General features: G+C 41.1%; 3 protein-coding genes across 6 annotated transcripts in view; 2 read left to right on the top strand and 1 right to left on the bottom strand.

Annotated features, from left to right (window-relative positions):
• The first annotated feature begins 734 nt into the window (after positions 1 to 734).
• On the top strand, positions 735 to 14,595 carry Klhl41 (kelch like family member 41). The gene is made up of 6 exons (XM_051184529.1): positions 735 to 1,940; positions 5,409 to 5,566; positions 5,663 to 5,770; positions 8,788 to 8,973; positions 10,137 to 10,283; positions 14,380 to 14,595. The coding sequence occupies exons 1-6, from the start codon at positions 831 to 833 to the stop codon at positions 14,489 to 14,491; spliced, it is 1,821 nt and encodes a 606-aa protein (XP_051040486.1). The 5' UTR covers positions 735 to 830; the 3' UTR covers positions 14,492 to 14,595.
• Positions 14,596 to 17,395: 2,800 nt separating this feature from the next.
• On the bottom strand, positions 17,396 to 43,782 carry Fastkd1 (FAST kinase domains 1). Its single transcript, XM_051184528.1, has 14 exons — positions 43,368 to 43,782; positions 42,919 to 42,987; positions 39,124 to 39,249; positions 38,323 to 38,724; positions 36,612 to 36,722; positions 35,262 to 35,393; positions 33,664 to 34,150; positions 32,706 to 32,820; positions 27,785 to 27,913; positions 26,270 to 26,401; positions 25,226 to 25,339; positions 22,052 to 22,190; positions 20,969 to 21,083; positions 17,396 to 17,524 (listed from the first exon to the last, which is right to left on the bottom strand). Exons 1-14 carry the CDS (start codon positions 43,700 to 43,702, stop codon positions 17,429 to 17,431), a joined length of 2,502 nt encoding a protein of 833 aa, XP_051040485.1. The 5' UTR covers positions 43,703 to 43,782; the 3' UTR covers positions 17,396 to 17,428.
• An 8,266-nt stretch (positions 43,783 to 52,048) lies between these two features.
• Ppig (peptidylprolyl isomerase G) overlaps positions 52,049 to 60,948 on the top strand; it is a 24,681-nt gene continuing 15,781 nt past the window's right edge. Inside the window, exons 1-7 of one of the 4 annotated variants that reach the window (XM_051184525.1) lie at positions 52,049 to 52,199; positions 55,635 to 55,705; positions 56,094 to 56,171; positions 56,246 to 56,320; positions 56,705 to 56,812; positions 58,570 to 58,614; positions 59,688 to 59,775. In XM_051184525.1, the coding sequence (XP_051040482.1) occupies positions 56,111 to 56,171; positions 56,246 to 56,320; positions 56,705 to 56,812; positions 58,570 to 58,614; positions 59,688 to 59,775 (377 nt within the window). In that variant the 5' untranslated portion in view covers positions 52,049 to 52,199; positions 55,635 to 55,705; positions 56,094 to 56,110. Of the gene's footprint in view, positions 52,200 to 52,464; positions 52,606 to 55,634; positions 55,706 to 56,093; positions 56,172 to 56,245; positions 56,321 to 56,704; positions 56,813 to 58,569; positions 58,615 to 59,687; positions 59,776 to 60,948 lie in introns of those variants that run through there. The other 3 variants (XM_051184523.1, XM_051184527.1, XM_051184526.1) reach the window with 3 other exon arrangements.

The following is a 60,948-nucleotide window of genomic DNA, read 5'->3' as shown; positions in this document are numbered from 1 at the left end:
CTTAACTATTTCTCTCTGGTCTTGATTTCTTTTAAACCTTTGTCTTTAGTTTACCCTTTTGTATTACTGTTTGTCACCTCGTATCCCTTGTATGGAAAGACAGAGTGTGAATGAGTTTGGTAGTTTAGTAGTGATTATAGCATTCCTATGTGGAAATAAAGATAACTTAGGATATTTTAGAAAATTAAGTTTCTCTGCTATCCCAGTTATGGTGGAGGTATCATTATAAAGGTTATATAAAACTATTAAGTACATAAACATCTTTACGTTTCCAACTTGAACAAAAGATCTATCTGCTTTGAGTAGAAAATAACATTTTGCGTTTTAACATTGTAAACCACTGGACTCATGGCTTATGAGAATTGAAATGAACTCACTTCATATTCTTGACCTTGGCATCACTAATTCAGACAGCCAAGTAGCTTGCCACTAGGCCATTTTTAGAGGAGTGACTCATTTTTATCATCCAATTTTCTGTTAGTTCAATAAGCATTTTCTTGTGGATTCCCTTTATTAACATATGTTCCAAGACTTTCTATATCTCAAAGCTTCTCACTTCACCTGAATGTCTTGTTTCTTAGGAGTTTCCTTAGTGATCAGAAGTCCCAGTTGTTACTTTCAATCTCAGACAGCTGAACAGCTCTCCTTTCCAAGCCAGTGCTCCTAAATTCCCGTCGTTAGAGCTGGTGTCTATATTTAGCAGGTGGGATTAAATTGCAAAGGCTTCAGGCTGCTCAGAGCACACTGATCGGCCTTTTTACAGCCAGACCTGTGTGCAGCAAGGAGCGAAGACCCTCAGTGTCCCCTTCCTTACCCAGGTTCCTCACAGAATGGATTCCCAGCGGGAGCTTGCAGAGGAACTCCGGCTTTACCAATCCACCCTTCTTCAGGATGGTCTAAAAGATCTCCTGGAAGAGAAAAAATTCATCGACTGCACCCTAAAAGCAGGTGACAAAAGTCTTCCTTGCCACAGACTGATATTGTCTGCTTGTAGTCCTTACTTCCGTGAGTATTTTTTATCTGAAATTGAAGAGGAGAAAAAAAAGGAGGTAGTGCTAGATAATGTGGATCCTGCTATACTTGATTTGATCATCAAATACCTGTACTCCGCCAGTATCGATCTCAATGATGGAAACGTGCAAGACATCTTCGCCCTGTCCAGCCGCTTCCAGATCCCCTCAGTCTTCACCGTCTGTGTGTCTTACCTTCAGAAGAGACTGGCTCCCGGTAACTGCCTGGCCATCCTAAGATTGGGGCTGCTTCTTGACTGCCCCAGACTGGCCATTTCTGCCCGGGAGTTTGTGTCAGATCGCTTTGTGCAGATTTGTAAGGAAGAAGACTTCATGCAGCTATCTCTGCAGGAACTGATCTCGGTCATTTCAAATGACAGTCTCAACGTAGAAAAGGAGGAGGTAGTATTTGAGGCGGTGATGAAATGGGTGCGGACAGACAAAGAAAACAGGGCGAAAAATCTTAGTGAAGTGTTTGATTGTATTCGTTTCCGCCTTATGGCAGAAAAATACTTCAAAGATCATGTCGAGAAAGATGACATAATTAAAAGCAACCCAGAAGTCCAGAAAAAAATCAAAGTTCTAAAAGACGCTTTTGCAGGCAAACTCCCGGAACCTAGCAAAAGCGCAGAGAAGGCAGGGGCAGAGGGGGTGAATGGTGATGTTGGTGATGAAGACTTACTTCCTGGTTACCTGAATGATATTCCCAGACATGGAATGTTTGTTAAAGATCTCATCCTCATGGTCAATGACACAGCTGCAGTGGCTTACGACCCCATGGAAAATGAATGTTACCTTACTGCCCTGGCAGAGCAGATCCCCAGAAATCATTCCAGTATCGTTACCCAGCAGAATCAGATCTATGTGGTCGGAGGACTGTATGTGGATGAAGACAATAAAGACCAACCCCTCCAGTCTTACTTCTTCCAGGTAAGTAAGCAGATGCAGACACAGACACAGCCTTCTGCCATCCATTGGCCAGCTGGTGAATTTGAGGGGGTTGCTTACGCATTGCTCAGGTCGGTACCCTGCTGTGCCCTCTCACACGTTGAGACTTAAAGAGTTGGCAGAAATATTCGACTTAATATTTAGTAAAAGGTTGGTGGTAGCACAAGTCTTTAGTCCCAGCACTCAGGAGGCAGGGGCAGGCCGATCTGGTCTACAAGAGCTAGTTCCGACAGGCTCCAAAACCACAGAGAAACCCTGTCTTGAAAAAAAAAATTAGTAAAAGGCATGGTGAAGGAAGTCCTTGTATCTAACTCAGAACTCAAGATTTTCTTTCCATTCTTTGACTCCAAATACTTTATAGATGCTGGTATTTTAGTAGGAGTTAAATGTATAATATTTAACACTATTACTTGATAAATAGGTTATGGTGTTTAACTAAACGTTACTTGCCTTTACCAAAGTGCCTTATTCACTTCAAGAAAGTGGGAAATAGCCTGCTTTTCTATTTTTCCCCTTATATAGGTTTGGGAAGTAACATTTCTTATTTACTGTTACTGCATAAAAGATTTTAATGAAAAAGAAAGGACTCTAGTACATATTCTGTACACTTTGGATTATATGAGGGAAAAAAGAAAACCCTACCTCCTCAAGTGTCACTATTTGAATTGCATTTAAAAGGTATTGTCTACAATAATACACGTATTTGCTCAGTTAGATAGAGGTAGGTATTATAACTTAATCATCTGTTTGGTGTAACCATAAAACTTACAGGAAAGCAAATCTTCCTCAACTAACTGACCCTTTTAGTCCATTTGAGGAGAATTTGTTTCATGCCATCAATAGGCTGTACCTAGCAGCTTATGAGTCACTCGGTAGCAACATGAACCTCCAGTATTGCCAATATCAATACTTCATAGCTTGTGGTTAGCTCAGTAAGAATTTGTTTAGGTCATAGCTAATCATGGCCTGGGGTTTTCGGGCACTTAAATTGGAAAGGCCAGAGATAAGCAAGTGTAGAATATCATACCACAGTCACTGCATGCTCTCAGAGTACACACATACCATGCATTCACAAAATATTACCTTTCGACAACTCTTCTAACCTCAACAAAATGGAGTAATATGTATACTAATCATGTTTCTTAATTTTCTAAGTTCCAGTGAAAGACACCAGCAAAAGTATTTCAGTGTGGCCCAGAAATTTCCCCAAGCTTGAATTTCAAATTCAGATTAACTTTAGAAAGGGCCAATCCAATGAAAAAGATTGTAAATATATCCAGAAAGTGAAAAATACTAAAACACAAATGGATAGGTAGGCAGGCAGCATATGTATGTATGTATGTATGTATGTACTAGCTCATTGTTAAGTTTGCAAACACACACACACATGCATGCACACACATATACACCTTTTAAAAATATATCCAGAGCCCACACTCTCATTTTCACCTTTATTTTCTCCATCCTCTTACTTCCTTTACCTTTATTATGCTTCAGTTTCCAAGAGATCACCCATCTAAGCATGAGCCACTGAAACAGTTACACAAAGTTGGAGTGGCAACTGCCTTGTCACTTCTAAAAGGCACAAACCTAAACAACATGCCTGAATTAGAGCCATAAACAAGAGCTTTGCATGAGACTCTCAGGTTTTGTTTTGTTTTTTTTTTTTTTTTTTTTTTTTTTTTTTTTTTCTGCTCAGCTGCATGTGTGAGGTGTGTTAAGTTCAGAGTGAATTGATATTTGGTATATGCTGCAAGTAGACTATGGAGATTTGGGGCCTTAGTAAGATTTGTTTTCCCCTCCGTGGAATGAATGGATTCATCGAATTTTAGACAGCACCGAGCTTTGGGAAATTCTAGGTATAAGCCCTAATTTTAACAGTGAGGAAACTGGCATCTGAGAGGTTAAATAGCTTGGGAGCTCATCCACTAAAGGGACTGGCTGGCAGTTACTGATAGTTTGCTATAGAAAGTGCTCCCAGGGTAAGAGACAAGGTAGATACTGCAGAGCCTAAATGGGAGCTGGATCATCAGGCTGGGACTATGCTAGCTGTTGATCCACTTAAAAAAAAAAAAAAATAGTACCCAAGCTGTGTAATGAGACCCAGTCTCAAACAAACAAAACACCTATAGATTTAAACAAAGTAGTATTAGAAACCACCTGAAAAGCCATGAGAGGACACTGAGCCACAGTTTTCTCTCACCTTTCTAATCAGGAAGCCCAAATGAGATTTCCTATCTGAGCATTTTGATGAAACTCTTCAAGTCAGAACCCCATACATGTTTGTTGTGATTTCTACTCTATTATGTAGTACTTTCTCCACCCTATCCCCCGGCTGTGCTAGGAATCAAACCCGGGTTTTTGCACATGGAATCTCCTCCCCACTGAGCCCTACGATCCCTTCTTCACCAGAGATTTTTTTCAAGAGTGTAAATATTATATAGTCACAATCTAGAGGCTGAAACGGGAGACTGCAAAGTCAACACTGCGGACAGGGATTACACCCATGGCATGGCATGGCATGGCGTTTGGTCTCAGCACGTTGTTTGACTGGCACACTAGACCAGAAGCACAAAGGCTTCCACAGATGTCCCTCTGTGTCACTACCATCACCACCACCGTCTTTCCCGTTCTTGGCTACACTACGTGTGCAGTGGATCAGCTGATGCATTTCTCTCCTGCTGTCCGGGAGTGACACAAGGAGCTTCAGCCACACCCCTCAGAGTTACCTTGGTTGTTGCCCTAAAATGTAAAAAGGAATATGTTAAGATTTTAGAAAGTAAATAGCAAAACAAAAGCCAGCCAGGCCAGAATCACCAGAGAGTGGCTCTAACGGGGCTACCGCAGAGCTGGTGGCAAGCCAGATTACTTCTTAGCATAAACCAGAAACGGATTATTTAAGGTGACTCCATCCAAAATGAGGGTATCAAAATGAGTATTTTACTGTACCAAGAACAATAAAACACAGGGAACCTAGCCAGCCATGTTTAAAAGCAGAAAAGCGATATTGCTCAGCCTCTCTGTTGTCTGTGGACTGAGCGACAAGCCCAGCTGTCCCGGGTGCTGGCTCTGGGAGTGTGTTAAATATAGCATCCAGGGGTCATCGGCATACTGTGACCCCTGCCACAGACACGTCTTTCCCAGTGTCCAGAAAAATATTAAGATCCCTTGTTTCAAAACTGAACAAGGCAGTTTCAGAAGAAAATTGAACAAGAGACGGCACAGTCATAACCAACCTAGCAATTCTATTTTAGTCTCTTTCCTTTCTTTTGGGAGGGGTATTTTTTTCATGGGCTAAGTATATTTTCTCACTCTTTTTAGTTCTTTTGAGCTAAAATAGGATGCTTTAGGATTGCAGTTTTGCAAGATCTTAGACCTTCTCTGTAAATTTTAAAACAAGACATTTGTGTACCTTTTAATTACAATCTCTATAACTCATTTTTTTTCCAGCTTGATAGCATAACATCTGAGTGGGTCGGGCTCCCACCTCTACCATCAGCCAGGTGTCTCTTTGGTCTGGGAGAGGTGGATGACAAAATCTATGTGGTTGCTGGCAAAGACCTTCAAACAGAGGCTTCGCTAGATTCCGTCTTATGCTATGATCCTGTGTAAGTTGACATAATATTCCTGTCCCCTAAGCATGCTGACAACAAATTCATACTTTCACAAGCTGGAACATAAATGCTATTATCATCTAATTTTAGGGCTGCGAAATGGAGTGAAGTGAAAACTCTTCCTATTAAAGTTTATGGCCACAGTGTGATTTCACATAATGGAATGATATACTGTCTAGGCGGAAAGACGGATGACAAGTAAGTGCCCTAAAGTTCCCTTTTGATTTACATTCTAGTGGGTGCTGCAAGAGTTTCTGACTTTTTTTTTAAGACAACACACTGAAATGGCACTTGGCTTTCACACCATATTTTGCAGATAAAAATTGCAAATATAGTTTTGAAGTTATCAGAGAAACCGTAATTATTTTTGAAAAAAAAAATGATGTCTTAAAGTCACTAGACCAATAGATAGGATGTCGCAAGCTGCCAGATGAGCACAATACCATAACCATAAGCATCATAATAGGAGAAAAGCAGCATCTAGGAGCACATTCAGTTTTTTTTACTTAGCTGCTACCTAAGACCATAGTCAGTTTTTTATTTAGCTGCTCTATAACCACTTTACTACATTAAGACCAGTAGGCTTTCTTATCCAATTAACTATAAGTAGAAAACATTTAAATTTTTAATTTTGTTGTGATTAGTGTGCATGTATATATAATGTGGGGGGGTGCGGTTCCCGTGACACACATGTGGAAGTCAGAAGACAAGTTTGGTGAGCTGGTTCTCCTTCCCCCATGTGGGCCTGGGAACTGAACTCAGGTCACCAGGACAAAGGGGCCAGTGCCTTTACCTGCTGAACCATCTCTCCAGCCCCAGTGGATAGAAGCTTCCAATGTACTCTTCCAGGGTTTCTCTGTGTAGCCCTGGCTGTCTTAGAACTCTCTCTGTAGATCAGGCTGGCTTCATACTCAAAAGATCTACCTACCTCTGCCTCTGGGATTAAAGGCGTTCAGCACCATTGCCCAGCGTCAACATACTCTTTAGCATGGCATTGAAGTGTATCCAGTAGCCAACTGGTTAACAGAATATAATGTGGATTTGTACTTTATATGCACAAGAGAGAATTTATATCAGTTTGAAATGAAAAGCACAGTAATTAAAAAGAGTGCAGTTTATTTCTTGGCTTCTACGAGGTTTTAAATTAGGAAAGAGATCTTATATCTCAGAGAGTGCTCCCAAGGTCAGTTAAGCCAGGAGTCCGTCTAGTAAAATGTCAGAAAACGCACCCTTACTTGTCCCTTATCATTTGTCCAGGCTAATTATTAATAGATCTGTCCAACCATGCAAAGGTAACCTAAATTATGAATTTTAAGGGCACAGTGAGACACAGTGCCATGGATCTGTAGTCCCAGCCTGAGGCCGGAGAATCACTTGAGACCAAGATTTCCAGACCATCTAGGTGACACAGCAAGACCCCATCTCAAAACAAACACAAAAAACAAAAGATGCACAGGCATAGCAGGAAGAACAGTCAAATGTGAGCTTCTGTATCAGGTAAAGAACTCTATTCGAGAATTAGTTTTATTCGATTAAAATGATAAAATACAACACAGAAAATGTGCCCCAACATGCAATGATTTTTTTTAGTCTGCCTTCCCATATTCACAGATAGTATATCCTGAAATTAACTCTCTTCCTTAATCTTTGCTATTTCCATCAAATGAATAACCAAGGATGTATACAGTAAATGCGCTCTTAATTTGGACTTTTTCTCTGAGTAAAGGAATGAACATCTATAAAGTGTGTTATGACTGGAAACATTGGCTTCTGCCAAAATGCCTCAAATTGTTTCCTTCAGATAATATCAGTAACCAGAAAATCAATATGTCAGTAAGAAGGATTCAGGCTTGCCAGTAATGAGTATCAATCTTGAGAATCTGATTACCTAGGCAGCATTGCTTAGCAAATGTCAAAGTCAAGAATTTTGAAATGAATTATTAGCTAAAAGAAGAGGCTGAAGCTGGGGGTGTGGCTCAATAGCACTTTTCTTAGAACACGGAAGGCTTGAGGCCAATCCCAAGTACTGGGGGGGGGGGCACTGAATGGCCCTGGTGAGTATGATTCTCTATTCTGATCTTTCCAAGACCTTGCCACAGTCACCTTTTAAAAAAAATATTTATGTGTGGGGGTGTTTGTGTCATGTATGTCTAGTTACCGGGTATGTGTCTGGTGCCCTTGGAGGCCAGAGGGCATTAGGTCCCCAGAATTAGAGTTAGAGATGATTATGAGTCACCATGTGGTGCTGGGAATTGAACCTGGGTCCTCTAGAAGAGCAGCGGTACTCTAACCCACAGGAACATCTCTCCAGCCTCCTCATAGTCAAGTCCTCAAGTCAAGGGAAATGCTTATATCTGCTCTTTTTTTTTTTCAGATTAAAAATAATTATTCTTACAAAAGGGATTTTGCTTGTCTCTTGGCATTGCCAAACTGGTTACTACTGGGAATTTGGAACTACTGATCAGTTCTGAACAAGTTTAAGAAACCCTAAGGCCCAAGTCAGGTGGTGGTGGTACACTCGGGAGGCAGAGGCAGGAGGATTTCTAGTTTGAGGTCAGGGTGAGTTCTGGGACAGTCAGAGCCACAAGGAGAAACCCCGTCTCAGTCAAACAGAAAGAAAGGAAAGGAGGGAGCCAGGGAGGGAGGAGGGGAGAGAGGGAGGGAGGGAGGGAGTCAGGGAGGGAGGGAAGGATCAATCCTGAGAATATCTTGGGTGAGTCCAAGCACTAAATGTTTTATGCATTTACCACATGAAGCTGTTTTCATTACCCATCATCTTACAGTCACAATGGTTTTTAAATAAAAGATCTTACGTAGGTAAGACTGGACTCAATGCGAAATTTTTTTGGGGATTTGAACTTGGGGCCTCACACATGCCTCATTAGTCCTCTGCTACTCAGCTACATCCCTTGCCCCAGACAGAATTCTTTAAATGAAATTCTATGTACTCCATCACAAACAAAACCATACTGTTAAGTTGCTTTCACAGGAAAAAAAAACTTTTTTAATTTTTATTTTTTTATTTTTTGAGGCAGGGTTTCTCTGTGTCTTTGGAGGCTGTCCTGGAACTAGCTCTTCTAGACCAGGCTGGTCTTGAACTCACAGAGATCTGCCTGCCTCTGCCTCCCAAGTGCTGGGATTAAAGGGGTGTGCCGCCAATGCCCGGCAGGAAGAAAATTCTAAAAGGAACATTCATTGTCTTTTTTTGTTCACAGAAAGTGTACCAACAGAATGTTTATCTACAACCCGAAAAAGGGAGACTGGAAAGACCTAGCTCCAATGAAAACCCCTCGATCCATGTTTGGAGTGGCAATCCATAAAGGCAAAATTGTCATCGTGGGAGGTGTCACTGAAGATGGTCTTTCAGCATCCGTTGAAGCTTTCGACCTCAAGACCAATAAGTGAGCTGCTCTGCTACGGCACAAGTCTTGTACATTCAGTTATTGAATCTGGGTGGCACTTGCACCTTCTAAGGCGTGGGGAGGGGAGCCAGAGAGCCTTGGGTTAAAGAGGTATTTGCAACAACTCCCCACACTGTGTGCTTGTCATTTGCAATGTGTGACTCATGAGTTAATGCTGACACACTGTTTGCCTGACTGCACTAAATTTATAATTCAGTCATTTAGCAAAGGCATTATTATGAACAAAGATGGATACACATGTCTTAAGAGAATTGTTGGAGCACATGTAGTTTAAAAATTTTGGCCGGGGAGTGGTGGCCCACACCTTTAACCCGAGCACTTGGGAGGCACAGGCAGGCAGATCTCTGTGAGTCTGAGGACAGCCTGGTCTGCAGAGTGAGTTCCAGGACAGCCAAGGACGTTCCACAGAGAAACACTGCCTCAAAATACCAAACAAAAAATTAAAATATTTTCACTTGTTAACCATTAACACTCATAAATGACAAGTGCTTTATAAATTTCTGAATTTTTTTTACTGTTAAGTTTTTATTGGATTAATGTGAAAAGATACTTGACTGATATTTTTATATAAAATGAACCTTTCTAAATGTTTGAGCTTACACAATGGGTGAGTATGTATATTTTCTAGTCCTGCATTAGTACTGAAAAAAATTAGAGCAGTGTTATTACTTTTTTGAGAAACCAAATATGTATGATTACAAAATTGATATCTGCAATTTACAAAGAATTTTCAAGGAACTTGATTTAAATAATAATTTAAAATGATGCTCTTGAAGAGTGGATAACAGGGGTGAATTCGCCCATAAAAAAGCTTAACTCTGCTGGATGCCATGGGGCACGCCTTTGATTAGCAGTGCTAGGGAGGCAGAGGCAGACAAAGCTCTTTGTTCTGGGCCAGCTAGAGCTACATAGTGAAACCCTGTCTAAAATTAAAAAAAAAAAAAAAGAAAGAAAGAAAGAAAAAGTAAACCTGCACACAAAACTGTAAGCCCTGTGTTTTTAATTTTATACCTATTTATGGATTTGTGTGTGCATACGTGCACACATGCGTACACACACATCCTTTAAAAATAACAAAATGACACCTAAATGGTGTATTTCTGTACATTTTATGATGACTGCATTTTCAATCAAATACCTAGGTGGGAAGTGATGACTGAATTTCCCCAAGAGAGAAGCTCCATCAGCCTGGTCAGCCTAGCAGGGTCGCTGTATGCCATCGGCGGTTTTGCAATGATTCAACTGGAGTCAAAAGAGTTTTCACCCACTGAAGTCAATGACATATGGAAGTAAGTTTTCCCCGGTCTAATTCTTTGAGCCAAGTATTAAGTCAGCAAACTGATAAGACAGTTTGTGCTAAATAATCCAAACTTTCCCATCATGCAAACTATTTCTCAACACAACAGTAAACTATATCCTTCAAGCCTAACTGAACTTTTGAATATGCCATTTATTGATCAAGTACTGCTTATGATTAAGGAAGGAAATAATCCAGAATGCCTTCTTGGTTTTGTTTTTATTTTTTTTAAAAAATGTTATTTTATGGGTGTTTTTCACCAGACATACATACGTATGTATGTATGTATGTATGTATGTATGTATGTATATATGTATGTATGTATGTCTGGTGTATTTGGAGACCAGAAGAAGGTGCTGGATCCCCTGGAACTGGAGTTACAGGCAACTGCCAGCCACCATGTGGGTGCTGGAAGTCAAACCTGGGTCCTCTGGAAGAGCAGAGTGTGCTTGTAACTGCTGAGCCATCTCTCCAGCCCTAGGCAGGTTTCTTTATTTGTAAAATGAGTTAGGTTAGCTGAGCTTCTCTACCCAGTTCCAGCTTTAAGGGTATAAATGTTCCAGTAACTCGGTAGGGCAGTGACTTATTTTCCTTCGGAGTAGCTCATTTCCTAAGAAAGCACAGCTCTTGAGGCTGGAGAGGTGGCTCAGCACTTAAGAATACTGGCTGCTCTTCCAGAGGACCTGCAATCAATTCCCAGAAACCACATGGTGGCTCACAACTGTCTGTAACTCCAGTTTAAGACATACATATAGGCAAAACAGCAATGTACATTAAGATATAATAATTTTAAAAATTATTTAAAAAAGGAAACAGCACTGAAGAAATGTTTAACCTATCCAATTTTTCACGAGTTCACTATATATAATTTATTCTTTCATTTGTTTGATCATTCAGATAGTAGATGCTTGTTTAAAAAGAAAAAAGTGAAAGTAGCTATCTATTTTACCACCCAAACAGCTGCTGGGCAATTCTCCCAAATGTGCAGTGGTTACCCAACTGAACTATTTTAGTCAAAGAATGTCTTTTAAAGGGCAGGGCCACTTTCACCACAGTGTCAGATACAGTAAATATCAAATGGAACTTAAGTTCCATTTGGAAACCATAGTCTTGTGCAGGGCATCTAGTGAGTGACAGGCCATCAGGGTACTACTCTACAATTGCTGAAGCCAGCGCAGGCACTGTGCTTGATATCTGACTTACAGGAGGGAGCTCCTGGGTGTCTAAGGAGAGTCTAAGTGAATCCAGGCTCCACACACTCCTAGAAACAGCCATACTCAGGCTCTCCAATCAGCTTCAGGGACCGCCCTACTTCCAAGGCTGGAGGCCTTTAAGTAGTCTCCTCTTAGACAGTGTCCTGCTCCCCAGAGTATGGCTTGTAGACCATCAACAGCATTGTCATCCCTTGAATGAATCAGAAGTGGCATGTTAGAGAGACTCCTAGCTGATTTGTTGGCACACATGTGTTTATGACCAATCAGATAGTGAAGGTGGAACACTATACTTGAGACTCAAAAGTGGGTATCGTTTGTTCTAGACCCAAATCAGCAGTTGTTTTATTCCTTGGTGAGAGCTGCAGGGTAGAAAGGTTAATAGATTTGCCGGTTACTCTTCTGTGCCTTGGGAAATTCCTTATGGGAAGACAATTCAAGACAATTCAAGGCAGGGCACCGGGACATCTTAGCTCTATAATTCAATTATATATGTATAAAGCTTTTTTTTTTTAATCCTTCCCTTATGTTTCGGTAACTAGTTGTGTTGAGGAAAATGATGACTATAAAACACAGTTCATTACAATCTCCATTCCCCTTAGAAGAGGAAAAAACAAACAAACAAACAAACAAAAAACCTGGAGATTTACAAGAATCAAGGAGGCTAGAATTGCAGTGATCCCCAACCCTGACCGTACAGCAATCCCCTGTAACACTTCTAAAATGTACCAGAGCCAGGCCTGAACACAGATTATGCCCAGATTCTGGAGCTAGGACTGAAAGTCATTGTTTGCTGAAACCTCAAGTGATCTGATTTGCAGACGAGTTGAGAAACACTGGTGGGGAGAAACTGTGCCATCGACAGTCACACAAGCCACTAGGTTCTGATGCAGTCTAAAGCCATCCTGCCCCAGCAAGAGGAAGTAATGGGCAGCAAAGGGAAGAGAGTGCAGCCATTCCTTTCTATGAGAACTTCAAAGAGGGGCCCTCTGCCTGTGATTCAGCTCTGTCTGTGCAGTGGTATTACTACAGAGCTTCCAGAGGCATGAGGGTCTCTCTCCCACCCCTGCTGAAGGTGATTTAATGGTCCAGGATGTGGTCTGGGCTCCAGAATTTGACAGATCCCTAAAATGAATATAGAAGAGCTTGAAAAACACTGGATTGGGGGGGGGGGGTTGGATGGGGGCACCCATCACTGTCCTGCTTAGCAATAGAAATGTAAATTTTAATGATTGTGTTGTTTTCTAACTTGGGGAAATGTCTAGAGTGGTAATCCTCAAGTTCTTTGTTTTATTTTGTTTTTTAAGATTTATTGATTTATTATGTATACAGTGTTCTTTCTGGATGTATGCCTGCAGGCCCCAGAAGAGGACACCAGGTCTCATTGTGGATGGTTGTGAGCCACCAATGTAGTTGCTGGGAATTGAAATCAGAACCTCTAGAAGAACAGCCAGTGGAATTAATCACTGAGCCATCTCTCTAGCCCCAGTCCTCAAGTTTTGTTGTAGTACTTTCTGAGTTTTCACAAGTCAGACCAACTCGGTCTCTGGGGAGGGACCCAACAGGAGTGTTTTTTAGCATCTCCAGGTGGTCCCATTGTGTAGTCAAACTTGAGAACTCAGGATTACTGTAGAAGTACTCAGAGTAATATCAACAACACCTGGGTTTGCTAGACATACAGACGCTCAGAGTTGGAGAGATGGCTCACAGGTTAAAAGAACAGGCTGTTCTTCCAGAGGACCAAGCTTGATTCCCAACACCCACATGGCTGTAACTCTAGTCCCAGGAGATCCAACTCCCTTATCTGGCCTCCACAGGCACTGCACACACATAATACATGGACATACATACAGAAAAAAACACCTATATACATAAAATAACAATAAAGGTGGTGGCACAGCCCTTGGGAGGCAGAGGCAGGCAGATCTCAATGAGTTCAAGGCCACCTGAACTACATAGAGAGATCCAGTACGAGGACTGTTACACAGAGAAACCCTGACTTGGAAAAAAAGAATGCACTGACCTTTGGGCAGTGGGAGGCAACAATTCTAACAAGCCCTCTCTGAGTGATTTGCAAGTGTTCTCTGTAAATTGAGTGCTATTGTCCTAGAGACAGGTGGCTGTTCACTTGTCCACTGCCTCCTCATGAACCACATGTAAAGGGACAAAACAAAAACAAACCTCAGCACTGCACACTCTAAACCTATCAACCCTTCTATTGTTGTGTGCAAAATACATTTCCATTGTATTCTGAGATGGGATCTCATCCTATAGCTCAGTCTGGCCTCAAACTCATTATGTACAACCCAGGATGCCCTCAAATTCCAGTGAGATGTCAAGCACACATTTAAGGCAATGTATATTGCATCTCTGTAACCTTGATTGCTCGCACATGAGGACCACAGAGTTCTTGGTCAGAGGCAAGGGCACAGTCTACTAGCTGTCCACGGACAACAGAGGGCAAGGGGTCAGCACTGTGTCAGGTGCCACCTGAGTCCCCAGTAGGTGGGAGCTACTGAAATCACAATCCACCTAAGTCCTGCCTCTTTAAGTTCTCCCCCATAAGAGTTTGCTTCTTGACTCTTCCCCAGCAATCCTCACCAGTCCCACAGTGGATGATGAGCTGCTCAGCTGTCCATTACTTTTTCTGCACAGTCTGATTCCAATGCAATGGCCACGGTCTAGGTATATGCTCGTTCACACTGTGTACGCTTTGAAATGAGTTCAACTGATACTTCTCAGGCAAGGTACCTTGTCTGGCAGGAAGCAGTGTGTTTTTACCCCCCCCCCACCCCATTTTTATACTGAACACAAAGAAACTTACAAAGTGTTCTCATTAACAGCTGCTTATTGATTTTTTGTTTTTTCTTCCATCAGGTATGAAGATGATAAAAAAGAATGGGCTGGGATGTTGAAGGAAATACGTTATGCTTCGGGAGCTAGTTGCCTAGCAACACGCTTAAATCTGTTCAAACTGTCTAAACTATAAACAAGATGACAAAAAAACAATAGTTTGAGAGGTGGCTTGTTGGGACAAGAGGGCTATAATTTATTGTCTGTCTTTAAGCCTGTACAATGATTCATGCAGGGTTACAATGACTCATGTAGGGTCTCTATGAGGTGAACAGTGTGGCCGAATCTCAAAGTCACTGCTTTTTCCAGTGCCAAGTATAAAACCATTTGCTAAGAACTTTAGTATTCAATTAAACAATGTACTTTTGTTAAACTTTACTCAAAGAAGTGAGCTTTCTAAATCTGACCTGTTTACTAAACCTTTGTATTCTTAAGGTACATTTACACTTGTTTTCTATTATCAGTGAAATGCATATGTCTACATTCTAAAATGTTTGAATAACAGAAACCTTCCCTCATGTTTTGAGCTATACAGGAGTCTTGTGCATTATTATGAAGATGACTGGAAATGCTGTTTAAGAAGTATAATAAATGAGTCTCGTCTGAAGGGCAAAGTGTCTAGTCAAATCTAAATGGCCTCCCCCTTCCCCACCTTTAAAAACTTGTAATTATGTGTGTGGGTGTTTTGCCTGTGTGTATGTCTGGTGCATACATGCAGGCAAAACATGCATGGTGACACATGCATGTCCGGTGCCCAAGGAGACCAGAAGGCATCCGATCCCCGGGGACTGCAGTTAGAGATGACTGTGAGCTGCCATGTGGGTGCTGGGAACCAATTCCAGGTCCTCTGGAAGGGCAGCCAGTGCTCGCAACTGCCGAGCCGTCTCTCCAGTCCCTTTCTTCTTTTTGTGACACTGGCATATTATTTCCAAATCAAAGTGTGATATTTTTGTGTTTATCTGTATGTAATATGTGCATGCTTGCATGTGCCACAGTGCATGTGTGGAGGTCTGAGAGCAAGCTCAAGTGTCAATCTTCACTTTCCACCTTAGTAGAGATATGGTCTCTTTGCTGCTTCTCCATTGTGAACTACAGGCTAGCTTGTCTGCTAGCTTCTATGTACACTCCTGTCTTCCTGCAGGAACACTCATGCTACATGCCAATCTTTTTTGTTTTGGGGGATTCTGGGATTTGAACTCTAGTTCTCAGTTTCTGAAGCAAGCCTGTTTATCTGCTGATCTATCTCTCAAGTCCCAAATATAAAACGCTTAAATTTAAAACCCAATAAATCATAGCCTTAACAACATTAACCACAGCAGCTATAATGGGAGTGATCTTTAAACTTCTGGGGCAGAAGATGATGTGAAAGAGGGTAGCCAGTCACTGACTCAGTTTTTTTAGCTTTATATTCCACAAAAGGGCTGCTTATTTGCTAAATTTCCATAGTGTAAGAGTGACGACTGAACCAGGCATGGGGGCACATGTCTGAAACCCCGGCTTTCAGAGGCTGGCTGCTGGAACACACAAGTGTGAGCCCAGCTTGGGAAACACAGTGAGACTCCATCGGGAGGGTCCTGAAGCTCTACACCCACTGTTTTTCTTGGTGTGTAGACAAGACTCCTTGGTCTACTATAATCAGATTTAACCATGTAAGTTATGAACTGTCACCTGGATGCTACCACACATCTGGGCATGTGTGCATCATCACAGGCCTCCTTTGCTGGCTCTTCTTTCTGGTCTCTTCATGCTAGAGTCTCTGAGGGGACAGACAGTCCCACATCTTCCCTGCATTCACACTCTTCCCCAATAGCAACTTAAAGTGATTTCTTGTCGTCACATGGTGTTAAATACCAATGACAACTCTCACATCTTTCTGTGGCCTCCAAACTCACTGAGTGGACATCTCCACTTTAATTCTGGAAAAGTATCTTAAACTCAACACGTCTGAACAAATTCAGGATTGTGCTAACAGTAGCCCACCTCCCACCTTACTCTTCCCATAGACCCCCACCTCGGTGAAAGGAATGGATTTGTGTCACACCCTCACCTAAGACTCAGAATGTCCCGGATGAGGGGTTGGAAAGACTCCAAGAGTCAGGATCTTCTGGAGTAACAGGCACTTGCACTCATAAACTCTGAATAGCTATAGTTGCCCACACAAGACCTGCACAGGATCAAGCTGCTCAAGATTCAAGCATGGATTGGGGGGGGGGGGAGCTCACAAGGCTTACTTCTGGTTTAGAAGCCACAGCAGTTGCAGGGGAGCAAGTCAGCTTTCTTTGGGGCCAGGCCATGCTACAGAGGACAGTCCTCTACCCATGTGCATGCAGCAACACTGAATGGACTCACTAGGTTACACATACAAACACTCAGAGAAAGAAGGAGGAACACAAAGTTAGAACAGGGGTGCCAGAGAGGGTCACAGGAGGAGCTGGGAGGGGAGTAAAAGGTAGATTTAGATTTGATCAAAAGAAAATACATTCATACATGAAGGAAAGAAGAAAACTTAAAATTGTGCACTATGAAATTCCTTTTGGGGAGGGATGGGGTAGGGTGTTTTGAGACAGTCTCACTCTATTGACTAGGCTGGCCTCGAACTCACAGCAGTCCTCCTATCTCACCTCCGGAGTGTTGGGATTAACTCACTTATTAAGAGTTCATATCTGGACATGATGGTACATATCTGTAATCCCAGCACTCAAGAAGCAAAGGCAGGAGGACTACCACAAGATTAAGACCAGCCAGGACTACTTAAGATAAAAAAAATATTTTAAAAATATAAAATACATGTGTTCTTAGCATTCCTTGCTTAAAACTTTACAGTGGCTTCTCGTCTCATCTGGAAGAGCCATGAGGCCACGTGCTGACTGTCTCCCCTGACCTCTTACTACACTCCCAAACCTCTTCCCACTTGATCTGCTCTAACCACAACTGATCTCCTGTTATTCCCAAACACATCATACATGCTCCGAATGCAGAATATTTGCACTTAGTATTTTTTTAAATGAGTTAGACCACTTACGTAAAGGAAATACACATGTGGTATGCCATAGCCATTTTAATGAAAACTCAATCATGATTTGCCTGCTCCAAATATATGTTCTCTCAGGTAGTCCATCCTGGCATCCTCTGTTGACAGTGCCATAGAGTTCCACTCAAAGTAAGGGACCTGCAAAGTAAGTAATTCATTTGAATAAAAGCTTTAAAGAAACTGCCAGTGTTTTTAATTTGATTTCCCCACCATTAGATGGAGCTTCTTACTGGTTTAGTGAGGGTAAATACAAGCTTTCTAATGATAGCTTCAGAGATTTATAAAATGTTATAAAATATAGAAATTATTTTTTATAACATTTTGCTTTTGTTTTTCAAGACAGGGTTTCTCTGTAGCTATGGAACCTGTCCTAGAGCTCACTCTGTAGACCAGGCTGACCTCAAACACACAGAGATCCACCTGCCTCTCTGCCTCCTGAGTGCTGGGATTAAAGGTGTGCTCGACCACTGCCCAGCAGCATGACATATTTCTTTATTGATTCTTTGGGACTATCACATCATGCACCCCAATCCCACTCACCTCCCAGTCCTTCCATGTCTGCCCCTCACCCTGCAGCTTTCCCCACAAAAGAAACCCCCAAATTAATTAAAAACAAACAAACAAACAAAAAAAGACCACCTTGCTCCTCCATCTTTCCTACCTAACACCTCCTTACTTGTCCTTAGTGGCATTGAGAGCCTTGGTGTCTCATGCAGTATACCCTTTTGTCTGATCAGCCCCACCCACAAATGTTCATTATAATGAATCATTTGGTTGATCCAAGGCCTCTGGCCTCTGGCACACCATCATCACTAGACCCTCACCAAAACTCCTTTCAGATATCCTGATGTTGCCCTGAGTCATGGAGATCCTGTGGTTATTGTTTTGCAGAACCAGTCCCTTCATGCACGCCAGGTCATAAATGGGGTAGAAGTCAGGTGGGCCAACCCAAGGCCCAGAATGTTGACCTGGGTAGTAGCTGAGCTGGCCCATCAGGGGGCACCTGGGGTTGGCCACACACACCCCCCCGCACCCCCCCCCGCTAAGATGAGGGGTGGAGCCAGCTCTCCTGTGCCCAATGCCACTGGGGCCAGCTCTCCCACACCTGTGGTGAGGGGTGGGGCCATCTCTCCCTAGTATGGGGGGAGGCAGCTCTCCCATGAGGGGCAGGGCCAGCTCTTTTTAGTGAAGGGACATATAAACTTTCAAGTGATAGCTTCAGAGACTTACAAAAATGTTATGAAATGTAGAAATTATTTTATAGGTCTCTAAGGTAATGAGCTAAAAGTGTGTATATGATTTGACACCCATTATTTGTAGTTGTTGATTTTTTGTGTGTGTGTGCTAAAAAAATTAAATGTGGGCACAGGGAGACTGCACCATCTCCATACAGAAGCAGGTTCTCCAATGATACCAAATCCAAGAGGCTCTAGATCTGGGCCTTCTCAGCCTCCAGAAATGTTATAAATAAAAGCTTGCTATTGACCCCACCCCTCAAATAGGAAAGAAGCCAGGTGGGGTGGCTCATAGCTGTAATACCAGCACTCCAGAAGCTGAGTCAGGAGTAGTGCCACACATTTAAGGCTAGACTGGCAAAGCCATAGTGAGTTCTAGACCAGCATGTCTACAGCATGTGACCATGTCTCAACTCCACTACGTTTCTCCCACTTTAAAAAAAAATGGAAAAGACTGGGGATAGAGAGATGGCTTAGTGGCTAAGATCACTGGCTACTCTTCCAGAGGACCCAGGTTTGATTCCCTGCACCCATATGGTGGCTCACAACTCTAACTCCAGCCTCTTCTGGCCTCTGAAGGCATCAGGCAGGCATTTGTGTACAGGCATACATCCAGGCAAACATCCATAGACATAAAATAACATTTAAAACAAAACAAAGCAACAAGGAAAAAAACAAAACAAAACAACAACAACAAAAAAACCCCAATAAACCAGCGTGAATGAGTAATTCCTTATTCTCACAGCTAATTTATAAGCAGTGCTTAATCTTGCCTCCTTGGACCCCAAGCATGCATACGGTACACAGACATATAAAAAGAAAGGCAAAACACCACATTAAAAAAAAAAATTTTTAAAATAAAGTTAAAAATTTTAAAGGGGAAGAGAGAAAGCACATCTTTCAGCAGACTTCAGCTGGCAGTGGGCTCTGAGCATTTCTATTGGGCTCTAATTTGCGAAAGCTGTGCGCATTTGCAAATGGGTATGCATATTTGTGCAGGGGATGGTAATAGATATAGGCATGGAGTACACATGCTTATGTCATTTCTTAGGTTGTTAGGCTGCAGTGAGATATTTACCCTTCCCACACCTGTCCCACTGACCACACTCATTGGGGATGGGGACGGGGACAAATGTGACATGGAAGAGCTAGGTCTGGGGTTGGGAACCCGGAGCTCTCTCTTGCTTCCTGGGCAGAGAGCATCCTTATGTGAGTTCGAGGCCAGCTGATTTACAAAGCAAGTTCCAGCTAACAGCTAGGACTGTTAGAGAGAAACCCATCTCAAAAAAACAAACAAACAAAACCCAAAACTTTTTTATATATACCCTTGCTAACTGCTAACAGATATTGAAGAAATCATATAAGGTGATAAAGGATTTAAATGGTACAAGGTAAAGAAAAATTAGCTTAAAAACATTCATTTTATATTGAATACTTATTTGAAATCAAATGAGTTGTTTTTTTGTTTGCTTGTTTTTGAGACAGGGTTTCTCTGTGTTCTCTGTTGAGCTCACAGAGATCTGCCCACCTCTGCCTCCTGAGTGCTGCTGGGATTAAAGGTGTGTGCCCCCACCATCCAGCAGGCTTCAAATGACTTTTTATATAAAGTTCAATAATATATACATGGGCTGGAGACATAGCTCAGCAGTTAAGATCACATACTGCTCATGCAGAGAATCCAAGTTGGGTTCCCAGCACCCACATCAGGAGGCTTTCAAGCTCCTGAGAATTTCAACTACTTCAGCCTCCATCGGCAACCTGCATTCACCCACCCACCCACCCACCCACCCACACAGTTTTAAAAATAAATAAAGCAGCTATATAAACAGCTGGCAGACTTAGGAGCTTTACCAGCAAGGCTGCAGAGCCTGCAGAGGTGGTGGCTGAAGCATAGCCTCTGAACTCTTAAGATGCCATGTGAAGCTTCCGTCCTGCCACCACCTAGAAAACATGCTCTGCCTCACAGCTCCCTTTATCCCCATTCCTATAACATCAACAAAAGGCGTTTCCCCTACATAGCGTACATATGATACACTACCCTTTTCCTTTTAAAACCTGTCCATAATGTCTAACATGCAAAAAATATGCAAATCAATAAAATGACATTATGTTTTGCTTTTTGTTTGTTTGTTTTTATTTTTGAGGCAAAGTCTCACTGTGTATCCCTGGCTGGCCTGGAATGCAATATATAGACCAGGTCTCTCACGGGACCTGCAGCTAGGCTGGTATAGCAACATGCAGCGATCCACCTATCTCGGCCCACACAGCACTGGGATCATAGATGCACCTGGCCCCACTCTCGACCACCATGCCTTTTTAGAGGCTGAAGCACATGACTGTCTCATACCTGAATAACACGATAGCCCAAAATTTCCAAATGCCGTTTTTTCATAGCAGATTTTCCTTTTAAGTGAGGAATGTTTGAACAAAAGGCTCTTACATCCAAAAATTCTAAAGCAATCCTACAAAAATCAAAATGAGAAATTAAGAAACTGGTAATCATAAGCCTTTCAATGAAAAGAATGTATTCACATAAACAAAGGCTACATGACTATAAATCAGTACAATGAGAGGGATTTCTATTTTGTTCATTCTGAGACAGAGTATCAAGTAGCCCAGTGTGGTGGTTTGAATGATTGTCCCCAGTCTCGGATTTGAATGCTTGGTCCCCATTAGGTGGCTCCATTAGGAGAGGTTTGGTGAGGTGTGGCATTGCTGGAGGAAGTATGTCACTAAGTGACAGTGTCCATACCCATCTGCTGCCATGCTTCCCTGCCTTGACGGTGATGGACTCTTATCCCTCTGGAACCATAAGCCCCAAATAAACTCTTCCATATCTAAGGAGCCTTGTGCATGGTGTTTATCACAGCAATAGACGAGTGACTAAGACAGGCTAGTCTTGAACTACTGACTCTCTTGTTTCTGGGACGAAAGGTACACGCTATGCCCAGCTCCAAATTATTTTTCTACGTAAGAAATTAATAACTAAAGTCAACCTTTTCATTTAAAGAAACTATATAGCAAATCATCTCATGAGTTTCTTTGCCCAACGTGCATTATGAGATAGATTCTTCGATGAAGAATTTACCCATAAAGTGGAAGCAACATGCTGTGGTCTAACCAGATGTGTGAGAACAGCAGCAATGCAGGAGAGGCTAAGTGCTCTTCCAAGTAGAAAAGCATGGGACACAAGAAGAAAACACTGCACTCCTGGCTAAGGAAAACTAGGTCATCACTTGGTTGAACAGACTGCTGGCCTGTGGACAGCTGAAGGAAAGTCACAGTTAGAAGGCACTGGATAGGCAAAAGTATAGGGACAAATGGTATGGAATGTTTAGTAGCAGGTGCTATAATCAACCCTTAATAAAAGAGGCTATAATGAAATGCTGAATGTAATCATTCAAAAAAATACCCTAAAACTAAAACATACCTCTCAGATTCTGGTGGAAGGCTTGACTCAACTTTTGAAGTTTGTGACTCCCAGTATATTCCTGGTGATTTTCCTGGAGTTATGCTACGGCTTTTATAAGGGAGAGGTTTCTTTCGTTTGTCCAAAATGCATTCAAAATCTTATTTAAAAAAAGAATCAATAGTATAAGTTAGGTAAATTCTAGCAGCCAAAAGTTTAAGTATACTTTAAATATTTGCATATATATGTATATATACATAATTTAAAAGCAAAATGAACAATAAGGCTCCCTGATTATCTAATTCATTCTGTAAGGTATTGTCCAATGGTACTTTTCTTTGAAAAAAAAATCAATAAATTCCAAGCAACTATTAATGGACTATACCACATAACTGGCTACACTTAGCACTTACCTAAGTCAAATCATATCAAAGAATTGTGATTTACGTCAGACACAGTGATGCATGCCTGTAATCTCAGCAATTGGGAGGCCGAGGCAGAAGGATGACAAGTTAGGATCAGCTGAGCTACATAGACAGACTGTCTTAAAAAAAAAAAAAAAAAAAAAAAAAAAAGTTTTATTGTTTCCTGGCCACCTTTGGAGGATGTTAAGACACCACTTGAAAACAAGGACAAGCCTTCTTATCTTATACTGCATGTACGGGGACTAAATTGACACAGAAATGTTTTTTGGAGACAAAATGGAGCAATCAGTGTAGAAGGAATGGAACATGCAGAAACTTGCTATTCTGGCCTCCCTTATGGATGCTAGATTTAGGCAAGCATTTGGCCATGGCTACTAAAATCAGTAGGGCAAACCCTCATGAGGGACTGTCTCACAGATGAACCACCCTGAAGAGCATTACAAACCCACTGACAATGATGACTTTTGATACAATGCAATAAGAAATAGCTACTTGTCAGACAGTCTGGCCAGAGACAAATAAAAGCTAGAATCCAATTAGGCATCTACCTCTAACTGTTGGTTTACCAGAAAGGGAAGAGCAACATGAATATGTTAAATGATGTCAAAGGGGTTCAATCAGAAGAGTTTAGATGATGAAACGTTTTCCAATAAATTATGAGAGGAAAAAGGGAAAAAAACAAACAAAGACAAATTAACCAAATGCAATGTTTGGATCAATCGTGAACAAATAAATAAAAAAATATAAGAAACAATCATGAAGGCTATATAATATTAAATTTAAATTGTTCTACCTTTTCATTTCTGAGATGAGCTCGCTATATTGCTTAGTTGGTTAAGAATCCCAAGGCTCAGGATGTATCCCTGGTGCACAAAAGGACTTTGCAAACATATCCCCCATGGAGGGATAACTGCCTTATTCTAGAGATAGGAGAGAAGCCTTAGTCCCTACTTCACAGGACCTGTCAGATCTACATGACCCCAACTGGATGGCATTCCCCTACATATTGTATTGTGGTGGGGGGTTGGGAGGGGAGGGTGTTTAGAGTGCATGGGAGAGGGTAGAGAGGGCAAAAGGGAGGGAAGGAGGGAGGGAGGGCTTGGGGGGAGGGAGGGAGGGAGGGAGAGGGAACTGGGATCGACATGTAAAATAATAATAAAAAAAAAAAAAAAAACGCTTTGACTCCAAAATTTAAGTTGAAGAACAAGTTACTGGGGAAAAGTATTTCTATTTTTGTTTCCACAGAAAATGAAAAGATGTGGATTCCTTCCAGACTAATGTGGTTTGATCACACCAGACCGCCTGAAACAGAGTACAAGCTGATCCTACATTCCAAACAGCTGGACAAAACAGCCCTACAGACTACAGCTAGGATATCTGAATCTTCTTCGAATCCCCCAAGACAGCGCCCCTTACCAGCAGGAAGTAGTTTGGAAAGAACGACGCCCAAATTCCCAAATATTGTGTATAAATGTTTGTTTTCATTTAATTGGACTTTGTTATATAAAATTAAATAAAAAATACTCTATATGCATAAAAAAAAAAAAAAGAATCCCAAGGCTCAAGTCATCCTTCTGCCTCAGCTTCTTCCATAACTGGACTATCAGTATATGCCACAGCTCCCAGCTTTGTTGTATATGGTGGCTGAATAAATGTTCCCCATATTCTCAGGCATTTGAATACATGGTCCCCAGTTGCACTATGTGAGGAGGCTTATGAGGTGTGGCCCTCATAAGGAGTGAGTGCATCCCTGGAGGGCAGGCTCAGAGGTTTCAGAACCGCCTACCATCCTCCATGGACTCTGCATCAGTTCCTGCCTTGACTTCCTGCCCTGACTTCCCTGGATGACAGGTAACAAGCTGTGAGATGAAACAAATCTTTTTATCCCCAAGTTGCTTTTAGTCATAGTGTTTCTTATAGCAATAGAAAGCAAAGTAGGACAGATGATCTCACCCATAATTTATATAATGGAACTTTAATAACCAATATGATGGGATTAGGAGAAGAGCATTTGGGAGGTGATTAATTCATGTGGGCAGAGTCCTTATTACCATGTAAGATGCAGCATCCTCTCCAAACAGGAAAACTAGGGAAGTGGGGTACAGCAGGATAAGAGCAGCAAAGGCCTACACTTTTCCCATGTTTTGGTTTTCTTCCTTCCTTCCTTCCTTCCTCCCTTCCTTCCTCCCTCCCTTCCTTCCTTCCTTCCTTTCTTTCTTTCCTTCTTTTTGGGATACGGTCTTATTCTGCTGCCCAGGTGTCACTTAAACCTCCAGAGAAGCTGGGATTATAGGCATGTGCCATCATGTCCAGGGAGGGTAGAATCTTGGTTTGTTGTTGTTATTGCTTATTTTGGTTTTGTTTGGTTTTTGGTTTTTTAAGACAGAGTTTCTCTGTGTAGTTCTGGCTGTCCTAGAATGCAATGTCTACTTTTGTCTGTTTGAAAATTTTCATAATAAAAACTTGAAGAGAAATTATAAGTAAGCCCGGGGCTTGAGAGATAGCTCAGTGGTGAAGCACACTAAAGGCCGCTGCAGAGGGCCTGGGTTGGGTTTCCCACGCCCATCAGTAACTCCTGGCTCCCTCTTCAGGCCTATGTCAGAATCAAGGCTACACTTAGTGTAATGTACAATGTGTGTAATACTTACACGTGTAAAATAAAAATAAATAAGTCTTTACAACGATTGCAAACCTTTCCAAAGTTCCTGCTAATCAGACAACTAGTCAAGTGAGTTTGGTCAAAAAGAGCTGGTCATTTCCAGTGACTTACCCACGATGTGGTAATATGGAGAAAGCGCAGAAGGCTTTACACATCTCAGTCCTCCAAGGACTTCTGCTAACATTCTATAGATCCGCTGTTGTGCTCCATTCATCACACCAATATCTTTAGAAAAATTAAGAAAATTTAAAAGCCATCCTAAGTCTATGAAATGAAAAGTAAGGATTTTTACCAACATCTTCAGGGTTGGCCAGGTGGCTCAGCAGTTTTGTAAATGGGCTTGCCTCCCAGGTCTAAGGAACTGAGTGTGATCCTCAGAGCCCAGATAAAGCAGGGAGAAGAGAACAAACTCCAGAAAGTTGTCCTCCGACCTCCACACTCATGTGAACAGACGTTTCTCTCCCACCCAAATAAGCAGTCAGAGGCTTAATATTCTAAGTACTTGGCCGATAGCTTAGCTTCTTCTAACTCTTACATTTAAATTAACCCGTATTTCTTTGCCACGTGGTTCCTTTTCTCAGTACAGCATTTTCATCTTGTTTCTTTGTGTTTGCCACAATGCCTGCCCTCTTCCCAGAATTCTCCTAGCCTGGCTCTCTTGCTCAATCTCTGCCTGCCCAGCTATCGGCCAATCAGCTTTTTATTAGCAGTGAGAGTAATACATATTCATAGTGGACAAAAAGATTGTTCCACAGCATTTGCCCCTTTTGTCTAAATAAAAAAGTGGAAGAGGCAAGAGGTCACAGGCGGCTGCTTTTCCGATCTTTCAGGTTTTTACCCCATCTGACTCCTGATTTTTATTGATAAAGATTAATTAGATTAACGCTTCACACACAACCTGTGTGTGCAACCGCAGGCACTCACAGGAAGTAAATAAGTACAGTAAAGCCTAATGTAGAATAACACTAAACTCAATGGGAGACTAGGGCCTGCTCTCAAGTGACCAATATCATAGTTGAGAAATTCCTGTAAAGTGAATCCCACCGACAAAAGTATTTAACAAGCCATAAACCCTCCTAATGGCGATAATAACAATGTACTATCTAATAATCTGTTCTGTAAGCAACTATACTCTCTTATCAAAAGGAAACAAACCTTTGTTATACTGCCCTTGACAAAAGCGATCATGAAACCATGGGATCTGAACTTCGGGGCATTCCAAGCAGACTGCTCTGTTTAACTCCATAAGGCGTAACTGGACCCTTGCACTTAGAGTTGAAGGTAAAACTGAAATTAAAAACAAATTACTAATGGATTTGAATAGCCCAGACCTGGCAGAAACTTCATTTCTTCATATCATGGCTCCCACTGTTGGTTGATACTGTAACTCTGACATGAGAAAGTCACTTCATCTGCGAATGCTTCATACATTTGGTAACTTGATTAAGACTGATTCTGTCAGGAGGCAGAAGCAAGTGGATTTCGCACAGTTTGAGGCCAGCCTGGTCTACAGTGAGTTCCAGGACAGTCTTGACTGTTATACAGAGAAACCCTGTCTCAAAAAACAAAACGAAACAAACAAAAAAGACTGATTTCTACACTTTCTGAATTTTAAAGCTACATTTTTTAAAATGCTACTTCCTTCCATATTTTAGAATTTATCCTAAGGAAACGATCCATGGTCATATGTAACATTCACATTTGCAATGAATTGAAAATAACCTATAAAATAAGAAAGGAGTCCCAGGATATAACTAAAGTGGCATGCCTACAGTGCACACACAAAGTCCCAGATTCAATCCACAGCACTGCCTTTCTTAAAAAGGGGTTCCTGGTTTCAGATAATAGAAGTTTTATTGTAGCTACATAATGGTATGTCATGAGTCCAGTAAAAATATGCCATCAAAAATATTTCATGACATGGAAAGTTGTTCAGAATATAGTTCAATGAAAACAGCATCATAAAAAGCAATTTAGGATCCCCATCCATTTAAAAGCATACCTTGAAACATAAGTATTTATATGAGACCAAAAGACACAAAAGAAATAGGTCAAGCACTTGGGGCGCAGCCTAGCGGTGGAGTGCATGGTCAGCATGCTAGATGCCCCAGCTCAGTCCTCTCCAAACAAAAGAGGGAAAGCACCACCCGGTAAAGGTGATTTTACTTGGTGGGAGAATTAGGGACAGTATCTAACTTTAATGTTGTTTTATGTGCTTTCCAAAGTTTCCATAATATTCATATTTTTTTATGATGGGATCTCAGTACAAGGCCCCGGGTGGCTTGGTCAGCTTCAAACTTTCAACCATCCTCTCGCCTCAGTCCCTCAAATGCTGAAGCCATGGGTGAAATGTGTGTGTGTGTGTGTGTGTGTGTGCGCGTGCGCGCGTGTGTGTATTACAGACCTATTATATATTATACATATTTACAAGTATATTCACATATATATGTATACATACAAGCCTACCCTCCTAATCCCGGAGATGAAACCCAGGGCTTAACAAATGCTAAGCAAGCATTCTACCATTAAACTACCCCCCAGTCAATCATAAAATGCTTTTATTAACAGGAAATAATGTTATTAGCCTTTAAATGCTTCAGTATGGACACAAATGACACTTGCATATAAAGTACATTTAATAAATTCCAAAAGTAAAATACAGATACTTACTTTCAAGCTGAGAATCTAATCTGGCTAAGAACTCAATGTTAAACATTTTCTTTAGCAGTTCTTCTGGAAAATATTCAAGTGTGGCCAAAGAAAAACCAAGAAACACTAATGTAACAGGGTCCAGTGTACCTAAAAAATAAGTTTAAAAATTATAACATAGAGCTGTTTCACATAAACATATAGAGAAGCTGTTCAGATAAAGCTAAGGCTTTTTTTAATGATAAAAAATAAAGGGGTTAAAGAGAGATGGCTCAGTACTTAAGAGCAGTGGCTGCTCTTCTATAACACCTGGATTCAATTTCCAGTACCCACATGGCAGCTCACAATTGCCTGTAACTCCAGTTCTAGGGGGCCCGACACCCTCACACACACATAGATGCAGGCAAAACACCAATGTATATAAAATAAAAATAAATTATTTTTAAAAAGAAAATAAATCATATCAACACAGCACTCACAAAATTTATATGATTACATTTCAACAGTAAATCTGAAGCAGGGAGAGAGTAAGAAAGATGGACAAGAGAAAAGTACTATTAACCCAGCATGGTGGCATATACCATTAATCCCAGCATTCAGGAGGCAGAGCCAAGTGGCTTTCTGTTTTGAGGCTAACTTGGTTATAATATTGAGTTCCAGACCAGTCAGGGCTACCCCGTGAGACCATTTCTCAAAACATAAAGCATACCAGGCAGTGGTGGCGCACGCCTTTAATCCCAGCACTCTGGAGGCAGAGGCAGGCAGATCTCTGTGAGTTCGAGGCCAGCCTGGACTGCAGAGTGAGTTCCAGGACAGCCAGAGCTACACACAGAGAAACTCTGTCTATAAAAAAAATAAATAAAATTTAAAAAGCAAAATAAAATACTATAGGGTATGTGGGGGGGATACTGTGGCAATACTGTGTTTCTTGGTATCTCAATACCTTTCCTTGGCAATTCAATTTGTGTACTCGTATACTGAGAATGTTATGTTTATTATACTGTAAAGGTTTTGAAAATTGCCTTGAAAAGAAAAAGAATTCAACACACAGGGACAATGATCTGTAAGAGGAATCTCGGTCTCTGGCCATAAAAATAGAGTTTCTCAGAATGAACTGAGGAAAATTATCACTCCATTTATTTATTTATTACAGTACCAGAATTGAACCTGGGCCTCATCCATGCTGGGCAACTGGTTTTCCATTCTTTTATTTATTTTTGATTTATTTTGATTTTGCCAATTAATTTTGAGACAGTTTACCACTACATTTCCCAGGCTAGTCTTGAACTCATTCTGTAGTTCCAGCAGGCCCTGAACTTGCCATCCTCCTGCTTCTGCCTCCAGGATAGCTGCCATTCACTTTGGTACCACCAGGTCCAGCTCTGTTAACTACTTTACATTTTTCTTAAAAGACAGACTCTCTAAGAATTTTCAAATTTATTGGGAAAAAAAGCAAAACAAAACAAAAAAACACAAAAACCAAGTCCTTTTCAGTCTTCTCTTATAACTAAAAAAAAAAAAAAAAAAAAAAAAGATCTAGCCAAAAGATGCTGAGATTCCAGCACTCTGGAGGCAGGAGAAGGCAGATCTCTGAGTTCAAGGTCAGCCTGGTCTACAGAGAGAGTTTCAGGACAGCCAAAGCTACACAGAGTAACCCTGGCTCAAAAAAAAAAAAAAAAAAACAGAACAAAACAAACAAAACCCAATTTCTAAGTCTCTATATGAGACCATGAGGAAAAGGTTAAATTTCAGTTCTCTCTGGCTGTTGACTTATAATTAAGACAGCACATCAAACCTCAGCTTTAGGCCTCATCTTTCCACATACAGTTTTACTACTAGTAAAGAGCACTGCATTTGCCATGCGTGCATACATCATGCATTCACACCACAGCCCTCTTTTACTTGTTTGTTAATGGACACAGGATCGTAAGGCATCATTAGATACTCTCTGGCTGATACATCCTACAAAATACAGGAAAACCCATTAGCAAAGAGCTTCCAGATCTACATAAATACACCCAGCATGGACCCTAGCATCTTGCATGGGATGTGAAGCTCCCACTGAGCACCTGCTGTTTGGCTGATGACTTATCCACTGGGCACAGCTATAAGACTAGGTCCTGGCTGTCTTTCCAGCAACCTCCCTATCCCCACTGCTGACACAGGACCTGCTATTACTGAACAAAGCACACATGCTCTCTCCACAGGTCCTCTTCCATTCTCTCATGCTGGGGCTCTCTTCCATATTCACTGGCCACGTCATTTCCTCACTGCATTTAATCCATGGTTGAAAATCATCTCAGAGAAGAGCTCCTGAATCATCAGCACTCTTGCCAGCCCAATTCAGCCCACTCCACTATGCTCCCTCCATCCTACACACCTGCAATAATGCTTGAGTACTTCATCTTATAGATGTGTACATTGCGTATGTCAGTGCCCCCTCATACAGCACAGTAGTATATTTATATTCTCCAGTGCCTGGGACAGTACCTGACAAGCAGTAAGTGCATAGCGACTGCTGACTACAAAGACAGAGCTATGAGCCAGACAGATCAGTTCTAAAACTGCCAAGTCATATGAACAACTAGGGTGGGTCTGAGAATTCTTGAAGTTCAGTCTATCCCAAACGTAATTAGGACCCCAAAAACAAAGAGAAGGAAAAAGGAAACTCCCAACCTCTGCTATCTGCTTCCAAAAGTACATAGATAATCCTAAGAGCACTGGGAAACACAGACATTTGCATTACAATTCATTACAACAGCAAAATTAGTTACAAGGTGGCAACAAAATAATTTTACGGTCAGGGTCACCACAACAGGAAGATCTGTATTAAAGGGTCAAAGCATTAAGAAGGCTGGGAACCACTGTGCCAGACCCCAGTTTGACTCCAGCACCCACACAGCACCTTACAGCTACCTGTTAACATCAGTTCCAGAGGATGAAATGTCCTCTTCTGGTTTCCATGGGCACCAGACATATTAGTGCTGCACAGACACAAATGTAGGCAAAACACGCATACACATAAAAATTTAAAACCATTAAAACTGGATTCAAACCACAACAAGATACTTTTGCAGACAATGAGTGATACAGCCACCACTAGCACACACACAGAGGAGACAGAAGAGCACGCTAAGACAAGCAGCCAGTCTGAAATGTGACACATCTTCAATAATACAGCCAATCTCCATTATTCAAACAAACAAACAAACAAACAAACAAAAAATCAGGAAAAATAGGAAGGAGGTGACAAAAGTAAACAAAGCTCATTTCTTGAATAAGTTAGAAGACAATTCAGAACCTTATACTCAAGCGCTAAGGAGGCTGAGCAAAAGGATCAAGGTTTCAAGGCCAGCGTTAGGCAGATGGGTTAAATCCTTATTATACAAGCATGAAGATCTGAGTTCAAATCTCAAGAATCCATGTAAAAAGTTGGCCCGGCTGAATGCACCTGTAACCCTATGCTGGGGGAGAAGACAGAAGGATCCCAGCAGCTCGCCCAGCCCACCAACCTAGCCCCATCCGTGAACTCTAGGTTTGGTTCTGACCATGCCTCAAAAAATGAGGTAGATGTCTCATGGGTAAAGAGCTCACCGGGCAAATTTTAGAACCTGGGTTCGGATCCTCAGAACCTACGTAAAGCTGGGGAAATGGAAGGCAGAACAACAGCATGCTGGGAAGCTCATGGTCAACTAGGTAGGAGGCACAGTAACAAACAAAACACACGCACAAGGGGAAACAAGAGCACCTGGAAGTCACCCGAGATTGTCTTCTGCCACTCACACACGAGAACATGTACGTGTACACATACACACACACACACACACACACACATTGTGCATGTGCACATGCACATATAACCTCCCTGTATAGGAAGCAAAAATATCGGTAACAAATGGGAAAATTTGATAATGGTCAAAGTAGTAGATGGCACTGGTTGCCCATTATCCTGGTTATACTGCTGGCATAGTGGTTCGGAGGAGAATGTCCCCTGTCCCTGAAGCAGATGGAGTGCATAATTCAAAGGTTCATCGTATGCAGGAGAGTGCTAGAGGTCAAGCTAGACTGGGGGTATACTACATACGTCTGTTCCTCCAATTTTAATGAACTTCTGAACCCTTGGTAATAAAGAGGGAACCCTTTAATGAACCCTTGGTAATAAAGAGGGAAAAATCAAAAGCTTCTCCCCAGAGGACAACACTATGTTAAAAGTGTATGGGGTGGGTGGTACTCTAGACTATGAGAGATGAAACAGAAGACCACCCAAAGCAACAAGTAAATATTAGAGTAGTTATTTGGGGGTACAATTAGGAAGACTTTAAATACAGAGCTCTGTTAGGTATTCAGGGACCATTGCAGTTACTTAGTGTGCTAACAGTGTGTGCTGATACAAGAGTTTCACCCTTCCAGGCAGGTGTATGCTCCAGTAATACAGCACAGTATGCTTTGCTATTGCTGGGGGCGGGGGTGGGGAGGGAAAGGGGCAGGGAGCAAGCAAGAGATAAAGCAAGTTTGACGAAATAGCAGCATTACCACGTCCACACATAGGCTATATTGGTGTTCCTTGTTCAGTTCTTACATGTTTCTCATCTTCATACTAAAAAGATTCAGAGAACTGGGTACTTCTCTTCAGACAGGTTCTTTCAAGACACAATAGGTAGGGAGATAGGTGGATGGATGGATGGATGAACAGACAGGCTGGGAAGCAGACAGATGCCCATTAACTCCCCTCTGTAGCCCAAGCTGGTCTCAAAGAAGCAACCTTTCAGCTTCACCAAGGGCAGACATTATAAAAATACACAATCACACCCAGCTTCAAACATTTGTAGTATAGAATTGCCAACTATTATGAATACCCAATTATTGAAAGCCATCGTAACAGCTCTTAGCTCATATTTACAAGAAACCACTCATTCATTATATTGCCAAGCATTTTACCTACCTACATAAGAATTAAGGCACTGGACACAGGCTCCAAAAAACTCATCCCTTTGAGGTGGATCATAGTTCAAAATGCTGAATGGAAGGATAATAGCAAGGATTGAAAAGGGATGGATCTGTATTAAAAAAACAAAACTTTAGTATAGGCTTCAGCAAAATTAATTTTAATCTACCATTTGAGATAAAGTCTTTCTAACATGCCTATAATGAAATTACAAATGTATCACTCATTAACTTTTGCATCCTGCAGTGACTCAGGTCGATCAGACTTGCATTGCTGGGAGGCAAGTGCATTTACTTGCTAAGCCATCTTGCCAGGCCTGTAATTGTTTAATATTGATATCCCAGGGTTATAGGGGGAAAAAGAAAATTGAAAATCAGTTATTCACCACCATGTAAATATACCTAACATTGTAAATATTGCCTTCCAATTAAAAAGTTCTGACTTCTGATCTTAGCTGGGCATAGCGGAGCATGCTTGAATCCCAGCACTTGGAAGGTAGAGGCAGGAGAATTTCTGTGAATTTGAGACCAGTATGGTGAGCTACATAGTGAGACCCTGTCTCAAAAAAATGAAACAAAACAGAAACACTCTGACTTCTGATCTTAAGGACTGAAGGAATCAAAGGATGTGACCACTAATCTCCAGGTCCATGGTGGCAGGAACAAGGTGGCCGTTCTCCTGTTTGAGACAAGGTTTATCTGTGTGCCCACAGTGACCTTAAACTCCTGGCAGTCGTCTTGTCTCAGCCTCCCAAATGCTGGGATTGTAAGTGTGCCATCACACCCTGCCCCAAAGTAGTTCTAAAGTGAAAAGGCACAAACCGGTGAGCCAGAAGCCACAGTTGAGTTTTCAAACTTCACACTCGTATCTAAGTTTGGAAAATATTTATAACTTATATATGTGCTTCTGGAAGCTGACAGCGGTGTAAAAGTAACGTCTAACATGTAAACATCACCTTATCAATCTGCTGAACAACCACCGAAGCTATCCTATCAAGCAGCAGAGTGCTGAGGTAGTTAGTTTTGGAAAGGAAAGATGCAATCTTCGCAACATTGGTGCAATTGATTTCATCCGCAAAGTGTTGTAAAGCAGCAACTGATTCTTCAACAAATGATTCATGAAGCCACTCTCCTTTCAAAGATTTAAGCTCCTCCCACAGTAGATCCAAGTTGTTGCTTTGTTGTAATCGATGATGGCCCCAATGATCTAATTTTTGAAGGAGACCCAGTTGCTTTCTAGTAGTGCTAGCCAAGCACATGTGATCATTCTGAATCCACCTCATGAGAGATGCTACAACATCACTCAATTCCTTGAAGTCACACTGTGGTAAAACTGCTTCAATCCGGGACACTGCTGCTTCACTGAGGTGAGGAAGAGGAAGCAGAGAGAGAGCAGAGACCAGAATAGAGATCTCACTTGGGGTGACGCTGGCTTCCAAACGACTGTTATGTAAAGGACGGAGAAAACAAACACAATATAATCAACACACACTGGCAGCAACAACAAAAACACATGAAATGTGTGCATTAAAATACTGTTATGAAAGACGAGGTAATCTTAGAAAGTCAGTTCATTTAAGTTTAATTCACAGGGGACAGGTCATTAGGGGTCACTAAGGAAAAGCTGAGGTGCCGTAACCATGCTATACACTTTATGCAAAAACAAAGCCAGCATCAATGGGATTGAAAAGGTCAGCATCAGGCACCATCGCTGCCACCTCCACCACTGCTGCAGAACCTGAGCTCAGTGTCTGCATGGCCATCAGGAGCTGCTGAGACCTTGAATGAGCCCTGGCACAGGGCACTTCTCAAGAATACCAATTCCCTTCTTAATTATGTGTACTGGAAATACTACCTTACCACACTGGCAGGCAGACACATGATCACAAGCAGACAGACAGACACCTGACCTCATTCTCTACTCCCTCTTAACTAAATCTGCACAATAAGTATCCCACCATGAGAACAGTAATTCTTAAACAACGACTGGCCACTTTAAGGCACCTTTAGGTTTAGAAGTGTGGAAGAAATGATTTAATCTACATTACACACAAAACTGAGTTACTGTGATTTTACTATTTGTTGTTTTTGTAGTTCTGAGCTCCTATGTAAAATAAACAAAGAACAAACAGACACACACAAACCTCACTGATTGCTTGAAAAATAAAATAATCACAATATTCCATGCTAGCCAGGGTGCATTGGTCATTTGCTAATCGTAAACTTCACTTTTATTAATACTTCATCTTGGCTCAACCAATCAGTGGAAAACTGAGAACACATCCAGAGAAAATACGGTAATTTTCAGTTATTAATGTAAAGGGGAAAGTGTATATATGGCTGTTTAGCTGTTTGGTGGTACTGGGATCACACAAGGGGCACAAGCTAGTAAAGCACAGTAGGGATAGCACAGACAGATCTTAGAACGCCAACAATAAGCCATTCAGGTTTGTCTAGAAAGTCCCAGCTATTTTATACACTGAAAAGCAAATATGGATAGATTTTGAAATAAAACACTAATTGACTATTTTATTCTTTAAATGTTAAATCTTACCTGAGAATTAACTCTCTGAGTTTCACAAAAAGCTCCTTATCTTGAAAATGTAGATAATTCAGTGCTTGTGTTACCTTCAGTAGCTCTATCGATTTATAGTTACCCAAATGTTTATATAGAATTGAAGCAATTCTAAAAAAATAAAAAATTAAAAAAAATGTATTACAACCAGGTCATTCACTTACATAGTAAACAGTCACTAGATAGACTTCATGCCACATACTCTGCTCTATGTTGTAAAAATGTTTCCTCTTCTGTTCTTACAGAACTGTCTCAAGATATCAGATACATAAATAACTAAAATAAAGTAAGAGCAATCAAGAAGTGTGAATTTGAAAGGAGGAGAAAAGCATACTTTAGGAGCTAGAAGGTCACTCGGAGGTTAAGAGCACTGGCTACTCTTCCAGAGGACCTGGGTTTGGTATCCAGCACCCACATGATGGCTCACAATGATCTGTAATTCCAGTTCCAGGGAATCCAACAACCACTCTGGACTCTGCAAGCACCATGCATGCACATGGTACAAATACATGCAGGTCAACACTCATAAACATATTTTTATTAAAAAGAACACAGCTTTACTTCCCAAATTACAAAAAAAAGAAAAACAGACAGAAGAAAAGCTCACAGAGCAGACATCAAATTCCACATCCTATTGTGAAGGATATTTTTATCATGAGTTATTAGAAATTAGCAACACTAATATCATTTTCTTCCATTATCTTCTGGCCCTTGGGGGATAAGCTAAAAGCAATGAAAGAAAAGAAGGAGGGAAACTTGATGAGAAATGAGACAGAGAAACCTTAACTAAAGGAACATACAATAAACATATGCAATTTGAATGGTTTCTTTTCTTTTCTTCTTAAATCTTACATTACCAATAAGCTACTGGGTGGCATTACAGGCAACAGTGAGACAAGTCCATGTAGAAGCCATGCTCTGGAGACTCATTTTGAAAGTAGAGCCCTGGCTCTGTGCATGCACTATGACACACACACTGTGATGCATGCACTATAATTCACACACTGTGATGCATGCACTATGATGAGTGCACTATGTATGATGCATGCACTGTGATGCATGTACTATGATGCACACACTAAGATGCATGTACTATGGTGCTCTGCTTTGATCTAGCAGCAGCAGGAAAGGAAATGAAAACCTACCAAAAAAAAAAAAAAAAAAAAACCAACTCTGTCTCTATTCTGAAGTCACAAACATTCCAGAACAATGCCTTAAGTGGTCATTCTTATTACTTCAAAACAATCAGACACAAGTATTTCTGTCAGACAAAACAGATACTTATGAGTGACAACTAAACTTAGCACCATGAACTTCAGGAAAAACTACTTTTTAATCAAGTGTGCATTTCTGCTTTCCATATCTCCCATTGCTCCCAACACTGTCAGCACTTGCTGGCTGGTCAGCTCCTCTGACATCAGCAGTATAGTTGATTCAAGCCTAGAAACAAACAAACAAACAAATATATATATATTTTAATGTAGGAAGGCTAGCTTTCAACTTGTTTAAATTAACCATTTGGGGGTAACAGAAAGAAATCTACAGATATCTCTACTACGGAGGTGCTGGAAGCCCTGCTTAAGGAAAACAGCTCACCACACATCTACAGATTGCTAAATTCCTGGGCTGAAGAAATGGCTCAGCAGGTATGCGTGTGTACTACTATTGCAGGAGAGTTTGGTTCCCAGCATCCATTTCAGGTGGAGGTTCACAACCATCTGTAACTCCAACTCTAAGGACTCTAACACTCTACAGCATTTGCACTCTCTCTCACACACACAAACACACACACACGCATGCATGCATACACACCCATATATATATATATTAATTAAACATTTTAGAAAGAATACTATAATTCTAAATATTCTATATACTTAAGCCAAATAGGAGAATCATATGTATTCCTTAATTCTAGCCTCAAAATCTAGAGGAGAAGTGAATGATATCTGTGTATTAATTTAATATTTACTTATCTCTTAGCAATATATAGATGTTTTAAATGGAGTAAGATCTAACCAAAACATCATAAATATTCCTATGTATATCATATCTAACCAAATGCCAGGGCACTGATCTATAATCCAGCTATTTGAGGGGCTGAAACAAAATTGCAAGTGTTCAATGCTTACCTGAGAAACAGTGAGATTGCCTCCAAATAAAAAGTAAATAGATAAAAGAGTGCTTGTCTAATATGTGAAAGACCCTAGGTTCAATTCACAACACAACAAAAGATCCCACTAAATAATCCAAATATTGTATCTATACCAATAGCCTATGAAAACAGAACTTCTTAAAAGAGACATGAACCAGACCAAAACTCACTCAAGCTGAAAGGGCACCTGTTACTGTGCACCTAAGTGTTTGTTTTCAGGAGAGGGGTTGAGATGGGGTCCTGCTTTTGCAGCTCAGGCCAGCCTGGGACTCCCTTGTGTAACCCAGAGTGGCCTTAACTCAAAATATTCCTCCCAAGGCCTGGGATCACAGCCAGCCACCATTATACCTAAAGAAGAGTGTCTTCTTATTTTTAATTACTGCCAAATCTTTTTTTTTGTAAAATCATTTTTAATAACAGAACTATTTGTCTAGAATTTGAATAAATATTTGCAACAGGCATATAACGTTAACATTGTCTTAGTTGGAGTTTCTATTTTGGTGATAAACCACCATGACCAGAAGCAATTTGGGGGTTTTGGCAGTGAATGTAATGAAGATAACAGTGTAAAATGATCCACTGTTTAGACTACTGCAACCTAAATCTCACTCTTCTTCTGGGTCAGGAGTATCAAGCCTCTGTGTAAACTCAGGAGGGGCTAGTCAAAATACTTAGGTGAGGCCTTCATCTTTTGTCTGGTCCTCTGTGTAGGACACCCCAGTAGTCTAGAAGTTGGAAGCATATATGAAGTCAAAAAAACAGAGTGTAACATATTATTTCCCCTTCCACAGATGAAAGAGTGATTTTGATTTGTTTCAGAGTTCCAAGGAGAGCTAAGCTTGAAGAACCCAACTTGAAAAGTAAAGCATTTTAAACTAAGCTTACTGTTTCTTTATTTCAGGTCCTGCCACTGGTCCCAACGTGGCAAACAATCTGACAAAGCTTTCGGGGTAACCAGATGACCAGGGGATCATCTCCGCTAGCCTTCTTCGAGCCACTTCAATAAATTCAAAACTATGGAACTGCAGGAACTGATAGAGACTGAGGATTCTACTGATGGACTCCAAGTCAAGAAGGCTCACATTGCTTGTGAACACTCTATTACACCTCTCTAGTAGCGGGTAATAACTATACTTGACATTGCGAAGGAACAGTAACATCCTTCTTGCAGTGTTGACCTTGGAAGAATCCACAGTGTCTAAGAGAAGTTCTGCTTTGTTCACAAGTCGTTCTTGAAAACAGTGTGATATTACAGAAGAAATGCTGACCATCAAGACAGACAGGGCCCTGAAGGAGAAAAAAAGACACAAGGATTTTTATATTCCTAACAAAAATGACCAAAATTTAAATTAAATAACTAGATATGGAAAGAAACTAGCAAGCAAATTGTTTCATTTACTTTACTTTTTTTCTAGCATCATAAGAAACGGTTCTCTGGCTCTGACCTGGGAGCTCCATGCTTTCTGCTGCCACATCCAAAAATGTGACAGATGGCTGGGAACATGATGGGCAAACTCAGTATATCCTTCAGAAATCTTAACAATACCAAGTAGCTTTTGCTGTTGTTGTTGTATAGATGAGGATGATGAACTCACAAGAGATGCTGTTATAATGATGACTGACAGATTTCTATCTGCACCCAAAGCCTGGCATCCTCACACTTCCACAAGCCCCAAATAAATGTACCTTGCATCCTGTATGGTTTCCAAGTTCCTATTTACAATATCAGCTATTTTTCCCATTAATGGACTAAAATGTAAATGCTGATCGGCCAGGCAGGTGGAAAATATTGACAGCACATTAATATCAAACCTATAAAAAGAAATTTGAGCAAGATCATTAGTATCAATTAGGATGCTTGATACAGTTATAAAATAATAAGTAACAAAAATGCTAATACACTACTAATACAAGGTGAAGTTTTTTCCAGGGCTGGGAAATAAGTCAGTGGCCCAGCAAATGCCAGGCCCTAGGTTTGGGTTCGATCCTCAACACTAAGAACAAAACAAAACAAGCAACTTCAAGCTAGGCACACACCTTTAATCCCAACGTTCAGGAGGCAGAGGCAGAACTCAGAGGACCTCTGAATTCTAGGCCAGCCTGGTCTACAGAGCAAGTTCCAGGACAGCCATGACTACACAAAGAAACCCTGTCTTGAAAAAACAAACAAACAAACAAACAAAAAAAGAAAACATCAAATTTTCCAAGTTGAGTTGATTATTTATTATTAAAACTACCAAATGGTCAGACTTTTAAAGTTCAAAACTTCAGAAAAATTCAAAAGAGACTCACTCAAAATTATTTGAGTTTCCCTTATTAACTTTTTGAGGTAACACGGAATGTTGACTCATTTGCATACTAGCAAATGAGTAAAAAATCTCTAGATACTAAAAATGATCCAATTTCTTCAAGTGACTGGCAAGACAAAAATGCACTCTTACACATTTCAATGCTTTCCTTCCCTTTCCTCTTTTTTGTTACTTCTGGAGATCAAACCCCAGGGCTTGGACATACTTTGGCAAGCACTAAGCTACATCCCCAGTCAGTAGGTTTTAATTTGTTGCTATTGCTTGTTTTGTTTACTAAAAGCATCAGGATTGGGGTTAGAGATCCAGAGTTTATACTGTTCTTCCAAAGAACCCAAGTGGGTTGCTTAGCACTCCCATCAGACGGCTCACAACTAGTCATAACCCCAGCTCCAGGGGATTCAACACCCTCCTCTGGCCTCTGCAGGCACCTGCACAGTGTTCACAAATCTCCCCTCCCCCACTTGACACAACCACATACACACATAATTTTAAAAAATAAAACAAACAAAAAAAAATCTGTCTCCAAGCATAAGGAAGTTCATGGTAGCACAACACATAACAGCCAAAATTTCTAGTACAATGGGTAAATTTCACACAGCCACAGAACAACATACCACAAAGCAACACAAAGAATCCCAGCACTCAGGAGGCAAGGGCAGGAGGAGTTCTACAAGTTCAAGGCCAGGTTGGTCTACAAAGTAAGTTACACAGAGAAACCCGGTCTCAAAAACAATTTTTTAAAAAAACTTAATAAATAAAGAATCACTGCATCATATATTAGGACACTTCAAAACACATTGAGAAAACTAGATACAGGGATATATACTATAAGATTTTGTTTCTATAAAAACAAACAATAACAACAAACCCTAATTTTTGGCAAGGAGAGAAGATCCTTTTGCAATCCAGCAAGAAGTCTTAGTGACTATGACTAAGCTCAAAGACTTGAGTTCGACACCACACAACTGCTTAAAGTTGTTCTGACCTCCACATACAACCAATGACATGTGCATGCCCCACTATTCCCGTGACCCCTACAAAATGAAGAATAAACAAACGTGGAAAAAAAAACAACTAAGAAGTCAAGATCCTTTTGGGATAACAAAATGGAACCGGAGACTCTAAAGAGAATTTGGGGGAAATGGTGATACTATCTGTGTTGTTTGTTTTTGAGACAAGATCTTCCTCTGTAGTCCTGGATAGCCTAGAACTCATTATGTAGCCTAGGTTAGCCCAGAACTCCTAGAAATCCTCTTGCCTCAGGCCTTTCCAATGCAGAGATTACAAGAATGAACTGCCTAGCATACTGTTTCTCTTTTTAATTTTCTCTCTCTCTCTCTCTCTCTCTCTCTCTCTCTCTCTCTCTCTCTCTCTCTCTCTGTGTGTGTGTGTGTGTGTGTGTGTGTAGTCAAGTCTGAGGACAACTTGTGGGAATCAGTTCTCTTCTATATAGGTTGAGCTCAAGGATCCAACTCAGGTTATTAGGCTTAGAGAGAGAGATCTTCATCAATCACAGAGCACCTTTCTGGTCCTTGTGGTTGCTTTCGGAATCCTCCATCTCTCTCCTACTTTGAGTTTTCTTCCCTTGACTTCCATTTGCCTTATCCTACTAGCAGTGGCTTCTGGCTATCACAGGTTCTTAGGTAGAAAATGCAGAGGACTGTTACTGTCTTGGCTCTCATACATGGAGGAGCTCCCACACGTATTTGTAGAGCATGCTGTATATTCACAAGAGTCCAAATTCTTCTTGATAATCATCAGTTTTGGCCACATGAAAACACAGCTGTGTTTAGAAAGTATGTTTGCAACAACAGTCAACAGCGGTGGACCTGAAGCTTACTTTCTTTTCTTTCCTTCTTTTGAGTGAAGACAAAATTTCTTGACAGCAACACAAAGCAAGCTAAGACTGAAAGGTGCCCTCTAACAGCAACAGGTATTGGTGTAAAGCCTACTTTCTTTAAGAAGCTTCGAAGTGGACTATAAGTTGTAGTCACGGCCGACTCACAGGAATGGAGTGGCAGGACAATCAAGCATGCTCAACAGTGTCATACAACCCTCCACCAACCTAGTGTCTTCTTTTTTCCCTTTTTATAGTCCTTTCAATCTAGGGGTGTTTTGTTGTTGTTGTTAATAGTTATCTAATATATATAGGTGTTTTGCCTGCATGTACCACGTGTGGTACTTGTGCCTGTGGAGGCCAGAGGAGACTCTCTAGAACTCTAAGCTGCCACATGAGTGCTAGGAATCAATTGCCAGGCTATATCTCCAGCCCTGAAATTTAATTTTGTTTGTTTGTTTTATGGAGTCAACTAGAATCTTCTGTTTCTAGAGCAGAATTCTTCAAGAGTCAAAGCAACTAGTTCTCTGTCTTCGACTCTACTGCATTGATATTTTGATTAATATGTATATGGAAAAGCACACTAAAACCTGCTGTGTGGGAACACTTGAAATACTTTCCTTTCTTTATTAAAGAAAGAATATTATTTACACAATTAAAAACTTATTTTCTTTCTTTGAGACAGGGTTCCATGTATCCCAGGCTAGCCTCAAACATGCTATGAAGCCAAGGATGTTTTTGAATTTCTGATCCTCAGCCTTGAGGTGGTTTGAAAGAAAATGGTCCCCATAGGGAGTAGCACTATTAGGAGGTGTGGCTTTGTTGAAGGAAGTGTGTCTCTATGGGGGTAGTCTTTGAGGTCTCCTATGTTCAAGCTACCGTCAGTTGGGAACTCACTTTACTTCCTGTTGCCTGTGGAACAAGATGTAGAACTCTCACCTCTTTCTCCAGCACTATGTCTACCTGCACACCACCATGCCTAGCATGACGATAATGGACTAAAGCTTTGAACTGTAAGCCACCGCAATTACATGTTTCCCTTTGTAAGAGTTACCAGCGTCATGGTGTCTCCTCACAGCAATAAAACTCTAAGACAAGCCTCCATCTCTATAGTGCAATACCAAAGCTGTTTTACTGTGGTGCTGGGATGGAATCCTGCCCTCATGTATGCTAGCACACATTCTACCAACTAAGCTTCATCCCCAGGCCCAGTAGATTTGTGTGTCTGTGTCTGTGTGTGTGTGTGTGCGCGCAATTTCATTCTTTTTCTATATTTCATCATGATAACTGCCCACAAATAACCCTGATCTTATATGACAAACTCAGAGTACTTACCCCTCCAGTCTTTTCCAAGCTTCTATAACCAGTGCTTCAACTAGTGGGTGATGGGACTCAACAGCAAACCTCAATAAAAACAAGGGAAAGTAATCTTTAACTATGAAAGCCAAGAGATTACAAGTGAATCAACAAAAATAGAACTGAGTAACCACTGGCTTGTTACTAGACATTAATATGACTTAACCTACTTATCTGTTATATCTTCATTGCCTTTAGCCAATCACATTTCTCCAATATTCCACAATCAACCAGTCTCACATACTGAAAGCTAGTCATTTCTACTCTCCTAACTTTAAAAACTATTCCACTAACTGGTATCAAAAAATATTCTGAAAATATTATAAGAAAAACTGTCTTCTGGAGGAATGGCTTTCCCACTTTAAAAATATTCTTAGAAAATTAAAATATAAACTATAAATGTTTTCATAAACTGAAAAGCAACTTACTGTTTTACACTGTATAGCACATTCACCAGGGTGTGATCACTCATTGCTTCGATGTGATTTGTTGTTACATTGCAAAGAGTAAGAAACTGGGGATGGTTTCTGATACACTGAACATTTCTTTCCAAGTTGGTCTTCTGCTTCTGAAACTGCCAGAGTACATCAAATGCACAGCCCACTTGCTGTTCTGAAAGTGTGGCCGTATTTCTTTCAATGAGATCGAATACTTGTTCTTCATCTGTACAGTTCTGCATTTGAGTTACTAGTGACTCACAACTGAAGGGGCGTAACTGAAATGCTCTCCAAGAGAGGCGAGAGATGCCTCTTAGATGGAACATATTTATAACGGATGGGTCTCCAAAATACAGATTTCTTTTCCTTTGTTAGCACGATTTTTCTTTGGTTTAAAAAAAAAAAAAAAAAAAAAAAAAAAAGGTCATCGGCAGCTAGAAGTCAGGAAGTATGTGATGATATAAAAACTGATTTTCACTCGTGTGTTTTATTTACATCCTGATCTAAATCCATTCCGATAGAATCTGTAAAACAACTGGTTTACCTTGGTTACTCTTACCTCATTAATATCAAATTACTCTCCCAAATTCAAATTTCAAGTTTGAGGGTTTTTCTTTTTTGTTTGGACTACAGACTTCGTTCTTGGTTTGAACCAGCCAGATTTGATCCAAAATGAAACATCCAAGAAAAGGGTTTTGTTTTGTTTTTCCTGCACTCAATTTTTAAAAGTTTCTCTTCGATTCTGACCACAAAAGCAGCAGAACAAAATAAAGTCAAAACTGGTTTGTTTGATTTTTTAAAAGGTATTTGTTTGCTTGTTTGTGGAGATAGGGTTTCACAATCTACAAAGATTATAAAAAGGTGACCTTGAGGAAACTAACTATAGGAGAGGCCTCGGAAGTGTGACACAATTGGAAGTGAGGTGAACAGGCGTGAGCGGAGTATAACCCTACGGTTTACAAGTGACAGGTAACCAGTGCGCCTGGCCGGCAGGTGAGCTGGCTCTGAGCCAACGTGGTCTCCGCCTGCCCAGATAGCAAGGGGTTCGGCTTGCCCCGGTCTCCGGCGCCACAGAAAACCCAAACCCGCAAGGAAACCGCGACTGCTAAAGTAAACGGTGCGTCCCGGGCAGAACCTTTCAGGGTGCGGAAGACAGAGCCGCTAACAAACCCGCGAGTCCTTTCCCCACGCCCGCCACGGACCGGACAGGGCTGCTCCCGACGGTTCAGAGGGTAGGGATCATCCAAGGCCCGGAAACAGCAACAGGAGACTGGAATCTCTGGCTCACCCGTCGCATCCCGGGGTGTTTAGCCCTTCTGGGTGAAACATCTTTCTGTAACAGTGTCCCAGAGCGGAAGAAACGCAGCCCCAGGGAGGCATGCACCACGGAAGTTTGCACTACATGTCCCAAAGGGCACCGCGAGAGGCATAGGCAAGCCTTATGCGTGCATGGAATTCTGGGCTTGGTAGTTTCATTCTCATTGACTGAGGCGTTCTTAGTGATTGGAGGAAACACAGGTCCCTTAAGTGCATCTCTGCTATGAAGATGTTTCCCAGTTTCTGAAGCACTGACATAGTTTTAATATACACTTTTTGGTGTATATTCTTTTTGGTGATTCTAGAGGGCCTAAGAGGTGGCTCAGTAGGTAGGTACATATGCTTGCTGCCAAGCCTGATGACCTAAGTTCTATACCAGGGACCCACATGGAAGAAGGGAGCCAACTCTTTCATGTTGTCCTTTGACGCCGCAAGCGCGCACACACAGATGTATATAGTTTTAAATTTTCATCAAATATTTATTTATGTGCAAAATGTATATTTTACCTCTTTAAATGCTTAAAGTAACTACTTGGATTATCTGTACCTGGTGATTAAACACATTTCGTTTTGGTAATTACACAAAAAGTATTCCCTGCCCAATAGATGTATGTATTTTTGAAAGAATGAAACAGGATTATTGCTATGAAATGTTATGTAAATCTTTTTTGTTGCTGTTTTTTGTTTTTGTTTTGTTTTTAAAGGCTGTTATGGTATCTGGAAAGAAGGCTCAGCAATTAAGATCACTGGCTGTTCTACAAAATGATCAGGGCTCAATTCCCAGGACTTACATGGCCCCTTACAACCACTTGCCACTCTGGTTCTGGGGAATCTCATGCCCTCTTCTGGCATGTACAGGCACCAGGAAGGTCTGAAGCCCAATTAGAGAGCTATTGGTAACCACCAAGGTAGGCATGCCACTACTGTGCCCTTAGGGTTATCACGCCATGCTGGTCTTCTTGTAGCTCATAGGCATCATAGGTGGGTAGGATGTGATTGCTTCCTTCCTGCCTTCGAAAGCTGGCACAGGGCCTTCTGGTGTCATGAAAGCCAGTCCTCAGAGAGGAAGCTTTCCAGCTCAGGGAAAGTGCATCTGAAGTGCATAATGTCCTCAACAATAGATACTCACCTTCCACCTCTGGGTGGCAACTAAGTGGAACAGCAATAGCCTGCAATGTTTGGGATCTCTTGGAAAACCCTTACTGGCTTAGTTATTTTCTTACTTCTTATAGGCACTGAAATTAGTTTTTGTCCCTTTTTTCCCTTAGGAACTCCAGCTAAAACCAATCCTGCCACATTTACTTTTACGTGGCTCAGACAGGCCCCATTAACTGCTTTCCACACCCTTTTTTTCCCTCATTCTCTCCTGAATGTTTTAGCACTTCATAAAACCAACATACACTCGAGTCTAAATCATTCAGATCTGCCACAGGCTGGCATATCTCAAAAGATCTTGTTCCATTATGGACTTGGCAAAATACCATGCAAATGCCTGAGGTCCTTGTTGAATTATTTTTCAACTCTTCTGTGAACATCGATCAATATGACCTGGTGAGCTACATATCTAACACTTCTCTCATGTTCAATTTCCTTAGCAGTCTATGCTTCTTCTATTGCCTTTCAGTCCCTGGTGTTCATGGTAACTACTGCCAAGGACAATCAATTGTTCCTAATGATTCATCTGAGCCAGTCTATCAAAGACTGAGTTCCCTCATATGGCTTCAGATTATACAGATTTTTCTGTTTCTCCACTTGCACAGGACTCAGACTGATCCCACCCATCCTGATGTCATGCAAATGAACCCACAGCCAGATTGTAAAGGGTTCTTTAATTTCTACTTTGAAAGTCTCAATTCAAGCCGGGCAGTGATGGCGCACACCTTTAGTCCCAGCACTTGGGAGGCAGAGGCAGGCGGATCTCTGTGAGTTTGAAACCAGCCTGGTCTACAAGAGCTAGTTCCAGGATAGCCTCCAAAACCACAGAGAAATCTCACCTCGAAAAACCAAAGTCTCAATTCAAAAAGTTCAAAGGCAGAGTGTGCTCTAATACTCTTAGTGTCCTCTACTCAGCCACTATTATAAATTAATTAATTTGTTCATTTTGCTTCCTTGAAACAGGGTTTATCTCTGTAGCCCTGGCTGTCCTGAACTCACTCTGTAGACCAGGCTGTCCTCAAACTCAGGGATCCCCCTGTCTCTGCCTCTTGAGCCCAGTTCTGTCTGGCCATTATTAGGCTCCAGTCTACATGTTGAATCTTGGATTTCCCATCCTTCTGTATTAAATGTCAGACTTAAGGTCTTTTCTACCTCCTTTCTTTCTGATTCTTCCATAGATTCCAAGTTGGGTTCTAGCAAGGGCTCTTTAGTGCAGATTTAGTGTATACTGTCTTTTCCTGTGTTCTGTCAGCTGTAAGAAATGCAAGCCAACATCCCCATCTCATTCTCCCCCTTTCTTGCCAAATCTAGTATGAATGTGGAGAATAGATTCACGTGTCTTTTTCCTGCTGTAATTCCCCCTTCAAATGTGAAAGTTCTTTCTGGACAACAACTCACACCCAACAGAAGCTATGCCAAAACCACAGCTTTACTATCATGTTCTGTATGTGTTACTACCCAAGACTGCAAAATATTCTTTAATCTATCAGCTGTTTGGGAGACATCCCTGTGTTAATTAGGATTTCTATTGATGTGATAAAACACCATAACAAAAACAAACCCAGGGGGTAAGGAGTTTGTTTAATATTACAACTCAGGGAGGAAAGTCAGGGCAGGAACGTTGAGGCAGGAGCTGAAGCAGAGGCTATGGAGAAATACTGCCTTACTGGCTCTCGTAAAACCTAGGACCACTTTCCCAAGAGTGGCACCACCCACAAGGAGGTAGGCCCTTCTTTTACCAATTATTACCCAATAAATGACCCAAATCTGATAGAGGCATTCTCTCAACTGCAGTTCCTCTTCCCAGATAACTCTAGATGTGTTTAGTTGACAAAAAAACCTACCACAATTCACACATGCTAGGTAAACCCCATTCATCATTGAGGTATGCCATTAGGAAAGTCCCCCCCCCACCAAGGATACACCACCCTCAGATGGCTCAGCCTCAGTTGCTCATCTTACCATCCATTGCAGGGACCACGCAACTGCTCCCCTCAAATGCATCTTTGGTTCTTTCAGACCCTGTCTAGGAGTGTTGTGTTCCTTTTCCTAGGGAGACATGAAGAAACGTCTATTTATTTCAGTAAGGACACAGCAGATGACAAACCAAAAGACCAACTCTACTCAAGTCTATCTTAGTGAACCCATGAATTTACATTCTACAAATGTGGATGAGGGGTTATTTACAGGATAATGAGTGACTAAAAGGCAGATGCATCACCAAAACAACACCCTCAGCCTGAGTGACAACTTGCAAAAGCTGCTTTCAGGCAGCTCAGCAAACAGTCTCCTCTCCCCCAGCAGCTAGTTAGCTCATCTAACCTCAGAGAGGGATCCTGTGAGTTTCATCACTTTCTCACTAATTTTTCTTTGGGGTGGGGGGGTGGGGTTTGAGAAAGGGTTTATGTGTGTATGTTCCTGGCTGTCCTGGAACTCACTTTGTAGAACTCACTGAGATCCGCGTGTCTCTGCCTCCCAGGTGCTGGGATTAAAGGTGTTCACTCCCACTGCCCCATTTAATTTTTGCAGTTTTTTGGTTTGTTTGTTTGTTTTTTGAGACAGGGTTTCTCTGTGTGGCTTTATAGATCAAGCTGACTTTGAACTCACAGAGATCTGCCTGCCTCTGCCTCCCAAGTGCTGGGATTAAAGGTGTGAGCCACCACTGTCTGACAATTTTTAAAAGCTGTATTTCTTTATTTGTGTATACCTATGAATGTGTGTGTAAGTCTGTACATATGTGTATACAAGTGTACAGGGGCCAGAGGAGGGCACTGAATGTCTGCTTCTATCACTCTCCAGCTATGTATTTTAGGGCAAGTTTTCTTCCTGAATCAGAGGCTTGTATTTTCTCAGCTTGGCTGGAAGCCAGTGAGTCCCAGCAACCACCCTACTCAGAATTGGACTTCCAGGCTTACCCAGGAAGCCTCTCTTGTTATGTTAGTGCCAGGATCTGAACTCTGGACCTCATGGTTGCACAGCAAGAACTCTAATTTTCTGAGCTATCTCTCCAGCCCTCAAGTTCTTAAATTTGCTTGTAAGTTTTGTGAGTTTAGTCCTCCCTTCCCTTCAGGAGGCAATGTTTTTCCATTCAGTTGAAATAACTATACAACAATACCCCTTACTTTAATCTTTTAAGTTCTATACAGGTCTGGGTAGCCATCAAAGTTTTAAAAAACTTAATTTAGTGGTAGTACTTATAGCAACTCATGCCTTAGGATAAATGGGATTGGAAGAAGTCATTATATTTTAAACATCTATGCTGTGCTTGGAATGTAGTCCAATGTTAGAGCATTTGTCTAATTGTATGAAGGCCTGGGCTCAATTATTAATATTGTAAGAGTCAAACCAAAACAACAAAACCTTTAAGGGGCCAGTTATAGTTGTGTATTCCTGTAATTCCAGGGCTTAGGGGATAGAAGATAAGAATCAGGCATTCAAGTTTATCCTTGGCTACATAATGTGTTTGAGGCCAGTCTGGGTTATATGAGACCCTGTCTCAGAAAACAAAAATCTTGTACTGAATGCTCAAATTTTTATAATATGGTAGATATTGTAGCCACAGCTGCTTGTTTCTGAGGCACGAGGATCTCTTGAACCCATGAACTTGAGACCATCCTGGGAAATTGAACAGTCCAAGTGCTTCAGTGCCAGGAAAGAGGAAGGGTGTGGGAGGCCAAGAGTTGAAGAGACTGTGAGGACCTGTGATCAGATAATACATACAGAACTATAAGCCCAAATAAACTTCCTTTAATACTTACTCGGCTCACAGTATTATGTTCTAATAATATGAAACACACCAAAGCATAGGCATATTACATAATTACCTAGTGTTTAATAACCTCTAGATTCAATTAACAAAAATAAAAATTTTAAAAAGTGCATGACGATATAGCTCAGTGGTAGATGACCTGCCTAGCAAGAACAAGATCCTGAATTACTGTCCAGCACCATAAACATGCATGCATGCCTACATATGTACATACACATACACAGTAAGGACGTGGAATAAGTCATAGTGTTACAAACAGTCCGTTAGGCACCCAGAGGAAGGAAAGAGACAACACTTATGGGTTCCAAAGATTTTAATAACTCATCACATAAGCAGAGTCACTGATGGGTTAGGGCTGCAGGACAAGAACTCAGGAGTCTTGCTTTTCCTGACAGCCCCGGGCAGGGGCAGAAAAATCAAGACAACAGTTTCCTCCAAGATTTAAACATTCCATCTTGTATAGAAGTTCTTTACCAGAAGAAAAATAACTTAAAGTAGCTTCAGGAAGTCCCTGAAACTGATCAGATTCACTAAGCCCACCTTGCTGCCAAGAGTATGCAATAAAAGCTCAAGAGTGCCTCTCACAGGAAGGAAAGCCAAGCTGCAAAGACAACTTGCAGCCAAGCCAATTTGAGATCAGACCAGCTGTCTACTTTTAAAGACACAGAAACCAGACAAGTTGCTTGGAAGATGTTTAGACCAGCTGAGGCACCTGGAAAGGACACTCTCCAACCTATTGAGCTACCTGCAGGCTGTGCAGTTCCCAGTTTTAGGAGCTGTCACCCATGCTAGGGTGGGCTTCGGTGATACAGTTGCCTTTGGGTAAATTTTACTCCTGTAAGTAACCCCAACAACACTCACTGGTTCACCAAGTTGGGCTTTGGTGATAGTTGTTCTTTGGTCTGTCATGGATTTTCTATCTGGGACAAGTAGATGTGTGTGCTGCATCTCCTCAGGAAAAGTTTTGTCACAACAGGGGGTGAGGTGTGGAATTAGTATGAAAGGTTATGGAGTATGCTTCTAGAATCCTGATGTTGCTCTTGCTCTGTCTTAATCTAGCAGAGATCTCACACCTTTTTTGGTGTTTGTTTCAAACAAACAGGGCTTCTCTCTGTAATAGCTCTGGTTATCCCAGAACTCACTCTGTAGACCAGGCTGGCCTCGAACTCAGAGATCCACCTGCCTCTGCCTGAGTGCTGGGATTAAAGGTGTGAGCCACCATCTCCCAGCTTCCTAGAATTAATTTTTCAATGGAATTTCTTACTTTTTTAAAAGTCATTTACTTATTTCATTTCATATGCATTGGTGTTTTGCCTGCATGTATGTCTGTATGAGGGTATCAGGTCGTCTGGAACTGGAGTTACAGACTGCTGTGAGCCTCCATGTGGGTGCTGGGAATTGAACTCAGGTCCTCTGCAAGAGCAGTCGGTGCTCTTAACCACTGAGCTATCTCTTTAGCCCCCTTATTTCTCTCTTCCTTTTTGGTCTAGTACTATGGCTTTAAAGGATGTATTTCTCATACAAAGTAAGATCTTAGGTGAGTGGCTTTGTTGAAAAGCAGCTCTGTTCTTTGTAGTTATTAAGGACTCTGAATTCCTTCCATCATATTATTCTAATGTCTACCAGGTCATTGGATGATTAGAAAATGTTGCATTGGGTTAGAAACGGCAGATGAAAATAAGAGGTAATGTTTTAAGGTGTGAACGACCATGCCACTTTGTCTCCAATCCCATCATTGAGAACTAAAATACATGGCCAAGGGCTGGCAAGATGGCTCCCAGTTAAGAGCACTTGTGGCTATTGAAGAGGTAGCCCCATATTGGGTGGCTCATAACTACTTTTAGCTCTAGTTCCAGGGTTATCTGACATCCCTCTTCTGACTTCTGCAGGCAGCTGCACACATGGTGCATATACACACAAGGACACACATACAAATAGGACCAGTCGTGGTTGCCGACACCTATAATCCCAGCATTTGGGATTAGAGGCTGGTGAATCTCCAGTCTGAAGTCAGCTTGATCTCTGCATAGAGTTCCAGGCCAGCCAACACTATATGGTAAAACCCTGTCTTAGAAAAATATAATTCCCTGAGTGCTGATTACAGGCGTGTGCCACCAGGCCCCTAAAGTAGCTTTTATTTTTCCCCCCTAGTGTTTTAGAATTTGCGGAAGGTGATAATCGGAAGCTCCTTGGAGGCAGAACGTCTTTCTAAACACCCTGACAGAGCATGTCGAAGTTTATAAAGTGAGGCGCTTCATTTCGAGAGCGCTGTGACATTCTGACAGGTACACAGTTACCCAATCAACTCGCAGAAAACATGATGCTACCTGTCAGGGAGGCATTTAAAAGGTAGAGAGATCCTACAATCTCAAGGAGAAGATGGTGACGTAAGTCAGGGGACGCCGGGAGACGCCTTCAAACCACCCATGACGTACTTCCGGCGCGACGCTTCCCCTCCACGCCTGGACCGGGCTGAGGGGGAGGGAGGCGGTTAGTGGGCTTTAGCGCCTTTTCCCGACGGCGGTAGATTTGAAGCGCTTTTCAGGACTGGGCCCGAGGAAGAGAAGTCCGTGGCGGTGCAGGTGAGCGGCGTGAAGGCGTCTGTCGGCGTGGCGTCATTTGCTGCGGCCCCGAGTACGAGAGCGGGAAGGGCCCAGGGCGAGGGGCGGAGCCGCGGCGGGCGAGTGGGCCGAGGCAACCGTCTTTCCGTCGAGGTCTCTGGGCTGCTCGGGCGCGGAGGGTGGCCCCGAGGGCCGCGACGCGGCCTGCTGCACTGTGGCGTCCGCGCCGGCTTGCAGTCGAGCCCCGGGGCGCAGGAAGCCGCTCTTCCTCTCTCCAGTCCCCGCCCTCCCCGCCCGGCGCACACCTCCTCCCTGACGCATTTTGCCGCACAGGCTGTAATATGGCGGCAGCGACGGCGGCCTCGGCTCCCGGGAGCTAGGTTCGTCTTGGATGCTTCCAAACCGTGAGACCGAGCGCTGCTGCGCGGTAGGTGGGATGTTTGGTCCGGGAAGGGGTAGGCGCAGCTCGAGTGCCTGTCAGGTTGGGGTTAGCGAGGGACGGGTACAGAGTCAGAAGCACCAGGAATAAAATCGACAACGAGCTCTCCTCCTCCGACCTTTTCCTCCAGTAGGACAGCTGCTGTCGTGCATGCCTAAGTGACACAGGCCCTTGATGTTAAGGATTTTCCTAAAACCCAAGTGCAGGATCTTAACCTTAGCTCTCTAGAAGTTTTCCCACGTTCCTGGGCAGCTGGAAGCGGCCGGGCCTTTGGCGACGAGGATTCTATTTAGAAGATGGTTTCAGAACCCGGTTCGCCTTTAGGGGGAACGTACTGCTTTGGCCCTTATTTACCCCGTTGTCAAACAAAGTCAGCGTTAGCCGGCAATCATTTCTGTTCATTTTGAAAATCCTTATAAAAGCATCATCGTGTGCACTCAACTTGCTTGCTTTCTTAGCGCAAATGCATTCCATACACTATGGTGGTCTTTTGTTTGTTTTTGGACGCCAGTACATTTAAGAAATAATAGAATGTTTTGGAAATTTTTCAAGGTTCCATATTGAGTTTCAGAAGGTAAAACCAGAAAAGATAGGATACATGTTTGTGTCTGTGTCACCCCCATTGTATAAAGAAAATGACTAGTAATTGCTCTTTTGTAACAGTTCCTGGAAGGTTCGAATAAACTGCCATAAAATTCAGAAATTGTACAAATAGAATGGCTGCTGCTTCTTTAATTTTTTTTTTCTTTAACAAACCTGAAAGTGTAACTTCTGATCTAATGTCACAACGCCCATAATTCCACACTCAAGATGAAAGGCCATCATTCAAGGCCAGTCTGAACAACTTGATGAGACTCTTTATCTCAGATAAAAACATTTTCTTAGGGACTGAGGGACTCCACTCTTTTCTTTTAATATGTGGGGTGTAATTATTCCTGTAAGAGTTTACATCCCTCTCTGTTTAATTGCTTAACAGTTTCTTTAAAGCTTTGTTGAATTTTTGGATTGTTGTGCTTGCTCCCAAGGTGGGTTGGGTGAATGTGTGTCTTCCACAAAAGCCAGAATTTGAACCTTGAGATTTACAGGCAGTATTTTGTACTTAAATATTCAGAGAAAATGACTATAATTGGAACTTTGTGTTTTCCTGGTAGGGAAAATCTTGTGCTTTATTTTGGATTGGTGGCATTATTAGGGCAAGTACTCTACAACTGAGCCATATTCTCAGCCCTTGTTCTCCACTTATGTGTGTGTATATACACGGATCCTAGACCTCACAGCTGAAGCAAGTGCTCATTCACTGGGCCACAATCTAACCCCTCAGTTTTCAGAATCCCTGTTAAACGTTGTGTTTCTGCAGGCAATGACTTGTGCATATCAAAAAAACATTACAGAAAAGGGTACTGTTTGGAAGAATATAGGTGTCTTTCCTGAAAAAATGTTGGTTTGTTTTACTTAATTCATCAGCAGTGCATACATTCATAAATGTGTGCAAATGTTTTGAGTCAGTTTTCGTTTCTTATTTGATCCATGTGAATACTTTTGAAGAGTGAGCTAAAGGAGCTAGTATAAATGTTACAGTGCTTCTCTTGCAGGTAATTTTTTTTTTTTTTTAAAGAAAGGATATATTTTTACCCAGTTGTAGAGTTCTCTAGCCCATGGTTGGCCTATTGCTTTTGAGCCTGTAACAAGGCATTACATCGTGGGGAGCACGAAGTAGAGTGAAATGTCTTCCTCTTGGTATCCAGAAAACATAGGATCAAGGGGCTGTCCCAATACTACCTTCAAGGACTCATCTCCAGTGACCCAACTTCATTCCATTAGTCCCCATCTCCTAAAAGATCCACCATCTCCCAGTAATCCTAAAGGCTGGCAACCAAACCTTTAATACACACCTTTTGGAGGATAATTAATATCTAAACTTCAAGATAGTGTCTTCTAGACCTAACAGGGGAGGTGAATGTGGAAAAAAAAAAAAATAAGCTCCATTATAATTGTAGATGAAGTAGATGATGAATGGTTATAATTCATAAAAATACTGGAAACAAGGTCAAACTAGAACATATATTTGATCTAATGAGAGAAGTATATGCTGTACAAAAATGGGATACTGCCGCTGGGCAGTGGTGGCACACACCTTTAATGTCAGCACTTAGGAGGCAGAGGCAGACAGATCTTTGTGAGTTTGACACCAGCCTGGTCTATAAGAGCTAGTTCCAGGACAGATTCCAAAGCCACATAGAAAACTGTCTGGAAAAACAAAAATAAAAGGGGGACACTTCCAGGTTGTAGTAATTATTTTTCAGAAAAAATTCAAACTGGATATAATTTATTCAGGCTAGGCAAATTTGTGGCAAATATATTCGTAGGTAATTAATCACAAAAGATTTGATTATATTCTGAGACAATTATATTCTGAGGGAAAAAGTAGCTACCTTTTCCCTCCTGAAATGGGTCTTGCTACAAGTAGTTTTAGACAGAAGATCCTTTGATGTGCTGGGAACACAGGAGTAAATGACCATTTTCTTGGAATTTTTATGGGCTTGATTTTTCTTGAAATTTTTTATGTCTTAGTAATGTAATCTTAGTAATCTTCTTTTTCTAGAAAAAATGAGAAATTGATCAGATGTTTGTCTTACTGTTTCAGACTTTAGGCATTATTGAGTTATATTTGAGACTCATAAGTACAGAGGAAACATCCTATTTATGACCAGCAACTATTATGACTAATGATGATTAGTAATAACATCTTAGTAATTTTTATTTTAAACATTACTATTTTATATGTGTGGGTGTTTTGCTTCCATGTGTGTTCACCATGTGTGCAGTATCTGTAGAGGTCATAAAGGGCATTAGATCCCCAGGAACTGGAGTTGACAGTTGGATGCTAGGATTTGCCTCAGAAACAAAAACCTCTTCCTTTTCTTCATAGATGATTTATTTTGGTTTTGTTTGGAAATTTGAGTATTTTTCTTTAATATCTCACATTGTAATCAGAGCTCTCATTTTTTCCCCCCTAGGAGCAAAAGGATTGGCTCAATTGTCCTTGGTGGATTTTTGTTTTTTATTGTTTGTTTCTGCCAACTTAAAGGTAATGTTCATGATTTGTTTACTAGTCATACATACTTTGTACAGTTTTCTATATGGGGTGGCAATCTGGTTTTGGTTGGTAAAATAGAAATTTACTATAAGATAATGACTATGCTCTCTTCGGGAGTACATTTACTAAAATTAGAATAATTGAGAAGATTAGCATGACTCCTGCCCAGTAATCACTATGCCTTAATCTTTTAAAGTCTTTTTTTATTTTCCCTAAAGTACAGTCTAACCTCTAAAAGTCATAATGAGTTACCCGATGGAAAATAAATTCAAATAACGCTTGTACCTTATATCAGTAGAATTGCCTTTTAGCTATTAATGGGAAAAATCTTTGCTGTTTTTGGTCTGTTTGCCTAAAACTATATTATATACAATTACAGACTGAAGTGTTGGAACCATGGGAATAAAGGTCCAGCGTCCTCGATGTTTTTTTGACATTGCCATTAATAATCAACCTGGTAAGAATATTAATATTTCTACTTAACATTTTTATACTAGTATTTAAAATTAAACCTCTTACCTTCTTTTTCAGCTGGAAGAGTTGTCTTTGAATTATTTTCCGATGTATGTCCCAAAACGTGTGAGAACTTTCGTTGTCTTTGTACAGGTTTGTTTGCATTTTCTGTTGCCCTAATCATTCCTAGAAATATTAGCTGTGAGCCCTGCATGTGGGAGGAATACATACAATGCCAAAACACAGGCTGAGTCAAGAGCATGAGTTCAAGACCAGTCTGGGCCACATGCAAGGTGTGATTTGTCCTGTAAACCCAGCTCTTGGTAAGCTGAGATGAGGGTTATGAGTGTAACACCAGCTTGAGTTACAGTCTTAAGACTGGGGTTCAAAAGTCCAAGTTCATTAATCAATTAAATAAACATTGCCTGTAATAAGATTTTTATCTGAGATTGATTTCTGTGTTTTCCAGAAAAATAAGGGCTTTTGTAGTACTTTAGTCTTTTCTTCTCATTGACCTATGGATATTTCTTTCCCCAGGTGAAAAGGGGACAGGGAAATCAACTCAGAAGCCATTACATTACAAGAGCTGTCTCTTTCACAGAGTTGTCAAGGATTTCATGGTTCAGGGTGGTGACTTCAGTGAAGGTGAGATTTTGAGTCCCACAAAAGAAAAGACATACTTAGATTTTTGTTAACTTAAAGGTTCTGGATGGCTTTTTTTTTTTTTTTTTTTTTTTTTGGGCGTGTTGATCAAGGAAGTATATATAAGTCAGAAGACAACTTACAGAAGAGTCTGTCCCTCTCCACTTTGTGTATTCTAAGGATTGAACTCAGGTTGTTATGCTTAGAAGGGTGAATGCCCTTTTCCTACTAAGCCATCTTGTAGCCCATAAAGGATTTTTTTAAATGTCTTCTGTTTTAGTTTTTAACTATGTTTGTACGTGTGTCATGTTCACCTGAGTGCAAGTGCCTGAAGAGGCCAAAGGTGTCAGATCCCCTGGAGCAGAAGGTATTAGACTGTTTTGAGTTGCCTGACATGGGAGCCAAGAACCAAACTCAGGAATTGAACTGCCAAGCCATTTTTTTCAGCTTCATAAAGGAAGTTTTAATCTGGTTTTCTTCTTACTCCATTAAAGTCTTTGCTGAAGTACATAGGAATACTTACAGAAATATAGAAAACAGAGAAGAGAATTTCACCTTTTATTTCCAGTGCTAGTGAATCAGTCAGCCCAGGGCCTTGTCCATGCCAGTTAGATGCCTCTCACCTGTACCTCAGGACCAATTGCATCTTTGCATGAATTAATTTTACGAGTTTGCTTCTGGACATAAAACATTATAGTCTCTAAATCTGTCATCATATGGATTTGAGGGTTTTGTTTGTTTGTTTTTTGTTTTGGTTTTTCAAGATAAGGTTTCTCTGTATTGCTTTGGAGGCTGTCCTGGAACTAGTTCTATGGACCAGGCTGGCCTCGAGCTCACAAATAATCCCTCTGCCTCTGCCTCCTGAGTGCTGGGATTAAAGGCGTGCACCACCAACGCCTGGCTGTATCATTAATTCTTATTAAGAGATTTGTGAACTCATCTAACAGATTTTTTTCCTCATAGATTTTTGGTTTTTTTTTTTTTTAAACATTTGTTTATTGTGGGTGTTGGTGTGCTGTAGTATGTGGAGGATAGAAAATAGTTTTCAGAATAGCGTTTCTCCTTCCACCATGTGGGTCCCACAGACTGAATTCTAGTTGTCAGGTTGAATAGCAGGCGCCTTTACCCGCTGAGCTATCTCAGTGCTCCACTGCTCTTTTCTCATAGGCTTGTCAAAAAAACAAAAAGAAAAAAAAAATTTTTTTTAAAGAATATACTACTCTTTTTTTTTTTTTTTTTTTTTTTTTTTTTTAATTTTTTATTTTTATGTGCATTGTTGTTTTGCCTGCATGTTTGTGTGAGGGTGTCAGATGCCCTGGAACTGGGGTTCCAGGCAGCTATAAACTGCCATGTGGTGCTGGGGCTTGAACCCAGGTCTTAACCACTGAGCCATTCCTCCAACCCACCCCCCACTTTTTTTCTTTTTTCCTTGAGACGGGGTTTGTCTAGGACTGGCTGTCCTGGAACTTACTCTATAGACCAGTCTGGCTTTGAACTCAGAGATACATCTGTCTCTGCTCCTGAGTGCTGGGATTAAAGGTGTATGTTACCACTACCTGGCAACTTGTCATATTCTTACAATGGTTATCATAGGAAAAAGGTAATTTCGGATCTTGTCATTAACATTATATTGATGTCTTATAATTTGCTGTGCTCCTGTGAGTGTTATTGATTCAGAATCACTTCAGTATCTACTTGATGAGAAGTATTTGACTGAGTTTACTATCCTGAGATCTAAGAAGGATATTTTTCATTTTTAGGAAATGGAAGAGGAGGAGAATCTATTTATGGAGGATTCTTTGAAGGTAAAATTTTAACATCTAAATTGTTTTTAGTATTTTTCACTCATAAATAACAGTAGGTCTGGAACTTGAGTTTTCATACAACTATAAGCAGATTATTTCACTTTTGGTATTCAGGAGAATATTATTTCAAATTTCACTTTTTTTCTCATACTCTAGTCAAAGATTGGAAAAAAGTTTTTTTCTATGGAAGTAAATAATGCTGTGGTGAATGTTAAGTTAATGAGTCTGGACTGTGTTTATCTCTCCATACTCACCAATGAACTGGATAAAATATAAAGGAATTATATCTGGACTCTTAGTGTATTGCTTTTTATTTTTAGTACAGTGCTGGGATCAAATCCCAAGTTTTGTGCATGGTAGGCAAACAAGCATGGAAATTTTTAAGTACTTTAGACTTAGTGATAGTGTGCTTGATTAGCATGCATGGGGCACTGAGTTCAGTCCTTTATTCCAGGAAGGAAAGATTGGTATTAAATCTAAAGATGGGGGGGAAAGGTTCATAATTAGTTCTTTCTTCCTTCATAACCTACTTGTTTGTGTTGTGTTTGACAGTAAAGAATACTTCCAGCCAGACATGGTAGCACTGATCTGTAATACCAGCACTGGGGAGGCTGAGGAAGGATTTGGAGGCCAAGTTGGCTTAAATAACAAGACCCTGTCTCAAATAAACAGGAACATTTCTGTTGTGAACAGGAGTGAAAAATAAATTTTTGTGAGTGTGGTGTATGTGCACATGAGTAGGCAAATATGAGCATTTGCACATGTGTAAAGTCTACAGGAAGACATCAGTCATTCTGCCTTATTCCTTTGAGACATGGTCTATCACTGAACCTCAAGCTAAACTATTAGCCAGTAAGCCCCAGCAGTTCTCCTATTACTACCTCCCACAGCACTGAGGTTACAGGTGTGCAATGGTCAACCTGGTTTTTTATGGGTTGGGTCCTGGGATCTGAAGTTGGGTCCTCTGGTTTGCACAGCAAACCTCTTAACCACTGAGCCATCTCTCCAGCTTCTAAAATAAGTATTTTGGAGCTTATGCTTCTATCATAACTGAAAATTTCTCTTCTCTTTAGATGAAAGTTTTGCTGTTAAACACAACAAAGAATTTCTTTTATCAATGGCCAACAGAGGGAAGGATACAAATGGCTCACAGTTCTTCATGTAAGTATTTAAGATCTAAAATATCCCTTCTAACCTTCCCCATTGCCCTTATATGACAAAGACTATAAGAGTTTGTATGATTATAAGAGAGGTGAAACAAAGAATTACTGAGGGGGAATAGTAGAATGAGTTACTAAAGATCTTAGATGATAGAGCTTGCTGAGAAAGTAGGAGAGATGTCTTAAAGGCATTTCCACAGTCAGAGGACAAACTTGGATTTCCATCTTCCTTGAGCACTATCCACCACTGTACCCAGGTTTCATTTGTTTGGTTTTGTTTTCTGAGATAGGGTTTCTCTATGTAACCCTGCTGTCCTAGAATTCATGTTGTAGACCAGGCGAGATCCACCTGCCTCTTCCTCCCAAGTGCTGGAATAAAAGGCATGCGCCACCACTATCCAGCTGTACCCAATTTTTTATGTTGGTGCTAGGGATCAAATTCATGTTTGTATACCAAGGACTTTATGTAGCTGTGAGAGATTTTATATACCACCATGTCTTTGGTACATAACCATGTACCAAGCTTTTAACTACATTGTTTTAAGTTTGACTTTGGGAATAAAAAGGAGGTAGGGATGGTACTTGCAAAAATTTCATTGAACAAAAAGTACTCACTTTAGGTTCAGGTGAGTTTGATTTGAAAGAGTCCCATGCCCAGGCTCCTTGAACTTCTGGGTTCGAGTTATCCTCCAGCTTAGCTTCCCCCAGTATATATGTATCAGTATGCTCTATTTGGAGTTAACCCATTTTAACAAAACTTATATTCAACACAGATTGTATCACAGATAACAAGCTCAAAAGCCTGGTAAAGACAAGTAACCTAAGTACACCTGTTTGAACATGGGAATCTAAGCTCCTAATGCCTGTGTCGAGTAAAACAGGAACACTGAGCACTGGTCACTTATTCCATATGCTAGATACCATAATTTGCAGATATTCCAGAGAGGCCTGGGGCTTGGATTTTCACACAAAAGTACACACAGTTAAATATTGGCAGTTAATTTTTAAATACATAAAAAACTAAGTGGACTGTGTGTATTCAGGTTCAACAAATACATTTCAGGGCCATCAATCAGACTATGACTGTTCCCACCTCAATCCCTCTAATACTGAGCCGGGCATTGGTTGCTCACGACTTTAGTCCTAGTACTTGGAAGGCAGAGGCAGACAGATT

The sequence above is a fragment of the Phodopus roborovskii genome, unplaced genomic scaffold, assembly GCF_943737965.1.
Source record: "Phodopus roborovskii unplaced genomic scaffold, PHOROB, whole genome shotgun sequence".
In the NCBI taxonomy this organism is placed as follows: domain Eukaryota; kingdom Metazoa; phylum Chordata; class Mammalia; order Rodentia; family Cricetidae; genus Phodopus; species Phodopus roborovskii.
The sequence above is the reverse complement of the archived record's forward strand: the minus strand, read 5'-3'. Positions and strand labels throughout refer to the sequence as shown.

What these genes read in the sequence shown, in the direction of transcription:
- Klhl41 (XM_051184529.1), top strand. Translation starts at nt 831, where the DNA reads ATGGATTCCCAGCGGGAGCTTGCAGAGGAACTCCGGCTTTACCAATCC. An exon ending in GTCTTATGCTATGATCCTGT is followed by an intron (nt 5,567 to 5,662) that starts GTAAGTTGACAT and finishes ATCTAATTTTAG; the next exon opens with GGCTGCGAAATGGAGTGAAG. An exon ending in GAAGTCAATGACATATGGAA is followed by an intron (nt 10,284 to 14,379) that starts GTAAGTTTTCCC and finishes TTCTTCCATCAG; the next exon opens with GTATGAAGATGATAAAAAAG.
- Fastkd1 (XM_051184528.1), bottom strand. Translation starts at nt 43,702, where the DNA reads ATGTTCCATCTAAGAGGCATCTCTCGCCTCTCTTGGAGAGCATTTCAG. An exon ending in AATGCACACTTGATTAAAAA is followed by an intron (nt 35,394 to 36,611) that starts GTAGTTTTTCCT and finishes TTATTTTTTTAG; the next exon opens with AATTGCTTCAATTCTATATA. An exon ending in TCAAGGGCAGTATAACAAAG is followed by an intron (nt 25,340 to 26,269) that starts GTTTGTTTCCTT and finishes ATTTTTCTAAAG; the next exon opens with ATATTGGTGTGATGAATGGA.